This window comes from Lepus europaeus, chromosome Y (genome assembly GCF_033115175.1).
Source record: "Lepus europaeus isolate LE1 chromosome Y, mLepTim1.pri, whole genome shotgun sequence".
In the NCBI taxonomy this organism is placed as follows: domain Eukaryota; kingdom Metazoa; phylum Chordata; class Mammalia; order Lagomorpha; family Leporidae; genus Lepus; species Lepus europaeus.
Window position 1 is genome coordinate 2,033,404 of NC_084851.1, and position 71,942 is coordinate 2,105,345.

Below are 71,942 nucleotides of genomic sequence, written 5' to 3' on the forward strand. Positions count from 1 at the left end.
CCCATCCTAATGAGATTCATTGCTTCCATTTGCCTACCTTCTCTAAGGCTATAACAAAACCAGCCACCCACACATGTGCTCCTGATTGCTCTCCCTTTTCTGCCTCTCCCTCCAGCCTGTTCTCCACTCAGCAACATACCTTTTCTTTACCTTTGGTGTTTGGTGTTTTGTGGTGGCCCTCCATTGCTTCTGTGACTTGGATCCAAGTTTTCTGTGGACATTGTTCTCCCCTTGGTGATTTGAGAGGCTTTGGGATCCTGGCCCGTTGCCAACCACAAAACTCACTCCTTGCGCTACCTTCATCACCAAATGTTCTGTGATTTCCATCCACACACTTGCCATTCAAAATCCTCAAGAAAGATGGGGAATGGGGAATTCTCCCACTGTGACTTTTACCACGGATTGTGGTTTTGCTCTGTGTTGTCTTGAAGTCCTGGTACCAGGCACCACAACTCCCAAGGCTTTATGCCTCTCCACTGGCTTTATGCCTTTCCACGGGCTTTAAGCCTTCCATGGACTGTAGGCCTTCCGTGGGCTTTAGGCCATGGGTGCCAGTGGCTCCATGGGTGATGATCCCAATCTCTGCTCCTGTACCCTCCCTTTCAGACAGCCATGAACTTGTGGATACCTGATAACCACCGGTCTGACTCACAGGTCGCCATGGGAGCTTCCTCACCCCACATTCCATCTGATTCTCCTCTCAGTTGTCTCCTAAACTATTTAGCCCCTCTTAAATTGCCTCCAAATCTCAAATGTCATTGCCTCTTTTTGGTATCGGGCGAGGCCCATGTATGACTTTGACAACCAGTTAAAATGGCCACTTAATGGCACATTTGACACTGACACTCAGGAATCTGTGGGTGTTCGGGAAAGTGAAAGTAGACTCCGTATATCTAAGCTTTCTCCTATTTTTCTCTAAACCTTCTCTTTTTATTTTTTATTTTAGAAAACTTTTATTTAATAAATATAAATTTCAAAAGTAAAACTTTTGGATTACAGTGGTTTTTCACCCCATAACCTCCCTCTCACCCGCAACCATCCCATCTCCCACTCCCTCTCCCATCCCATTCTTCATCAGATTCATTTCAAATATCTTTATATACAGAAGATCAATTTAGTATATACTAAGTAAAGACTTCAACAGACTGCACCCACACAGACACAAAGTATAAGGTACTGTTTAAAGACTAATTTTACCATTAATTCTCAGTACAACACATTCAGGACAGAGATCCTACGTGGGGAATAAGTGCACAGTGATCCCCATTCTTGATTTAACAGTTGGCACTCTTTATTTGTGACGTCAGTAATCACCCGAGGCTCTTGTCATGAGCTGCCAAGGCTATGGAAGCCTCTTGAGTCCCTGTCTTATTTGGACAGGGCCATAATCAAAGTGGAAGTTTTCTCCTCCCTTCAGAGAAAGCTACCTCCTTCTTTGATGGCCCGTTTTTTTCCGCTGGGATCTCACTCACAGAGATCTTTCATTTAGGTCATTTTTGCAGTGTCTTGTCTTTCCATGCCTGGGCAACTCTCATGGGCTTTTTAGCCAGGTCCGAATGCCGTAAGGCCTGATTCTGAGGCAAGCGTGCCGTCTAAGCCTTCTCTTTCTATCTCATGTTCTTCAGCTCAAGTTCTCTTTACTTCCAAAGCCCTTACTAGCCAAGCCCCTTTCTAGCCCTTCACTGTCTCATTCACCATACCTCCCTCGCCCACCTAAGAATTCAACCTTATCTCAGAACCAGCCCTTTATGTCTACTCCCCACCTTGTCTACTCCCCTTGCCTTATCTGTGATCCTCTCTAACACCCTCCTGGATAAGCAAAGGCAAGTTCAGGAACAGGCTATCTCCATGCCATCACCCTCCAGCCCAGGTCCTCCAACTAACCTTCACTCCTCCCTCTGTTCCAATTTTACCATAAGAATAGCAATGGAGTGGTGAGTCCATCCTCTTGAGCTAACAGTCTACTGTAATCAAGTCACTTATCTTCACCCTTCTAATGGCTCGTTGTTTTGTCATGAGCAAGCCAGGTGTGATTATCAGATCTTTTGATAGGTTTTATCCCTGCCTTCTAATTGAATGTCAAGTTGGCCTTGCCAGATCTCCTCAATTCCTACAAACTCGATGTCCTGGTCCCAGTAGTGAGCATTTCCTAGACATTTCATTTGTTAGCACTGGGTTAACAGCGAAAACTACCTCTCTCTCCCTAAACCCTCCTCTTCCGTTCTGACACTCTCTCCTGAGTAAAAGCCTAAACTGCTAAAAAATACACTGTAAACCTCACCAAAGAGCCTTCCTCGAATCTTCTGCCCTCATTATCAGAGTCCTTGCAGTGCTCTACAAGTGCCCCATCAAGCAGCTCTGCTCTTTAAACTTAATTTCAAACACGCCCTGCTCTCTGTATGGGCAGACTCAGCTCTAGTCCCCCTTCAAAGACAACATTACTCTTAAGGTATCTTCCAATCTATGTGAAATAATAATCATGACTACTAGCCCTTCAAACCAGCATGCTTACCCAGTTAATTACTATTTTCAGACATGTCTCCTTTTCCCTAGTTTCCCCTTACTCTGTCACCTATCAGATTCTTCCCTTTAAAAATCTCTCCAACCAGAGGGGTATCCTTCTACTCTGCTGAATGCTCTCCCCTATTCAACCTACCATGATGAACAATCTCCAGTGGAACACTAAGCTCAGATTCAATTAAACTCTAAAAACATGTGTTAGGTAAATAACAGTCTTGTACATGAAAATTTCGTTCAGCTATAGCTGGACATTGGTTTTAAAAGAATTTCTCTCTTGAATCTAGGAAAATCACTGCCTTTAAAAATATTGTTTTGAAACTTGCTAAACATGGTTTGGAATTGGGTTTTAACAGCTTTCCCATTGTATAGCAATGGATAATAAGTATACAGCGCCTAAGGTGGACTTTCCAATGTCTGCTTTCATGTTGCTGATTTAGAGCTAGAGTTTCATAAAAAGAAGTAGAATTCAACATTGAATAGATGCAATTTTGACCTTCATTTAGATAGAGGTATGATAAAATACCAGCACCTTCAGTCATCCAGGTGTAATTTCTAAATGCAAATTGGGTAAAGCAAATGAGATAAATGTGCTTAAATGTAAAGTGATCTGCACCCCCATGTTTATTGCAGCTAGACGCCCTGTCTTATAAAGTTTAAAGAGGAGTGGTTAACTAGCACCTCTCTCAGGTCCCAGGTGAAAGGAGGTACATCCTGGGAAGGGAGTGATTTGACTCAGGTACGAAGGTAGTGTTACATAGGGTGTGGTGGGGAGTGTGTTTTCCAGTTTATGGCCCTAATCTAACTACCTGTCTTATCCTATATTATAACTACATTTTTATTTCTTTTTTTTGTAGTACTTTTCTTTTTTTTTTTTGACAGGAGAATGGACAGTGAGAGAGACAGAGAGAAAGGTCTTCCTTTGCCGTTGGTTCCCCCTCCAATGGCCGCCATGGCCGGCGCACCGCGCTGATCCGAAGCCAGGAGCCAGGTGCTTCTCCTGGCCTCCCATGTGGGTGCAGGGCCCAAGGACCTGGGCCATCCTCCACTCCACTCCCGGCCCACAGCAGAGAGCTGGCCTGGAAGAGGAGCAACCGGGACAGAATCTGGCACCCTGACTGGGACTAGAACCCAGGGTGCCGGCGCTGCAGGCAGAGGATTAGCCTATTGAGCCACAGCGCTGGCCTATTTTTATTTCAAATGCTTTATAGAAACAGGCCTTCAGAAACTGCAGTGATAAAGAAAATGTGGTATATATACACAATGGAATACTACACAGCCATAAGATTGAAATCCTGTCTTTTGTAACAAAATGGATGCAACTGGAAAGCATTACACTTAGTGAAATAAGCCAGTACCCAAAAGGTAGATACCATATGTTTTCCCCACATTCATTTACATTTTCTCAGTAATATTAAATGTGTTCTTATTGTACAACCAGCAGTTCATGACCTAGGTATTCTACTTATGATGATGTTCCCAGGAAAGCAGTAGAGGATGACCCAAGTCATTGGGCCCCTGCACCCACATGGGAGACTTAGAAGAAGCTCCCAGCTCCTGGCTTCAGCTTGGCCCAGCCCTAGCCATTGTGGCCATTTGGTGAGTGAGCCAGTGGACGGAAGATCTCTTTAGCTCTGTCTCTCTTTCTGCGGCTCTGCCTTTCAAATAAACAAGTAAGTATTTTTTTGAAAAAAAAAGTTGAAAAATGACATACAGGTATTTTTTACAAAGAAAGTGATGAAAATATATGAAAAATGGTCATTTTCATTAGTTATTAGGAAAATATAAATAAGTACCATTTTATTACCTCACACATATTGGATAGTGTTAGGACACTGGGGCAGTTGTAGCCAGGTGGCCGCATTGCCCAGCTACCTGAGCCAGGCTCCACCCCCATCCTAATGGGATTTGCTGCTCCTGCTTCCCTGCCCGCCCCCAGGTGAAGTTTTAAAAGGACCTGTTCCTGAACACGTGCTCTCTTGGTTCTTCTCTCCTGCACTCTCTCCTCTCTCTTGGCTCGTCTCTCTACTCTATCTTCTCTCCTCTCTCTGTCTCTCTCTCTGTCTCTCTCTCTCTCTCTCTCTGATACTCTCTTTCTCTTTTTCCTTCGCTGCCCCTTCACTCTGGTCTGTAGGGTGTTCCACAATAAACCCTTCCCCTTGCTCCGGTGTTTGGTGTGTGTTTTGCGACGGCTAACATTAATATATAACAGATAGATATAAATTTTTAATGAGAAATGACAACTACTGACAAAGGTATGAAAAACAGTGGGAATTGCCAGTAGGGTTCCTTCTGTGGAAGATAGTTTTGCAGTTCCTCCAAATGTAAAAAATGGAAATTATCATGTGTCCCAGAAGCTCCACTTCTATTAATAGAAAAACTGGAAACAGCTATCTAAAGAGATTCATGTGCAAGTGTATTTTTAAGCAGCAATATTCCTAGTAGGTAAGTGATGAAAAGGATCCAGATGCTCAGCAATCATTTCATGGGTAAATGAACAACATACTAATCAGTGCTGCAACATAGGTGAACTTTAAAACAATATACTCGGTGGTACATTAGCAGGAAGGTAGGTGTGAAGTAGCAAAGCGACACATTGGTATTACAGGGATGCCAATGTTACAAGCAACAGGTTAACCCACTGCACTACAGCACTGGTCTTGCATCAGTGTGCCCATCCTTTATGACTTAAAAGCCTGAAGTTGCAGGTTTGCATGATATCTAATTCAAAATTGTATTAGCACATAACTTACTTAATAATGTAACGTCTATATCAACTATTGTTTTAAATTTGACATTTGGAGTTTGCAACACAGAATTCATGTGCTTTTTATTTTCTTATTTCCATAAACGGCATTCAACATTTAAATCTCAAACTCTGTAATTCATGCTGTTATCAGTTTCACAGAAGAGGAAATGAGGCGTTGGTTTCTCCTCAAGTATAATTTTAGGAGTCTGAAACAAATCATGAATCCCTGGCCACAGATTATTAATTAAAATTTAGAAATAACTGCTTTTCCGTTCTGGAAAATGTCGATCTCTTTTGCTTTACTTGTCATTTGCCTTTGTTGTCTTTTTTTTAAAAAATTGAATTTCTGAGTTCCCTACTACCCACTGTGATGTACGATTTGTGACCAAAACCACTGTGTATTTGTGTCTTACCATCTTATCGTTAGTCACTGAACATATATTTATATCTAAGTCTTAACAATTGTAGTAACTCCAGCCATGAGGCAGAGCCGCTACCCTCGTTCTCACCTTTCCGTTAGTTAAGCGTCGATGACGTCATGCATAATTCATAAGGAGGCGTGGTCCTCCTACATCCTGGTCACCGAATCCAACAAACATATTGCTCAGCTTCCGGATTGGCGGTCGCCATCTTTCTTCAGCGCCTAGTGAAGGGGGACAACAATTTCAACGGCTTAGGGAGTGGAAGGCGAGAGCCTCACGTCTAGGTGGTCAAGCCGGCAGGGAGCAGTAGGAAGACGGTGGCAGCGTGTGATTGACCTTGGCTCGTGGAGGTGTCCACCACAGCAGAAGAATCAGAAAACGGCATTTGGTAACCTACGGCCTTTCTTGCTTTATCACTGCTACTAGACGTGCTGGGGACATTGAAAGGGCCTGCGTAGTCGCTGAGCCGGGCTGTTGTGGCGCAAACGCTTTTTTGAGGGCAGGTTGGAAAGTGAGAATTGGGAGGGAGTGGAGGACAGCGTGCAGAGGGGGCTTACGAGCAGAAATGAGAAACAGTGGGAGTAGAGGAATTAGAAGATCAGAGGGAATCCAGGAGGGAAATGACGAGTAGAAGAACAGGCAGCAGGGAATGGGGGAGGAGAGGCAGGGATGCTTGGGAGGTGTGCCCACAGAGGTGGGGGAGAGGAAGTTTGGAAAGGAGGAACATCCTGGAAATGCAGACTGGGGGAGCGGAAAAGGAAAGCAGGTTTTGGAGAGGGGGCGCCCAAACACAACTGATTCTGGGATTTAGCTGACACACATTTAATCAAGCCACATACCAGGGCTCATGTTTTAGTGTATCAGGCTTTACTGCTCTGAGCCTGGAACCATGTTCTGCTGGTCCTAGCATCTAATATCTGAATGTTTCCTGTAGCATTTCACTTTTGAATCTTCGTGGTCATTACTTCCTCTGAAGGGTCTTTAAAATCCTTAGGCACCCTGACCCTCCAGTATTTTGAAGGACCCTTATGGGGGAGAGGGACAAGAAACTAAGCCTGGGCAGATATTAGGGGCTTCTTAAGAGGTTAGATGTTCCCCAGAGTCCAGCGGGCAGGACGTTCTCTGGGAAGGAAAAGTCAATCCCCTTCAGAGAACCTCTAGGCATGCCCAGAGCAGAGCTGCCACTCCCCTTCAGAGAGTCTCTAGGCTCTCTCCCTCAGCACTCTCCTCAGCACGTTCCCTCAGCACTCTCCTCAGCACTCTCCTCAGCACGTTCCCTCAGCACTCTCCTCAGCACGTTCCCTCAGCACTCTCCTCAGCACTCTCCTCAGCACTCTCCCTCAGCACTCTCCTCAGCACGTTCCCTCAGCACTCTCCTCAGCACTCTCCTCAGCACTCTCCCTCAGCACTCTCCTCAGCACTCTCCTCAGCACGTTCCCTCAGCACTCTCCTCAGCACTCTCCTCAGCACGTTCCCTCAGCACTCTCCCTCAGCACTCTCCGGTATGCTAATTGTCCCTCCGAACCAGCCAATCCCGTGCCACCTCTGCATTCCATATGCTAATGGTCCCTCTGAACTGACCAATCCTATGCATGCGCATTAGGAATATGCTAACTCGTTGCATATATAACCTGTGTGAAACTGCCGCTCAGGGCTCCTCACCGCCTGAGGTGGGGGCCCGTTTGCGCAAACGTTCAATAAAAACCTCGTGCTTTTTGCATCAACTGGTCTGGAGTCTGGATCTTTGGGTGTCCTCCCGAGCAAGTGGGCATCTCTGCAACTGAGAGGTCCAACAATTTGTCCCCACAGCTTCCAACAGAGACCAGATTCTAAGGAAGATTAGTTTGCTTTTTAGCTTCCCCCCAATGTAGAGCTTTATATGATATTTTTCTTCAGATATCTCCTCCCTTGCTGTTTGACCCCAAAATTAACTTAGGAGCTAAGGCAGGACCAGACTCTGTGGCAGACCATATTTACTTTGCCTCTGAGATCTCATTTTTGGTTGTACATTCTATGTAGCCCAGAAATTCTGCTTGGATAATTTAAATTAGCGTTTAGAAAGTTGTCAAATCCAAAATCTGCCTTTGGAGACTTCCATGAACTGACCGTTAGGAAGACCCCTACACCCAATATCGGCCCCACCTCCACAATGCAAATTACATCATCTTCCAATGGAAACTTTCCTTCACTAGCCATTTAGAGGCACACTTCCAGGATAGACTTTTATGGAATACTATTTTCCACAGGGTGTCAGAATTCTTCTCAGAAAACTCTCAGTGTCTCCGCTAAGATGTCCCCCGAAGACCATACTTCGAAGAAATACATGTTTGGACTCATAATTATCAGAAGTCTATACCATTCCCACTAGTATTTTTCCCCCACTGACCCTATCAAATTTGTTATTAATTGTGAGACCCACCCCTTCATCTCCCCTGCTGGAAGTCCACCTGTATTCTCTTAAAAGGGTGTAGAAGCTGGTACCTGCAAAGCTGGCATCCCCTGTGCATGCTTGTGCTTGTGCAGGTTGCTGCACTTCAAATCCAGCTCCCTGTTAATGGCCTTGGAGAAGCAGGAGATGGTAGCCCGAGTGTTTGGGCCCCAGCTACAATATGGGAGAAATGGATAAAGCTTCTGGCTTCGTGCTAGCCCCGTTCCCTTTGGAGCATGAGGAGAGTGAGCCAGCAGATGGAGAATGTGTCTCTTTCTCTCCCTGTCTCCCCTGCTTAATACTATGATTTTCAAATGAATACATAAAATAAATAAATAAATCGCTTTAAAAATCAGAGTTTAAAATTATGTTTCTGGTCAGCATGTGAGACAATTATTAGTTGCTACTTGGGATACCCAAACTCCTTAGTAGAGTGCCTGTTTGAAATCCTAGGTCATTGTGATTGCAATTCAGCCTCCTGGCTTTGGCATGGCACATCTCTGGCTGTTTTGGGGATTTGGGAAGGGAATCACTGGATGGGAGATATCTCACATTTTTGAGACTCATTTTCTATGTTTTTCTTTTACTGACATTCAAATAAAATTTGTAAAAACAATTTAAAAAGATCAAAATGGGGTTCAGTATTACTGAGTGGTGGTACTGAGCCTCACTTTTTTTTAAAGATTTTTATTTATTTATTTGGCAGGTAGAGTTACAGAGAGAGAGAGAGAGAGAAAGGTCTTCCTTCCATTGGTTCACTCCCCAAATGGCCGCATCAGCCGGCGCTGTGCAGCTCCGAAGCCGGGAGCTAGGTGCTTCTCCTGGTCTCCCATGCGGGCGCAGGGGCCCAAACACTTGGGCCATCCTCCACTGCCCTCCGGGGCCACAGCAGAGAGCTGGCCTGGAAGAAGAGCAACTGGGACCAGAACCTGGCCCGCCCACATGAGACGCTGGTGCCGCAGGCGGAGGATTAACCTAGTGCGCCACTGTGCAAGCCCCTGAGCCTCACTTTTCATCTAGCAAGTTTGTACCTAATATTTTGGGCCCTACACTGTTTAAACTCAGCCTCAGTTTTCCTTCAGGATAACCTTAGTAACATGTCCTGTGTTTCTTTAAAGATGGTATATTAATACTAAAGCTCTGTTCTTTCCCAGAATTGCTTCTGACAAAAAAATCCCATCCTTAAGTACCTTATGTTTTGTGTTGGCTTTCCAGTAGATGTCAGGCTCACTCTCATCTAAGAAACGTCGTGTTTCTGGGCCTGATTCAACACTAGAGTCTCACTGTTTCCCTGCCTACCCTGTGATGTCGGAAGTGCCCTCAGAACCAACCAACGTAAGTGTTTTCTCCATGGAAATCGGAGAAGTGGGTATGTAGCGTGATCTGAAGAAAGTGCCCTTATCCGTCTCTCCATGTTCCATTAATGCCTGTTTTCCCAACTCCATTTTTCTTTCCTCCATCCATAGGGAATGCAGAAAAGTATTGAAACAGTCATAGATGAAGGTCTTTACTCCCGCCAGCTGTAAGTGGGTCCAAAGCTAATGATGAGTGTTGAAAATAGGTGCAGCAAGATTATGGTTTCACCCAGAGGCCTCTCTAAATCTGGCAGGCATGTGCTGGGTCATGAAGCAATGAAGCATCTTCAGACATCCAGTGTGCTAGTGTCAGGCCTGCAGGGCCTGGGTGTTGAGATTGCCAAGAACATCATCCTTGGTGGGGTGAAAGCTGTTACCCTGCATGACCAGGGCACTGCCCAGTGGGCTGACCTCTCTTCTCAGGTACCTCATTTCTGCTTTCTTAACCATTGGAAAGACAAACTCCTTAGACTCCTCATGTAGTTCAGTTCTCTTTTTTAATACTGTAGTACTACCTACGGGAAGAAGATATTGGTAAAAACCGAGCTGAAGTATCCCAACCCTGCCTTGCTGAACTCAACAGCTACGTGCCTGTCAGCACCTACACAGGACCACTGTTTGTTGAGGACTTCCTTAGAGATTTCCAGGTAATATGCAGGCCTTTATCTTTTTTCCAGATGTTATTGCTGATTCCTTTAGTAAATATTTACCTAGCAGGGTGACCTGATATCTTAGGTTTATTGCTAGAATGCTAAGAGAAGCCGAGCTGTCCTTTAAGTATTCATCTATTTAAAGGAAGATATGGCCATACATTGTGGTACATGGATTGTTGTAATAGAACTTTGTAGCTAAACTGTTACTGTTTAAGTCTTGAACTCTTCTAGAGTGTGGTCTAGAGAAAGTCATTTGACCTCTTCTGCCTTATTATTTCCTGTGCATAAACAGAAGTGTGGGTCTTACAGAGTATTTGTGAAACTCAAGCTTAATAGTGCGCCTAATTTTTAGTAAAATTAAATAGCTGATTTTCCATACTAGAGGACTAGGGCGCAAGGATCCCTGATGTAGGAGTTGGAATTTATCCTGGTGAATAAATGATGGCAGTAAAAAACAAATCCTATAGATTGTGGCTGAACAAGTATTGGAGAATTCATTTATTTGTTTGAAAGGCCGAGTCACAGAGAGAGATGGACAGACAGAGAGGTTATCCATCCACAAATTCACTCCCCAGATGGCTTAAGCTGCCAAAGCTGGGCTGATCCAAAACCAGAAGCCAGGAGTTTCATCCAGGTTTCCCATGTGGGTGTGGAACCCAAGCACTTGAGCTATATTCTACCTCTTTTCCAGGCCGTAGGCTGGGAGCTGGATTAGAAGTGTAGCAGCTAGGACTCGTACTGTGTCCATATGGGATTCCAGCACCGCAGGCATAGGCTTAACCTGCAACACCACAGGCAGTGGCCCCTACAACTATTTTCTTAAGTATTGGAGCAATAGGGTTTGGTGGGGATAAACACAAGATGTTTTCACTGGAATAGTATTGTTACTTTTTTTTTTGACCCCTCAAGCACAAAAGAATACAGGCAGTAGTGAGTATTAGTTAAAGAAATGAAATAGTTGTTCATCAGATTCTTTACAGGTCATCTTTGATTTTTTGTCATAGTCTCTAAGAGTTCATATTGTTTCACCAATTCTTACCCTCCTGAATCTGACACACATAGGAAGTGTACAACAGTTTGTGGAAGAGGGTTTAACCAGAGAAAAACTTGGTGCTTGTTCTCTCTGTAACTTACAGCGTCAGGCTTTTAGCCCAGTCCTGTGATTTTTTTTACAGGTAGTGGTCCTTACTAACACTCCCTTGGAGGATCAGCTGCAGGTGGGTGAGTTCTGCCACAACCATGGCATCAAGCTTGTGGTAGCAGACACACGTGGCCTGTTTGGGTGAGTTTTTATCTTTCCTTCTCCTCCAACACTTGCCACACGCACTCTGGGAGGCTTTTATTGTCTTCAGATTCCATTTAGACATCTGAATTTTCAGTTTTACATATTCATTCTCCCAGTATGGCATGAAAAGGTGCCACCTAATTGTCACCAGTGTACCGAGTTTGCTTGGCCAGTACTTACTGTATATTGAAGAACTTGGAGTGTCTGTTTTCATGGGTGTCATGCACCAGTCCTTTTGGTTCCCTCTATAGGCAGCTGTTCTGTGACTTTGGAAAGGAAATGATTGTTATGGATTCTAATGGGGAGCAGCCACTCAGTTCTATGGTTTCTATGGTCACCAAGGTAAGAAGACCAATCCTAGGGGTTCCAGAATAAGCAGGACAGTACCAAATCATTCTTTTCTGCTGGCAGTTGAGCCTGCTTCTGAAGTTTAACTCTTCCTCCATATAGGACAACCCTGGGATTGTTACATGCCTGGATGAGACCCGACATGGATTTGAGAGTGGAGACTTTGTCTCCTTCACGGAAGTTCAGGGCATGAATGAACTGAATGGCATTCATCCTCTTGAGATCAAAGTTCTGGGTATGTCATAGCCATCACAGGGGTGGGCCACAAGTGAGAAGTGGTTGCTTGGAACAAAGGGAAAATAGGTGAGCCAATACAAAAGCTGTGTAGTAACATGTCTGCACTTCAAACTAAAATAAAAGCCAAGAATGAGTCTGGAGTCTTAGCTGGGACTTAGAGAGGTGTCTGTGAGGTCATAGAGAAAGGAAGTTACAAAGTTATTTGGAGTGCATGCCACTAGTGTTTGATTCCATTTGCTTTTAAATTGTTGACTTTAAGTTTGTAGTATATCCTTAATATGTGCTTAGCGTAGCTTACGATATTTTGTTGATTCACATAAAAGAACCTTAAAATACTTTAATTTTTATCATCTTTATATCAGATATTTTTATTTATATGTAGCATAAACTTTGCAATACATTATTTACAAAGAAATATAATGAATAAAATCACCCAAATTCTCAGAATTTTTAGTTTTCATCCTGCCTGTCTTTGGGCCCATATTTTCATCAGGTAATATTTTCTTTATGCCCAAAGAATGCCTTTTAACATTTATGTGTACGTGATCATTATTTTTCATGTCAGAAATTGCCATTATCTTGTTTATTTTTTAAAGAATTTTCTTAAGAGTTTAAAGTGTATATTGACAGTTGTTTTGCTTCAACCCAGAACTACTGTTCTGGGTTACTTGACTGCATTGTTTTCCTCAGTAATTCTTGTTCATACTTTTCTTCCCTTTGTAATATGCCCATATTTTCTACCACTGATTATAAGCATCATGATGGTAATTTACCTTTATGTGTTTCTTCATGAGTCATTTCCCCGGGACTTGCTGAATTGATCTCTGAGTTTTTTGCTGTGTGTCATGTTTGGAAAAATGATAGCCTTTTCTGTTTTTCAAAATAATGCTTTCTCACTGCCCTTCATCCATCATCCCATTTTTAAAAAATATGTATTTATTTATTTGAAAGGAAGAGTTACAGAAGGCCATGGGTGGGGGGTTCTTCTGTCTGCTGGCTAATGCCCCATGTAGCCACAGTGGCCAGAGCTGAGCTGATCCAAAGCCAGGAGCCAGGAGCTTCTTCAAGTCTCCCACACAGGTGCCAGGGCTGAAGCACTTGTGCCATCTTCCCCTGCTTTGTCCAGGTCATAGAAGAGAGCTGAATTTGCCACAACACCAGCTCCCCATCATCCCTTCTTAAAAACTCGGATAAAATGTGTATAAGAGCATGTCAGAATTTCGTGGTAACTGAAACTAAAATGTTTTTATCTTCAAAGAGCTTTGTAATGCAGTGGGTAATTCTGGCTTTCCAGAAACTTTTAGAAATGCCTTTTTAAAACTATCTCATGCTGCACAGTTCACTTATTCTTGGTTTATTCCTTTTCTTTTATTTTACTGTGTCACTTACCAGTCTGTTAGTGGTCTAAATATGATTAATCTTGTCAATAAATTTATTAAAAAAGATATTAATGTTAGTGTTATAAATCCTATATATTCACGAAGCTCTAGAAAAACTGAATATGTTGAGACTTGGAAGATATCAAAGAGACATAAAGTTCATTTCTACATATGAAAAATACTTGTGGCTCAGTACAGTGGTGTATGACCAAAAAAAAAAAGGTTTCTGAAAGAATTTATGGCCAAAATTTTAAAATTTAATGAATGGTAAGGTCACAGGTCATAAGACTCAGTGAAATTAGGTAACAATGGCATTTGATAAACAGTTGTGAAGATTACATACTTTTGGTATGTAAGATTTTGTAATTTTTATAGAGATAATCTCATTTCCACTGAATCACCTAAGGTGAGTTTTTACATCTAGTGAAAACTTGATGTGATCCTATCATTGAGAGAAAAAGAAAACAGTTATCCTATCATTGAGGGAAAAAAAAAACAATCAGTTTTCCTGAAGCTTTTAATTATTTCATTTTAGTTGAAAGCTAAAGACAGGCAGACAGCAGTCTTTTTTACGTTTTTATTGAAAGAATGAATTTTCTCACAGATACAACTTTGGGAATATAATGGTTCTTCTCCCCATTACTCCTGTTTCCCACCCCAACTCCCATCCCGCCACCTCTCTCTCTCTCTCCCATCTACTTCTTCATTATGGTTCATTTTTAGTTTGATTTTATATACAGAGGACCAACTCCATGTTAAGCATAGATTTCAACAGGTTGCATCCACACACATACACACAGCATAGAGAGTACAGTTTGAGAAAAGATTTGCAGTCGGTTCTGATAGTACAACTCAAAAAGCACGGAGGTCCTACATGGGGACTAAGTGCATAGTGACTTCGGTCATTCCTTTAACAATTACCACTCTTATTTATGACATCAGTGATCACCTGAAGTTCTTGCCATGGGCTACCAAGGCTATGGAAGCCTTTTGTGACCATAGACTGCATTGTTATTTGGACATGGCCATGAGCAAAGTGGATGTTCTCTCATCCCCACGTCCTTCTTTGATGGCCCTTTCTTTCCTCTGGGGTTTCACAGAGATCCTCCACATAGGATATTTTTTGCCAAAGTCTTGGCTTTCCATGCCTGAAATTCTCTCACAGGCCCTTCAGCCAGACAAGAAAGCCTTAAGGGTTGATTCTGAGGTCAGTGGTATTTGCCGCGAATGTCATTCTAGGAGTCCGCTGTGTGAACTGCTTCCCATATTTGCCCTTCTTTCCTTTTTAATTCTATGATTATTACCAGGCATTTGATGTTACAAATATGATCACTTTTATACTTAAACCTATCTATATGTTGACTTTAACATTTAATATAATCACTTTTAACAATTAAGATGGCATTTGTACCACCAATTTTTATGTGTTTGGAGTCCCATGTCCATTTTTTAGGCTGTACCCTTGGAATTAAGTCTGTATGACTGTATGCAGAACTGTACTGCTTGTCAATTATAGACTACCTCCTCCCTCTCTTATTCCCTCTCTTGTTTTTAACGTGTATCTTTTTCCAATTGAATTAAATACATATGATTAACTCTTACGTTACATACAGAGTTCAATACATAGTATGAAGAAAAGAAAAGGAAAAGAAAGAAAACAGAGGAAAAAATATAAAAATAATAAACTCTCCCTCGACTGTTCAAGTCACTGATTCTAAAAGTGTCAGTGTTGCTTCTTTAGCTTTTATTTTAGAAGTGCTATTCTCCCAAATAAAGGAGAACATGTGGTATTTGTCCCTTTGGGACTGGGTTATTTCACTAAGTATGAGGTTTTCCAACTTGCTCCATTTTGTTGCAAAGGAACGGATTTCATTCTTTTTTTTTTTTTTTACTGCCATGCATTCCATAGTGTACATATCCCACAATTTCTTTATCCACTCTTCGGTTGATGGACATTTAGGTTGCTTCCATGACATAGCTATTGTGAATTGAGCTGCAATAAACATGGGAGGTGCAGATAGCTCCTTGGGTAAACTCCCAGGAGTGGAATGGCTGGGTCATATGGTGGGTCTATGTTCAGATTTCAGATTTTTGAGGTATCTCCATACTGTTTTCCATAGTGGCTTTACCAGTTTACATTCCCATTGTTGTTTGTTGATTTCTGTATGTGAGCCAATCTAACAGGGTGAGGTGAAACCTCATTGTGGTTTTGATTTGCATTTCCTTGATGGCTAGAGATCGTGAACATTTTTTTCTTGTGTCTGTTGGCCATTTGATTTTCATATTTTGAAAAATGCTGTTAAAGTCCTTGGCCCTTCTCTTAACTGTGTTGTTTGTTTTGTTCTTGTGGAGTTTCTTGATCTCTTTGTAGATACTGTTTATTAATCCTTTTTTGGTTGCACAGTGTGCAAATAGTTTCTCCTATTCTGCACTTTTCCTGACTGTTTCTTTCACTGTTCAGAAGCTTCTCAAATTGAGGTAATCCCATTTGTTCATTTTCGTGTTGACTACCTGTGCCTCTGAGGTCTTTTCCAGGATTCTTTGCCTGCTGCAATGTCTTGAAGGGTTTCCCCTGTGCTCTTGATTAATTTTACAGTGTCGTGGCATAGATTTTGATCTTTAATCCATGTTGAGTGGGTTTTTGTGTAGGATGTAAGGTAGGGGTCTTCATACTTCTGTATGTGGACATCCAGTTTTCTCAGCACCATTTGTTGAAGACAGTGTCCCTGCACTAGGGGCTAGTTTTAGCACCTTTGTCAAATATCAGTTGGTTGTAGAAGTTTGGATTGAGTTCTGGGGTTTCTATTCTGTTGCAATGGACTATCCATCTCTTTTTGTACTAGTACCAGGCTGTTTTGATTATAACTACCCTGTAGTATATCTTGATGTCAGGTATTGTGATGCCTCTAGATTTGTTTTTGTTGTATAAGATTGCTTTAGCTATTTGAGGTCTCCTGTTCCCCCATTTGATTTCAGCATTAGTTTTTCTAGATCTGAGAAGAATGTCTTTGGTACTTTGATTGGTATCGCATTGAATCCATAAATTGCTTTTTGGGAGAATGGACATTTTGATGATATTGACTCTTCCAATACGTGAGAATGGCAGATTTTTCCATTTTTTTTGTATCTTCTTCTATTTTGTTCTTGAATGTTTTGTAATTCTCATTGTAGAGATCTTTGAAATACTTGGTTAAATTTATTCCAAGGTACTTGATTGCTTTTGTAGGGTTGTCCTTGGAAATTCTTTCTGAGCCATGGCATTGTCTGAGTATACAAAAGCTGTTGATTTCTGGGTGTTGTTTTTGTATCCTGCTACTTTACAAAACTCTAATTAGGAGTTCCAAAGGTATCTTATCCCCTAAATACAGAATCATGTTATCTGCAAATAGAGATAGTTTGACTTCCTCCTTCCCAATTTCTGTTCAATTTTTTTTTGGTTTGTTTGTTTGTTTGTTTGTTTGTTTTTGACAGGCAGAGTGTGGGCAGTGAGAGAAAAAGAGAGAGATCTTCCTTTTTGGTTGGTTCACCCCCCCAGTGGCCGCTGTGGTTGGCACGCTGCGGCTGGCGCACCGCGCTGATCCGAAGCCAGGAGCCAGGTGCTTCTCCTGGTCTCCCATGCAGTGCAGGGCCCAAGGACCTGGGCCATCCTCCACTGCCTTCCCGGGCCACAGCAGAAAGCTGGACTAGAAGAGGAGCAACTGGGACAGAATCCGGCGCCCCAACTGGGACTAGAATCCCGGGGTGCTGGCGCCACAGGCGGAGGATTAGCCTAGTGAGCCGCAGCACCGGCCTGATTTCTTTTTTTTGCCCAATAGCTCTGGCTAAAACTTCCAGAGTTATATTGAATAGCAATGGTGAGAGTGGGCATCTCTCTCATCCTAGAATTCTGTGGGAATGCTTACAGATATTCCCCATCAATATGATGCTGGCCATGGGTTTGTCATAAATTACCTTGATTGTGTTGAGGAATGTTCCTATATAAACCCAGTTTGCTTAGAGCTTTCATCGTGAAAGGGTGTTGTATTTTGTCAGATGCTTTCTCTGCATCTGTTGAGATAATCAAATGGCTTTTGTTCCTGTTTGTTAATGTGATTTATCATATTGGTTGATTTTCAAATTTGCAACCATCCCTGCATTCCAGGCATAAATCCCATTTGGTCTGGGTGAGTGTTCTTCCTGATGTGTAGTTGGATTCATTTGGCCAGGATTTTATTGAGTATTTTTTCTAATATATTCATCAGGGAGCTTGGTCTATAGTTTTCTTTCTCTGTTGTATCTTTTGTAGGTTTAGGAATTAAGGTGATATTGACTTATTGGGTGGATTCCTTCCCTTTCAATTGTTTTGAATAATTTGAGAAGAACTGGGTTTACTTCTTCTTTAAATTTATGGTAGAATTCAGCAGTGAAGCTATCTGGTCCTGGGCTCTTCTTTGTTGGGAGGGCGTTCATTACTGATTCAATTTCTGTCTGGTTATGGGTCTGTTTAGGTGTTATTTCTGTTGTGTCTGTTGTTAAATTTCCATTACCATCTCTAATTTTATTGATTTGAGTCTTATCACCTTTTTCAGTTAGTTGGGCCTACGTTGTGTCAATTTTGTTTATTTTTCCAAAAAACCAGCTCTTCAGTTTGCTTATTTTTTGTTTCAATTTTGTTGATTTCTTCTTTAATTTTAATTATTTCTTTTCACCTACTAGCTTTGCATTTGACTTGCTGTAGTTTTTCTAGATCCTTGAGGTACTTAGAGAGTTCATTTTTAAAAAATTTTTTTAAAGCTTTTATTTAATGAATATAAATGTCCAAAGTACAGCTTATGGATTACAGTGGCTCCCCCCCCATAACTTCCCTCCCAACCGCAACCCTCCCCTTTCCCGCTCTCTCTCCCCTTCCATTCACATCAAGATTCATTTTCAATTCTCTTTATATGCAGAAAATCAGTTTAGTATATATAAAGTAAAGATTTCAACAGTTTGCCCTCACATAGCAACACAAAGTGAAAAATACTGTTGGAGTACTAGTTATAGCATTAAATCGCAGTCTACAGCACATTAATGACAGAGATCCTACATGATATTTTTTTTTAAAAATTGATTAATTTTCTATGTAATTTCCAATTTAACACCAGGGTTTTTTTTTTTTTCATTTTCAATTATCTTTATATACAGGAGATTGATTCAGTATATACTAAGTAAAGATTTCATCAGTTTGCACCCACACAGAAACACAAAGTGTAAAAATACTGTTACAGTACTAGTTATAGCATTACTTCACATTGGACAGCCCATTAAGGACAGATCCCACATGGGACGTAAGTACACAGTGACTCCTGTTGTTGATTTAACAATTTGACACTCTTGTTGTTTATGGTGTCAGTAATCTCCCTAGGCTCTAGTCATGAGTTGCCGAGGCTATGGAAGCCTTTAGGGTTCGCCGACATCAATCTTATTCTGACAGGGTCATAGTCAAAGTGGAAGTTCTCTCCTCCCTTCAGAGAAAGGTACCTCCTTTGATGGCCCCGTTCTTTCCACTGGGATCGCACTCGCTGAGATCTTTCATTTAGGTCTTCTTTTTTTTTTGTTTTTTTCCAGAGTGTCTTGGCTTTCTGTGCCTAAAATAGAGTTCAGTTATTTTGCGACTTTTCAGTTTCTTAAAGTAGGCACCTATTGCTATAAACGTTTCTCTTACCTTTTGCTGTATCCCACACATTTTGATAAGTTGTATTGTCTTTTTGCTTCCTGAAATTTTTTGATTTCTCTTTTGATTTCTTCTGTGACCCACAATTTGTTCAGGAGCATGTTGTTTAGTCTCCATGTGTTTGCATATGCTCTAGAGATTCCCGAGTTGTGGATTTCCAGCTTCATTGCATTGTGGTCTGAGAAGATGCATGGTATGATTTAAATTTTTTTGAATTAGCTGAGACTCACCTTATGACCTAGCATATGGTCAATCCTAGAGTAAGTTCCATGCACAGGGGAGAAATATGTGTACTCTGTAGCTGTGGGGTGGAAGGCTCTGTTAATATCTGCAAAGGTCTTCCTTCCAATGGTTCACCCCCCAAATGGCTGCTATGGCCGGCACACTGCACCGATCTGAAGCCAGAAGGCAGGTGCTTCCTCCCGGTCTCCCATGCGGGTGCAGGTCCCAACCACTTGGGACATCTTCCGCTGCCTTCCTAGGCCTCAGCAGTGAGATGGACTGGAAGAGGAGCATCGGGACAGAATCTGTTGCCCCAACCGGGACTAGAACCCGGGGTGTTGGCGCCTCAGGCATAGGATTAGCCTAGTGAGCCACGGTGCCGGCCATCCTGGTGATTTTCTGTCTGTTTTATCTGTCCCTTGCTGAAAGTGGGGTATTGAAGTCCCATATTTCTATTATATTTGAGTCCATATTTTCTTTTAGATCCCATAATAATTCTTTCAAAGAACCAGGCACCCCATAATTAGATGCATATAGATTTATAATAGTAACGTCTTTGTGTTGGATTGATCCTTTAATCATTATATAGTGTCATTCTTTGTCTCTTTTTAATAGTTGGTGTGTTAAAGTCTATGTTGTCTGATATTAGGATGGCTACTTTTTTGGTTTCTGTTAGCTTGGAATATCTTTTTTCCCTTTTTTCACTTTCAGTCTGCAAGCATCTTTACTGGTGAGATGTGATTGCTGAAGGCAGCAGATAGATGGGTTTTCTTTTTTAATCCATTCAGCTGGTCTGTGTCTTTTGACTGTAGAGTTGATACCATTTACATTCAGTGTGACTAGTGTTAAATACTGTCTTTTTCCTGTCATGTTTCCTTAAGTAGAGCTGTTTATGTATTTTGGTTTTTCTTTGTATTTTAGCTAGGTCATTTCCCACGGTCATCTTCTTTGTAGTGCAGTTCCTGTTTCTGTGTTTCTGTGCAGCACATACTTGAGCCAGTGTTGTAGGGCTGGACATGAATCTTTCAGTTTCTGTTTGTCGTGGAAACTCTTTACTTCACCTTCATTCATAAATGGTAGCTTTGCAAGGTACGGTATTCTCAGTTGGAAGTATTTTTCCTTTAAAACTTGGAATATATCATGCCATTTCTCCTTGCCTGTAAGGTTTGTGATGAGAAGTCGGGGGTGAGTCTGACTGGATTACCTCTGAGTGTCATCTATCAGTTTCTCTATGACACATGTTAAGATCTGTTCTTTCACTGAGCTGAGCGTTGCCAGAATGTGTCATGGTGAATACCTTTTCTGGTCATGTCTGTTGGGGGTTCTATGTATTTCTTGTACTTGGATGTTGTGGGAGTTTGCTGATAGTATTTCTTTCTTTTTATTTTTTTGACAGGCAGATTTAGGCAGAGAGAGAGCCAGAGAGAAAGGTCTTCCTTTTCCATTGGTTCACCCCCCAAATGGCCGCTATGGCTGGCGTGCTGCACCGATCCAAAGCCAAGAGCCAGGTGCTTCCTCCTGGTCTCCCATGCGGGTGCAGGGCGCAAGCACTTGGGCCATCCTCCACTGCACTCCCGGGCCACAGCAGAGAGCTGGACTGGAAGAGGGGCAACCGGGACAGACTCCAGCGTCCCGACCGGGACTAGAACCCAGGGTGCCAGCACTGCAGGCGGAGGATTAGCCAAGTGAGCCATGGTGCCAGCCAGATAGGATTTCATTAAGAAGGCCTTCTAATCCATTCTCTCTTTCCACACATTCCAGGGCTCTCATTATATGTACATTGCATTGCTTGATACAATCTTGTAAATCTAAAACTGTGATTTTTAATTTTCTAATTTTTTTTCTTATATTTAGTATTACTGTATTAATTTAGTATTACTGTATTAATTGCAGAAGTTTGTCTTCCAGTTCTCATATTCACTCTTCTATTTCATATATTTGATTTCTGAGAGATTCCACAACATTTTTTATTTGGTCAATTTGAAGTTTCCATTTCCAGTATTTCATTTTGGCTTCTCTTTAGAATCTCAGTTTCTTGGGAATGCTTTTCATTGAGATCTTGAATCCGTTTTTATTACTTCTAAGTAATCATACAAATTTTCTGAACTCTTTTTCTGGCATGTCTTCAATTTCTTTTTCTTCAGTCTCCATTTATGAAGATTTAGAGTGCTCCCTTGGCAAGTTCATAGGTTCTTTCTTATTCAGAATTTTCCCTTTGCTCTTTGGCATTTGTTTGTTTTCTGATTGATTTAACTTTTAAGTTGATTTCCCTCTGCTATGAGCTGCTATGTGTCTGTGCTGGTTGCCAGTGTAAGCAAGCAGTTCCACCTCCTGGAGCTTTGTTTATTTCTGGGAGCTTAAGGAGGAGAGTACCCAGGCTTTGATGTACTAAGCACCACCTACCAGGGCTGGTCTCCCTGCTCCTTTGTTCACTAAAAAGAGCTTGTGTTTGTTTTTCAGATTTATTTTTTGCTGTGTAACTTGCATGATGGGAGAGAAGTCACTCTGAATTGTTGTGATTGTTGTTCTCTGGTGGGGTGTGTTGTGAGGTGGCTCCCGCAATTTTTGGGTTCATGGCACAGGAGGGAAAAGTGCAGCCCGCTGCCTACACTCAAAAATGTAAACAATCAGTGTCGCCTATCCCTGCCAGCTGCAGTTCCGGTTAGGGGGCGGGGTAAGACACCGAGGAATCGTGGCATGTTCACCCTTCCTGACTGTGCCCCAGAATTTCTTCTTCTTCCTGCTTAGAGCACCGATTACTGTTCACCAAATTTCCACACTCATCTGTGTATGCATCTCTGTGGGCTCACAACCTCTCTCCTGATTCACTGAGGCAGTGGTGGCTGTCTCCTCACTGGTTCTCCTTGCTGTTCCCTTTCTGCACTTTGGGCACCTCTCTGTTTTCCCAACGTGGACCTGTGCACACTCTGGTGAACTCCTGGGCCACTCTGCATAAACTTTTTATTATTGCTCTGCTTCCTCGTATTCCTTCTACTCGTTAATTATCCATTTTTCCCTGTGTGACTTGGAACATCCCACTGCTATACCGCCATCTTGCCTCCACCTCCACAGACGCAAACTTCATCTGCTGTTTCACTCCATAAACAGCTGCAGCCGCTGTCTTGGGCCAGGCTAATGCTAGGATCCTAGAACTCAGTCTGGATCTCCCTCATGTGTATCAAGAACCTGAGGACTTGAGCCACTTCTGCTGCCTCCTGCGGTGTGCAATAACAGGAAACTGGAGTAGAACTGTAATAGCTGGAATTCATACTAGGCATGCCAACTTGAGATGCTGGCTAATGAAGCACAGTCTTAACCACCATTTCAAATGCTTGCCCCCTCTTTTAAGGTCCTGTCCCTCTGCATCCATGATTGAACAATTAGAGATCAAAAATATGCGAATGATAAAAATTGCATGTATATTGAGCATATACAGGATTCTAATCATTCTTACCTGAATAGTACAGGAACACATTTAACTATTTACTTGTGTTGCATTAGATATTACAGTCCTAGTGTCTTAATGTGAGTTAGAGTTTGAGTTTGAGTTTGTGTGTGCAAGTATGATCAGCATTTTGTATGAAGAACTTGAACATCTGTGGGAGTTTTGTATCCATCGAGTTCCTAGAACCATTCTTCAGTTACAAAGAGATCTTAGTGTTTTTATAGTTATTTTCCTGGCCTTTGGTAGTTTTTTGTTTGTTAATTTTTTCTGCTTTATGCTCAGGTCTGCATTATATTTCTAAGGCTGGTGTTCTTTAATTTGCTTCCCTGTCCTCAAGAACTGTGTCCTGTGAAGTCAATATGTCCTTGTCTCTGAATTCTATACTCATCGTCAAATGAGGGTGATCCTTCCTACTTCATGTGCTTTGGCAACAAGCTGGAATAATCAGGCATCTAGTTGCATTTGTTGTTTTATCAGGAATCATTTTTTTTTGTACTGCCTTGTCTCATGGTTAAAAACTGATATCAGTGGTTTCTTCATTAATTATTATAGGAAGTTAAATTAATCAGAACTGAAACATTTTAGTTGGCTGAGGACTGGACTAGAGGCGAAATTCTGAGTTGAGCCCCAAAGTCAGAGACATATTATGAGACATGGTTGAGACATGTCCTCAAGATTTGAGTTGTGTGAAGGAGAGACACTTCTCTCCTAATTGTTGTGCCTCTCCCAAGGATCTGGGTTAATGGTATACAATTTACTTAGTTTCAGGTGGAGAGTTGATGACACTTCTTAGAGTTTGGAATAGGAGAGAGAGACATCTCTTTCATATGTTCTGAGTCTCAGGAGCCTGAGCAGACCCCTGGAGATCAAAGACAGGTTTCATTCTTTGTATCTGAGTGCTTGCTGTCTCCTACACTCAAGTAGACAAAAAGGATAGAAGGTATTCACAATTTTTAATTGAAAAGGAAGAGCTATGAACTTGGCTTTTTAGAATAGTGTTTAGAAGTAGAGTCATTGAGGGGGTTGAGCTGTATCTGGGGTAGGAGAGAAACGGTTTTAGATACCTGAATGTAAGAATAGAGGCTGACAGTGACTGTGCTACAAGTATTTTGGTTTTTAATTTTAATTTTAATGGTGCTAGATGGCAAGATGGGAGAGTTGTTACATGACTTAACATATTCCCTTCCATCTTTTTTTCCCTTAGGTCCTTACACCTTCAGCATATGTGATACCTCCAGCTTCTCTGAGTATATTCGTGGAGGCATTGTCAGTCAGGTCAAAGTACCTAAGAAGATTAGTTTTGTGAGTATGAGTTGATGGTAGGTTTCTGAGTGTTTTCTAGTTGTTTCCGGCCTCTGATCCTGATGTCCCACTTTCCACAGAAATCCTTAGTAGTGTCATTGGCAGAGCCAGATTTTGTGATAACGGACTTTGCCAAGTATTCTCGCCCTGCTCAGCTGCACATTGGCTTCCAGGCCCTGCATCGGTTTTGTTCTCAGTACAATCGATCTCCTCGACCACATAATGAGGTAGAGATGGGGAGATAACCAGTGAATTGGACCAAAGCTGTCATATGTTTCCATTTGCCTACAATTTCGTTCCTCCTTATCCTCCTACAGTGGTCTGACATGTTCTTTTTTGACTCGTCAGGAAGATGCAGCAGAACTGGTGATCTTAGCACAGACTGTGAATTCTGAAGCCTTGCCCCCAGGACAGCAGGACATCCTGGATGAAGACCTCATTCGCAAGTTGGCATATGTAGCTGCTGGGAATCTGGCACCTATAAATGCCTTCATTGGGGGCCTGGCTGCCCAGGAGGTCATGAAGGTCAGCATGGATGATTAAGGGCATGGCCAGAAGTGTCCTCTACTTGTCACTTGTCAAGCCTCAACTACTGACAGCCTTTTCTCCCCAGGCCTGCTCTGGCAAGTTTATGCCTATCATGCAGTGGTTGTACTTTGATGCTTTAGAATGCCTTCCTGAAAACAAAGCAGCCTTCATGGAAGACAGATGTCTCCCGGTATGTGGGTCCTCTGTGATGACTTCATTGTGAGCAATTCTAAAGCAACTCTTCCTTAGACTTCCTGGTTTTTTTTCTTTTCCTTTTTTTCTTTTTCTTTCTTTCTTCCTTTCTTTCTTTCTTTCTTTCTTTCTTTCTTTCTTTCTTTCTTTCTTTCTTTCTTTCTTTCTCTTCTTCCTTCCTTCCTTCCTTCCTTCCTTCCTTCCTTCCTTCCTTCCTTCCTTCCTTCCTTCCTTCCTTCCTTTCTTTCTTTCTTTCTTTCTTTTTTTTTTATAGCATCAGAACCGTTATGATGGGCAGGTGGCCGTATTTGGCTCAGACCTACAAGAGAAACTGGGCAAGCAGAAGTACTTTCTGGTGAGTAGACACCCACTGCCTTCACCTTCCTTACTAGCTTCTGACCCCTCTTAAATTTTCTTTTGTCTCCAGAAGTTGGGTCTTTCTGATTTTTGGTGGCTTGATCACATTCATTTTTTCACTTTCTGTGAATTGAAGGAAAACTTGATATATTCTTTGTTTTGGGTCTCAAGTGCTTCCATTTTTAAGATGATGATAGATTTTTGTGATTTGGCAGTTTAAATATGTGGCATAGGTGACTTTCTTCCATCTTTGTATCTCTACGGGAAGTATGGAACAGTAAATGGCTTCCTGCTATCTGCAGTCACCTTGACCAGACTCTCTTTCCCATCTTCTAGGTGGGTGCAGGTGCCATTGGCTGTGAGTTGCTCAAGAACTTTGCCATGATTGGACTAGGCTGTGGGGAGGGTGGGAATATTACAGTGACAGATATGGATACCATTGAAAAGTCCAATCTCAACCGACAGTTTCTCTTCCGGCCCTGGGATGTCACAGTGAGTTGAATGGGGTTTATCTCTCTCTCTCTCTCTCTTTTTTTTTTGTTCTCAGTCCTAGTGTCTTAGAACACCTCTCTCTGGGTGTCTCATAGCTGCGTCCAAATTTAATTGTCTGCCGGTCAGTCTTCAACTCAGCAAACATTTATCAAGCACTTAGGTCATTTCTTTGGTAGGTTTTCATAATTTCTCCACTCCTGCATTGTTGATTTTGGGCCATTTTGAATGCGGTGCTGTAAATTGGGGTTATGGAAGGCCGTTGTGAAAGTCAGTAATTTTACTGCCTGCTCAGAGTCTTATAACTTTACAGTCCACATAGTAGGTTCTAGACATTTGAAATACATGTTAAAAAGAAGTTCCTGCCCTTTTCTAATAGGAAAATTAATAGTAAAATACTCTTTGAATCCACAAGATTACAATAGCCATTTTAAGAGTACTAAGACCATTATTTGATTTTTTTACTCTTATTTTACCAAAGAGTGGAATTTTCTAATCTACTACAGGAAATCCTCATTTAATTCAATGAAACACTTTTCAAGTGACCACTGTATCATGAGACAGAATATGTACTAGTTGTAAATATCCATTCCAAATGGAAGTTGATTGAATATGGATTCCAGATTTACTTAAAACCAAACTTATAAACATTTTTGACTTGTTAAGTTTGCTATATAGTTTTAAACTCCTGCAAGTTATGCTGATAGGCTGTCAAACTATTTTTCTGTGCTGCATTTTCCTTCAAACAAAATACCAGGTTGAATGCATTAGAAATGAGAATCTAGCTGTCATTAAGAAGTACATAAATATATCTGACCAGAAGATAAATGGAGTTTGGCTCCTGTTACTGAAGTTTGCATTGGAAAATATTTTTATGATAATTCGGATTATGTGTAGGATCTATTAAGGATTTTTAAATGGTCTAATTTTTTTCTACTTTCTATTTAAATATGTGATATGAAAATCTATAGAACAAAGTTTCTTGGTTTCATAACTTAAAAAAAACAAATACAGTCACAGAGAATATCATTAATACGTGAAAAGGTAGGGTATGGACGTGGTAAGAAACAAAGGTGTCTTTGGAAGGTTTACAGTGTAGACAAAAGTATCTTTCATTAGAAAGATGACATTTTTGGGGCTGGTGCTGTGGTACAGTGTGTTAACACTCTGGTCTGAACTGCCAGCATCCCATATGGGTGCCGGTTCAAGACCTGGCTGCTCCACTTCCGATCCAGCTCTCTGCTGTGGCCTGGGAAAGCAATAGAAGATGACCCAAGTCCTTGGGCCCCTGCACCCACCATGGGAGGCCTGGAGGAAGCTGCTGGCTCCTGGCTTCGGATCAGCACAGCTCCAGCCATTGCGGCCAATTGGGGAGTGAACCAGCAGATGGAAGACCTCTCCCTCTCTCTTTTTTTCTCTGCTTCTCGTCTTTCTGTGTAACTCTTACTTTCAAATGAATAAAGAAATCTTAAAAAAAAAGATGAAATTTTCTTCAGATACTCGAAGGATGTAGACTAGAATGTCTAGCATGGCCGACGCCGTGGCTCAATAGGCTAATCCTCCACCTTTGGCACACTGGGTTCTAGTCCTGGTTGGGGTGCTGGATTCTGTCCCGGTTGCCACTCTTCCAGGCCAGATCTCTGCTGTGGCCCGGGAGTGTGGTGGAGGATGGCCCAAGTGCTTGGGTCCTGCACCCCATGGGAGACCAGGATAAGCACCTGGCTCCTGCCATTGGATCAGCGCATTGTGCCGGCCGCAGCATGCTGGCCGAGCCAGCCATTGAGGGTGAACCAATGACAAAGGAAGACTTTCTCTCTGTCTCTCTCTCCCACTGTCCACTCTGCCTGTCAAAAAAAAAGAAAGAATAATTTAAAAAGAATGTCTAGCATAATAGTGTGCCAACAGATAAAGGTAAAAACCTGAGCAAAACTATACTTTATGGTGTGCAATGATAGAGACAGCTCATTTTTCTCCAAGGAAAAATGTATTACCAGTGGAGAGTTTTTTAAAAAGATTTATTTTTGTTTATTTGAAAGAGTTTGAGAGAAGAGAGATGAAGGCATCCACTGGTTAACTCTGCAAATGGCTGCAGTGGCCAGTGCTGAGCTGATCTGAACCCAGGGGCCAGGAGCTACTTCCAGGTCTGCAGGGGCCAAGAAACTTGAGTCATCCTTCTCCTGCTTTCCTGTGCCATGGCAGAGAGCTGTATAGGAAATGGAGCAGCCAGGACTCGAGCCAGCACCCATTTGGGATGCTGGCGCTGCGGGCCACAGCTTTAAAACACTTCACCACAGTGTTGCATCATCAGTAATGGGTTTTAAATAAGAAAAGGTCTTGGTCTTGGTTTTGGCTTTGGCTTTGAAAAGATCCTGTGTGCCTTTGTTTTTATTTAGGTGATGTCATCCCTAACCTGGGTCTCATTAAATGAAGAAAAAGGTAGAATCAGTTGGTAAAATAATGCAAAACTAAGGAATTTTTTTCCTATTTGTGGCATACATCTTGGGCCCTCTTTGTCTCATTTCACATTTTCCACATGTGGCATTGTCACAGAACAACAGCTGATGTTCTTGAATTTGGAGTGAAGGCTTTTCATCACTTAATCAGTTGTTAGGTTAGCTGTTTACAAGGTTGTGTGTGAATGTATGACAAACAGCTTTCTCCCTCCATTCCCATTCAGAAGTTAAAGTCTGACGTAGCTGCTGCATCTGTGCGTCAGATAAATCCACACGTCAGAGTAATAAGCCACCAGAATCGTGTGGGCCCTGACACTGAGTGTATCTACAATGACGACTTCTATGAAAACCTGGATGGTGTAGCCAATGCCCTGGACAATGTAGATGCCCGTGAGTTTCTAGGCACATGAGGATAGGGCAAAGCCATCATTGTGCATATTAGGGTGGGGTGTACCTTTTTTATTGTGTCCTAATACTCCTCTCCCAGTTCTCATGATACATCCTCTTTACCTCCATGAAGGCCTGTACATGGACCGCCGCTGCGTGTACTACCGTAAACCATTGTTGGAGTCAGGGACACTGGGCACCAAGGGCAATGTGCAAGTGGTTATTCCCTTCCTGACGGAATCTTACAACTCTAGCCAGGACCCACCTGAGAAGTCCATCCCCATCTGCACACTGAAGAACTTCCCCAATGCCATTGAACACACTCTGCAGGTGATTAGCCTTGGGCTCTTTGGGAGGTAAAAGAGACAGGCCCAGACATAGCCTCAGGGTCTTGAAGCCCTTGGCATTCCAGAACTGTATGCCTCAGTGTGGCAAATCTTTCTGCTAATCAGTTTTCATGTGTACCAACAACTTCGTTTTTAAAACTTTTTTTAACTTTAAAAAATCTTCTGTTAGTTAAAGACTACAATTTCAGTAAACATCTGAAAAGTGAGAATGTGTAAACACTAATGTGTTTCTGAGCAAAACTGACTGCACTGTTAACTTTGTTTTTCAAAGGTAACAGAGTTATTACAAAAAAACTTTGCATTAAAGTATATATTTAAATTTCCATAACTGCTGCTCAAAATGTTTCAAACAGTTAGTTTATCAGAATAGTTTCTGTTGACATAATGGCCATACATATAGAACAGGCCATATTTAGTTGAAGAAAATAAATACACCTGAGTAACTGATACACATAACCTAATCCTAATCTGTAACCCAAGAACCACACCATTGTGTGTTTAGAGTGTTTCTTAGTGTAATATTTGAGACTTTGTTTAGGAGGAATTATCTGTAAAAAAAAAAATTGTCTTCCCAACTTAGCACTTTCAGCATGAGTGGATATACTTATTTATGTACTCATGACTGTCAGTTTTTGGCTCTCATGTGTATTTATATGTTTATATAACCTCTAGTAGGTCGCGTTTTCTTTTGTGCCCAACATGCAGGGAAATCTATGAGAAAGGTTTTAAAACATTTTCATTATATGACCTCAGACTTCTGTGAAACTTCTGCATGCCTCGGATTCCTTATCCATAAAATTTCCATGACAATTAGTATCTCATCCTTTCTATAACATTTAACATGCATTTGCTATTTTGAATAAGCTCTAGATATATATGTATTTGGTTGTTTCTTTGTAGCAAGTACATGGAGCATAAAAATTACTCTCTAGAATGATAAAGTAGGCAGTAGGACAGAGCTACAGTCTCCAGTGAATCTCTGGCATCTAGAGATCCAAATGACTTTGCAAATGATTGTACTTACTGGTCTTACACTTCTCATATTTAAAGTATAAAATGGCAGCACACATGCAGAACTGCCTTGTTTTTTTGCCAGTCCCAGGGTCCCTGTGGGGATTTTTGTTGTTATATTTAGCTGTGAATTTTCCTTCTTTTTGCGGAAAAACACCCCTATTCTAGTAATGTACACAGACCTGACGAGTAGCTCTTCATGCCTAAGCACCTGCGTTACTACTGTATAGATAAGCCACTGAAAAAGTAGAGGTGTGAAGTTGAGGAAATTTGGGGAGCCACATTTAACAAACTTCACTGTTGCACACTGACAGAGCAGAAGTGCTTCTTTCAACTTGCTTGATTCACTGATTAATCTTTCTAATACGTTTAGAAACCTCTGTGTTATTCATTGTCCCTGTGTAATGTTTGCTTTGTCTGCAGTGGGCCCGGGATGAATTTGAAGGCCTCTTCAAGCACCCTGCAGAAAATGTCAACCAGTATCTCACGTGTGTAACAACTGAACTGTGACGCTTGCCCCTGCCCAACAAAGCCTAAAAACCTTGTGTCTGCTTCCCTCACATCTGTACCTTATTATGTTTGAGCCTCTTGACACCTTTTGGGAATCATGTCTGGCTTTGCATGGAGAGTGTGGGATTTTCAGGAAGCCTGCTTCTGGGTCTGTTGAATAATCCTGCTGTTTGCTTCTTCCCTATAGAGACCCAAAGTTTGTGGAACGGACTTTGCAGCTGGGAGGCACCCAACCAGTGGAGGTGCTGCAGGCCTTACAGCGTAGCCTGGTGCTGCAGCGACCATATACATGGGCTGACTGTGTGACTTGGGCTTGCTACCACTGGCACACCCAGTATTCTAACAACATCCGGCAGCTACTCCACAACTTCCCTCCCAACCAGGTATTATGGCACTTTTCTGGACCTTTTGGCAGAGTACTTTTCTGGGAAACAGGAGAGTTCTCCAGGTTTTTGATAATCCAGCAATCACAGGCAACCCAAGGATTGGTATCTCAGAAAAACAAGCTGCTGTTCTGCAAACATGTTCTGCCTATTTCCTTTTCCACCAGGAAAGGGTTTTTTTCATTTCTGGTTTCCTGGCTTATGGTGTCGAGTATTGTTTCTGATCTCACATTGTAGATACTACCAGGGAAAGCTTTATAGTTCTAAAGTTTTATAGTTATATAGTTTCAAATTTAACAGCCATTGTTGGTTTGAAACCCAATGGACTTGACATTAGAGCAAGCCATTTAGTTTTCTCTTTGTATTTCTGTAACTTTATCTGTAAAGAAGAAATAATAACTCATATATTGGGGTTTTTTTCAGGGTTAACATATATATGTTAAGCTTTAGTTTGTATAGTGCCTGCCAGAGTGACAAGTTTATGATTTTTTTTGTTATTCTGATAAAAAGTTTCCCAGAATAGTGTCTAGACTCACAGGAACAAAGTGAGGTGTTAGCATTGCCAGCTGGTCTCCTACACTCAGGTTCTACTCCTCCAAAATCTTTCCTCTCCTAGCTGACAAGCTCAGGAGCCCCGTTCTGGTCTGGACCCAAACGCTGTCCACATCCACTTACATTTGATGTCAACAATGTAAGTCTCAACTTCCTGGGATCTCTTTGGGTCAAGGGGAAGTTGGATAGGTAGGAAACAGGCAGATTTCCCCACTGAGAACTGACTTTGTGTGTTTGCCTTCTCACAGACGCTACATCTGGACTATGTGATGGCTGCTGCTAACCTGTTTGCCCAGATGTATGGGCTGATGGGCTCTCAAGACCGACCTGCTGTGGCCACACTCCTGCAGTCTCTACAGGTACCTGAATTCATCCCCAAGTCTGGTGTCAGGATTCATGTTTCTGACCAGAAGCTGCAGAGTGCCAGTGTCTCTCCTGGTGAGTTTTGGCCAGCAGGCCAGGAGTTCACTCTACTTTCTCCACCTCTGTCTCCTCACTAGCCTTACCACTACTTGGCCCTTCTCTGTGACTATAGGCATAGGGTTTACCAACATACCATCTTTTTGGGTGTTACTTTTATTCTGTGTGAAATAAGGATGACTGGTTGCAGGTGTCATTTCTTTTCTTCCTACCACAATAGATGTCAGAAATAGCTGTTCATTATCCCTTTTCTGGTTTTTGTTTGCCTTTGTTCTTTGCTTCTCTATATGATCTGAACGAGTGTTACCTTTTCTTGATCCCTTACCTGCTTTATCTCTTCAATTTCTCCTGTATCCCCATGTAAATATTTACCCCAAACTTTTTGTTTTCTGTTTTCCTCCTTATCCTGTTGTCCTCCGTATGTCTTCTCAAACCTCATTCTCAAATTCCCATCTCCATCTATCTACAATGTGGCTCATGCTATGTGTCTTCCTCTCTGTAGTGTCTTACACCTGAATGTGTTTCTTCCATTTTACATATCTCACCACTTCAGATCAGTTGCCATATTTTCCTTTATAATTGCCACCTCTTTATGTTCCTCTGTGCACATATTTGTCTGTATCTCTCATGCATGTCTCCCTTCCATGTATTTGTTTTTAACTCGCCTTATGTACGTAACCTATCTCTACTATTCTCCCACTGAATCTTGCCCTTCAAATTTCTTGACATTAATCCGACTTGATGGTTCCCTTCTTTGTTACTGTCTGGAAGTTTTCCTTCCTTCCCTTACTCATTTTCTTTTTCAACTCCAGTCTCATGTTTCCTCCCCTGTATCTCCTCATCTGTGTGTGTTATTCTTCCATACGACCTCGATATCCATGGTATATCTTTTCTGTCTTCTGTCAAGATCCTATCTGCTCCCTCTTTTTTTAATATGGTCAGAGTCTGATAAGGCTATTACCTGTTTATGATGTGTGTTCAGCAATGCTAAATGTGTTCTTGTACAACAAGACTAAGACTTTTTAATGTTAACTAAAAATTCAAGTCCTGTTACAGTTTCTCCTCATTTTTCCCTTCCTCACTGTCTCAGGCAGCATACCTGTTTTCTGCTTCCACAAGTTATTATTCTAGGAATATAAAAAGTAGAATCATACTATTTTTCTTTTGTGTCTTATTTATTTTATTGCTGTGATGTCTTCAGTAATGCATGGACAGATACAACACCTAGAAGGTTAATGTGTGTTAAAAGTATGTGTCAGAATTTCCTTCCTTTTTAAGACTGAGTCTATTACATGGATTACATTTTGTTGACAGAAATTTGGGTTGCCTCTTGGCTATGCTGGATAGTGCTTCTTCATCATTTATTAATAGCTTCATAATTTTCCTATCATGCTTCCTACATCTTTGTACCTCTTTCTCTGGGGGAATATTGCCTCCTATTTTTCTTGTCTCACTATTTCCCAAAGTGTCCATGATATGCATGAACACTTTGTGTACCCTGGGCTACTGATTTTACCTCAGAAACAGGCTTAGGATCAGAGGGACTAACCGTGTCTCCTCTTTTCGCGCAGATGACAGCCATCTAGAGGAGCTCAAGGCTGTGCTTCCCAGTCCAGACAAACTCTCCGGGTTCAAGATGTACCCCATCAACTTTGAGAAGGTTGTTGGTGGGGCCCTGATCTGGGTAGGGAAATAGGTTGACAGTGGCTCAGCTCTCAGGCTTTGTCAGTGTTATGGATCTACAACAGGGCCCAGTCATCCTTTGTGGTGTGGAGGTTAGCAGGTAGTTGGAGTGGGAAATATACTTCTCGCATGTAGCTAAGAATCCTTTTCACTCTTATTCTTTCCCCTCTCCCCCCTCCTCCTCATTCACAACAGGATGATGATAGCAACTTTCATATGGATTTCATTGTTGCTGCATCCAACCTCAGAGCAGAGAACTATGATATATCTCCTGCAGACCGTCATAAGGTAATGACAGTCTGATGAATCTTCCATCCCTGTGCAAGCTTACTTAAGTCTAGAATTTGAACTTAGCTTCTTGTGTAGATTTCAGCCTTCTCTAAAAATAACTTCTCTGGCACACTTGATTCACAGAGCAAGCTTATTGCAGGAAAGATCATCCCAGCCATTGCAACAACCACATCAGCTGTAGTTGGCCTTGTGTGTCTGGAGCTGTACAAGGTAGTGCAGGGACACCAACAGCTTGAGTCCTATAAGAACAGCTTCATGAACTTGGCTCTGCCATTCTTCAGCTTCTCTGAGCCCGTTGCCCCACCACGTCACCAGGTGAGAAGGGTGACAGCCTGCCTGTATGGAGATGTCATGTTACGCATTAGTAAACTATGTATATGAGTGAAAAATGTGTGTGTGTGTTTGTATGTGTGTGCAGTCATCTGTATTCCTTATGGCACGTGTAAGTTTCTGTCACTGGGTATCTGCTTTTTGTGTTCCCTTGTTCATTCATTCAGTGTACAAAGTGGGAGCACGACACACATTTTGAAAAAAAAAAACCAGATTGCTAAGGTACTTATAAGAAATTAAAAGGAGGAAAGTAAACGAGATGGAAAATGAGTGAAAGAGGTAACAAGGTCTCAGTCATATGTGGCTATTTGGTCATTATAAGAATTACAGTTACTTAAATTGAGATGTGGCTATCAGACTACTTGGAATAAAGAATTTCAGTGGCTCTGACCTAACATGTCAAGTTGGCTGATAGTGGCCAGGCCATCTGGAATAACAACTATCCTTCCCCTTGTTCTTTGTTTCCAAGTATTATAACCAAGAATGGACTTTATGGGATCGCTTTGATGTACATGGATTACAGCCTACTGGTGAGGAGATGACCCTCAGGCAGTTCCTAGAATACTTCAAGGTAAGGTGCCTTTCTTCTTCATTTCCCCCACCCACGGGGTTGGTAGTTGTATAAACCCAGAATCTTACAGATGGTCGTTCCCCTTCCTCCTTCTCATCCTCTGTAGACAGAGCACAAACTGGAAATAACCATGCTGTCCCAGGGTGTGTCCATGCTCTACTCATTCTTTATGCCTGCCTCCAAGCTGAAGGAACGTCTAGATCAGCCGTGAGTTGGTAGCTGGGGAGGGTGGAGGTGTCCTGCTCAGTGGGATCTTAAATTTCCAGCTGTATCAAGCAATAGTTAACTTTGATCTTGTCTTTGCCTACAATATGTCCCTCTCTTCTGTTTCACCTCCTTAACCTTCTGGTTTTTTTTGTCTCAGAATGACAGAAATTGTGATCTGTGTGTTGAAGAGAAAAGTGGGCCACCATGTGCAGGCTCTGGTGCTTGAACTGTGTTGCAACAGTGAAAGTGGCGAGGACATTGAGGTCCCTTATGTACGCTACATCATTCCTTGAGCTTTGATCGAAGAACCTTTTTTTTCTTTGCTGTTTTCTACTGTTTGAAATTGGCGTTCATAATAAAAAAGTGATCCAGATGTGATACATTTTTGTTTTGGTAAGGGCCAATACCCTGTTATCTCTGTATTTCCATTTGTTAAAGTAATAATCCAGAGTCCAGCTCCACCCTCACAACATGGAAATTTCTTAAAATTCAAAGATACAGGACAGCCTAAGTACAACTGATTGATGAGTGCGGTATGTTAACTTTAATTTGGCATATTTGCTAAAATAAATGGTGACACCAACAAAGCCATTAACAGGGTTAAATCTGAGGATCTAATCCCTCTTCCGTGTTGATTCTAAGATAGAGATTGCACACCTGGTTTACCACAATACAAATTATATTTAGAGGTTATCCCACCTCAATCTTTGGTTGTAAGCCATATTCCATATTTCTCATCTGTAACAAAGGGACAACAAGTTGTTAGGAATAAAGTACTTTTGTATGTATTACACGTGGATTTACTATTGTAATATGATGTGCCTTTTAAGTCTTTGAAACCTGTGCCTTTGCCATGCAGGTTTCATCCTACCCTCATGGTAGTTGATGGGTCGACTCTTAGTGAAACCTGTGTAACCATGGTTTCCTTCTGTAAGGAGGGTGTAAATCTGGTGAAATGTGAAGAGCCAGTACCCTACTTCCCTCAACACCATTTTGTTTTCAGGATCACCAGACTTCCTTCATTCAGGGCAGCATGGAGCTGTGTTAGGATGATCTGTAGCAGCAGGACTCATCACTGGCCTCACAAGAACCCCAATCTTTCCCTTTCATCTTGACAATTCTACAAAATCCTGAAAGAACCAATAGTTTTGACTACTTTCACATTGTTAACCCGCCCAGGTTACCCAAAGCTTCCATTTGTATTCCCATACTTCAGACAGCTTGATCCTCATTTCTAAAATGACGTCTCATTTCTGAACTATAACTGAATCAACAAGCTTGGGGCCAGCTCGATGGCCCCAGCATAATGTGCTTGCCTGTAAATTATATTATTGGTCTTTCATTGACTTTGTATTTCTAGATGTCCTTTTTTTCCCTAAATGCCGTTTTCCTTACAGCACAGAGATACTGAGTAGGAGTGCTTTAAAAACTTGATTGAGGCAATGATCTAGCAAGGAGAAAGCTTTTCCTACCACAGGTGCTTTTTTAAAAGATTTATTTTATTTATTTGAAAGAGTTACAGAGAGGGGTAGAGACAGAGGTAGAGAGAGGTCTTCCACCCACTGGTTCACTCCCCCAGATGGCCACAACAGCCAGAGCTATACCGATCCAAAGCCAGGAGCCAGGAGCTCCTTCCAGGTCTGCCACGCAGGTAAAGGGCCCCAACAACTTGGGCCTTTGGGCTTTCCCAGGCCAGAGCAGAGAGCTGGATTGGAAGGGGAGCAGCCTGATAGAACCGGTGCCCATATGGGGTGCCAGCACTCCCGGCCAGGGCTTTAACGTGCTGCGCCACACTGCTGGCCCCCCTCGTAGGTGCTTTTGTATACTGAATGCTCTGCAGTACAGATGCTAGCCTCTGCCCACTGAACATACAATGTATGAGGCTTGCATTCAAGTGGCATAATTTCTTTGCTGTAATAGTTTCCAAGTCCAACAAACTCCCATAGCCATGTTTAACATCATCATCTCTGAAATTTAATTTCACGTCAGGCCCAGACACGTGCAAATTTCATTTTCACTCTACTTGCCCTCAGTGATTACTGCTGTTGTCTGCTCTGAAATAATGTTCTGTTATCACTGCTAGATTTTCTGTATTTATCTCTGTAATTTCTGCACACGAGCATGCACCTATATCAGATTGACCCAAGAGAAGCCTGTGGTGGTATTTCATAGCCATCTTGTAGACCCTTAGTACACTGAGCTGGTATGATAGAGCGGGGGGTGTACTGTTAGTCTGGATTCTCTAAAAAGTTGAATCCATACGTATATATGGAAATAAGTATGGATAGATAAGTAGAGAAGATTAAGCCCTGCAGCCTGCAGGGGACAAGCTAGAGAACTAGCACTGATGATATAATTAAAATTTATGAAAGGGCCTAGGAACAAGTGCTATGATGTACGATTGCTGTCTTGTGGGGAAATTAGTTACATGATGGAGCCCAAAGGAAGTAAGGTGGGCGGAATCCAAAGTTGTTTACCACTAAAACTGATTGGCTGTGCAACATCAGGGGAGGTAACAAAACTAGTAACAAGTGTATAGACATATGACTAGTCCTATAGAAATCCCCCTGTAAGGTGATTTTTTAAGTGATTGGTTGGTCCTTAGCCCTGCCCCAATGACTCTGCAGTTTTGTGCTATAAAAGGTTCTGTTTCACACAAAGTAAATGAGTCCTTGCTAGACTTGGCTCCCCGCTGCGTCTGATTGTCTCCGGGATCGGGAGGCTGGGGAATGGGCGAGCGGCGCACTTACCTTTCCTCGGACCCAGTCCATCCTTCTACGGGTGGACTAAGACCCAGCATCTGGCGCCCAACGTGGGGCTCAAGCAGTAACTTTTCGGCCAAGGCCAAGCGGTCTCTCAGGGTAAGTGAAACCCTAGTATGGGTAATGCAGTTTCGTCCATTATGGACTGGGCCTTAAAGGCCTTACAGGACTTGGGAGAGCCCAGAGACTCAGAGGAAGATGGCGGGGAAAGAGAATGGGCTAAGTTTGATCAGGAATGCAGAGAGCCTGTTGAGGCACAAACTGTTGAGGTAAAAATGAAAGTAAAAGCCATCCCGCCTAGCCCCTCCACCCCAGGAGGGTCAAAACCACCCCCACACCTCCTGGGGGCAGAGGCAGCCTCCCCCTATGTAGAGCCAGGGAGGGAGCTTTGTGATCTGGGCACTTATGATTGCCCAGGAGGGGAGAGGAGAAATGAGGCGACCTTTGCGGAAGCTTATCCGGTGGACAAAAAGCAGCATAGGGAAGTGAACTCTCGGCCAGGGAACCTGCTGCCTCAGGCCTACCCTGTTAATTTAGCTCCAGGCAGCAACAGAGCTCTGGAGTGGTATCCCTGGGAAGCGAAGGACTTAAAGGAGCTTCACGAGCTTCGCAAGGCAGTGGCAGAAGACGGGCCAAATTCCCCCTGGGCCCAAACTCTGCTACAACACATAGCTTATCAACCATGTGTCCCCAAGGGCTGGTTGGACGTGGCCAAGGCAGTCCCCGCGAGTTTCCAGTTCATAAAGTGGTGTGCCTTCTTTAAGGAGGAGTGCCGGGTGAGAGCCGAAGCTAACGAAACAGCCCAGCCAGCTATCCCTATTACATATGCTATGCTGGCTGGGATGGGGGAAGGGTTCTATATGGGGATCCAGCAAGCTGTGCTACCTGCTCCGTACCGTGAACAAGTGAGGCAGGCAGGACTTAATGCCTGATACAAGCTGGATGAGGGGCCCACAGAATCTCCCATCGCAGGGGTGCGACAAAAGCCAGGAGAGTCATTGCCAGATTTTGTAGCTAGGGTCGAACACAGTCTCCGTCGTAAGTTGCCAGCTGGGGACCTTCGGGATCAGTTTGTTAAGATGCTCATCTGGGAAGGAATGAATGCTGATCATAGGATGGCCTGCACTGGCCTGAGGGAAGCATCGATAAGTCGATGGATAGTGGCCTCGCAGGATGTAGGTACACAACAGCATCAAAATCAATCCCTGGCCATGACCCTACAGGCTCAGACGATGGCCATGACCCAGGCCCTCTCAGCCCAGACATCGGCAATGACAGAGGCTATTACTCAGGCTCTGGCCACCCAAAGTTCCAAGTCACTCGGGCAGGCCACTCAGAGAGCCTGCTTCAAGTGTGGGCAAGAGGGGCATTTTAAATGGGAGTGCCCTCAAGCCTCCTTGACTAATAGACTGGGAGGGTCAAAGCTGCCCCATACCCCCTGCCCTAAGTGCAGGAAGGGATATCATTGGAAAAAGGATTGCAGGTCCAAATTTGATATAGAAGGGAAGCCTTTAAACTAGAGGGGGGTCATCCTCCAGCCCCGTTAACTCAAGGAGGAACCCCATCCAAGGGGAAACCGGGGGTAACCCATACTAGAACAATCCAAGCCCACTGGACTGCCCCCCTTATGGAGGGGCTCCATCCCAAAATGAGTGTTGTCATAGGTGGAAAAAGGTTTCACTGCCTAATCGACACTGGGGTGGATAGGACGGTACTCCGGGAAGAGGAGGTGCCACCCACCTGGGAGCTAGTGGATGGGCCATCAATATTAGGAGTGGGGGGCAATTCTCGATCTAAGGAAACAGTTGCCCTCATGAAATGGGTCAGTCCTGATGGAGAACAGGGAAAAATACGGCCCCTGGTAGCGAAAAACCTCACAGTTAATTTATTAGGACAGGATATGCTAGGGCAAATGGATGCTGTGGCTACCACTGGCCTTACCTAAAGGAACAAAAACCTTCATCCATTAACCCTTTCCAACCTAATGAGTCTTTATTTGCAGTTAATAAGACTTTTTCTCCAGCACTACGGAAGTCTCTCATTCCCTGCTGCTTTGTTTCAGATGTGTTTCCCTGTCCTAAGCAATGGGCTCCTATGCTGATGACCAGCTCTTTTCTGTGCAGCTGTAGTTAACTTATCTAAGAGTTTGCACGTGTCTTGAAGGTTTCGTGTTTTATTGGATTTGTCTGTCTTTAATGTTTAAGTGATTACCTAACTCTGATCAGATCTACCCCACAGCTTTGATTAAAATACTCAGGTTATACGTGCTAGTTTTTGGCTGAGTAGTTTGACTCTCTAACAGTTTAAATTCTCAAATGGAGTCTAACAACTTTGGGACTTCCAGTAGGATCCCTGGAACTCTCAAAGGATGGGGCTCTAAATTTGTTAAAGTAACAACTGTTTGAGTCAATTCAAATTATGCAAGGTATATTAAAATGTTGTGAATAACGTCAGACCTGTACTGTATTCATGTTCTTGCTTTCCAGCTAGAGTGGCCTTACAAAAATGAGTAAATTCTGTGTATACAAGCCCTTATATTGTTAACTAAACTAAGCCAATACAGATTGGTTCAGAGAATTAAGTTAATGCCAAAGCCCTTCGGTTTGCTTGGTAGCTCACTTGCTCGGTTTTATGCTTTAAATTTGTTTCTCTTAACGATGAAGATCTTTTCAAAGTTGTAAACATGTACTAGTGTCCATGTTTGCTGTCCAGGAGGAGTTAATGGTGTGGTATTCATTAATAACTCAGTGTCTTATAAGAGAGACATTTTGAGTTTGTTTGTCCATACATGACAATTCAAGACTATGTAAAAGTAACTACAGGTATAAAGTTTCAGAAGGTGTGAGCAAGTCATGAAAGGTTTTAAAAGGTTTACAACTTTAAAATTGTTTACAGAGTTTTCTTTAAGTTACGTGCTAATGCCAAAATTACATTGACCTAAAGTTGAAATAAAAAATGTGCACTAATGTTAGTAAATATCTGGAAATGGTCTAAGTCGTAAATCTTGGAATCTGTTTTTGCAAAAACTGTAACATCTATTTTAACAGTGTCTGCTTAATGGGTTACTCTGCCATTTCTAAAGTTAGGTCCTTTTTAGCTCTGTTAAATAGTTCTAAGTTATGTGAGGATTTTGTGTACTAACTCTTATGTTCAAGGTGTTTATTTCTGGTTTATTCAATAACAAAAAACATAAAATTCATGTTCTGTCAAGGTAATCTATTGTGTACTCTACTGTCTCTGTTAAGTTCAAATTGATGAAAAGCATTGCTAAATACCTTTATGATTAGATCTGGTCTAAAAGTGTTAAGATCATCCTGTCTAATAAAGGGCTATCATTTCAGGATGTTAAAAAATTCTATTCTAACCAGATACTCTACGTTCTCTTGGCACCTTTAACAAACTTTCTAAAAATCAAAGTTCTAAATTCTCTAAACTTTTGGTATCTTCAAAAGGGCCCCTGGAGATATCAAAAGATATATCTCTCATATTACAGAGATAATAACCAATTGGGATGTTTAAAAGTGCTGCCAAGATGTAAAATGATTCAGCACTCTACTGAAATACCTCACAACCCACAGGAATAGGCTATGGTGGAAAAAAAAACATCAATGCCTCAAAAAACAGTTATTAAAACAAAAAGGGGGAGTGCTACCCCCCATCTACAGTTACATAAGGCCTTGTTTACCATCAATATTTTAGATTTTTTGAAAGGGTCAAGGGAGTCAAGGTTCCAAAAACATTGGGGACATTTAACCGCTAAACCTCAGATGCTCGTTAGATGGAGAGACCCTCTCACCCGACTCTGGAGAGGGCCTGACCCACTGATTCAGTTGGGAAGAGGATTTGGCTGTGTGTTCCCCATAGGGGAGTTGACTCCAATTTGAATACCGGCCAGAAATATCAGGCCTATGCCCGATGCAAGTAACAACCCACCCAGGGAGTGGTTTGCCCCTGAGGGAGATCCCCTTGTCTTTCCTCTTCCAGAAACGGACAGAGATCCAGAGGAGGTGATGATGCTACTCTTCGCTGTGATCCTGAAGTGCCCAGCCCAGTGACGGGGGATTTGATGACCCAAACGTGATCATCAAAACACTTCAGGAAGACCTGAAAAAGACAAAGAGAACTCCAAGAAAGCCCCCTTTGGACGGGCCTTAATGGACTCTTGCCCTACCTCTTCCCTCTTCTTGGACTGCTTCTTGCCCTGCTTTTAATCCTTGCTATTGGCCCATGCATAATGAATAGGCTTATACAGTTTATACAACAGCGCATAGAGGCAACAAGGGTAAGACAGGTTGAGGTTCATTACTAGAGGCTGCTAGCCACAGAGGGCTATGATCCCCTGAACTGGGGAAGTGCCCCCAGTGCTCTCCACATTGCCAACGACGGGTAAGATTCCGGATGGACCGGAACAACCTAAGACAGGCGGTGGAGAAAGCTCACCACGCTCCCATAATAACAAGTCACGCGACACCCCAAGACGGGTAAAGCACCCAGCGTCCTGCACCAACCTAAGACAGGGCTCATGGCCAAGCTGCCTGGGTTACCAATGACGGGTAAGGGCAAGGACGGCCAGGGGCAACCTAAGACAGGGACCGCGTGCTAAAACAAAAAAGGGGGAATATGTGGGGAAATTAGTTACATGATGGAGCCCAAGGGAAGTAAGGTGGGCGGAATCCAAAGTTGTTTACCACTAAAACTGATTGGCTGTGCAACATCAGGGGAGGTAACAAAACTAGTAACAAGTGTATAGACATATGGCTAGTCCTATAGAAATCCCCCCATAAGGTGATTTTTTAAGTGATTGGTTGGTCCTTAGCCCTGCCCCAATGACTCTGCAGTTTTGTGCTATAAAAGGTTCTGTTTCACACAAAGTAAATGAGTCCTTGCTAGACTTAGCTCCCCGCTGCGTCTGATTGTCTCCGGGATCGGGAGGCTGGGGAACAGGTGAGCGGCGCACTTACCTTTCCTCGGACCCAGTCCATCCTTCTATGGGTGGACTAAGACCCAGCACTGTCTGACAAGAAAGTCTCCCTTACAGAGTGATCAGTTTATGGCCAATCTGATGAATGGTGATACGTGGTAAGTGCGTTTATTCATTTGAGAGATAGAGCTATAGACAGAGGGAGAGACAAGTGAAGTCTTGTGTCCACTGGTTCCCCAAGTGGTTGTGATGACCAGAGCTGAGCTGATCCAAAAACCAGGAACCAGGAGCTTTTTCCAGGTTCCACAGGCAGGTGCAGGGGCCTAAACTCTTGGGACATCCTCCACTGCTTTTCTAGGCCAAACCAGGGAGCTGGATGGAAGAGGAACTGCTGGGATGTGAAGTGGTGCCCATATAGGATGCAGGCGCTGTAAGTGGAGGTTTAACCTACTATCCATCAAGGAGAGTACAATCATCTCCTCCAAAACTACATCGTTGTCCAGAAAATAAACAGCTAAGCGTTTGCCAGCATTCCATATCAGAGTAAGATTTAATTCTGCTTCCTGTTGGTCTTGCCTCTGCTTGAGACGCAACTTATAGGAGGCAGCCGCAGAAGGTTCAAGTATTTGAATATAGCAGTTACTCTGAAGGGATTTCTATCTCCTGACTTAGGTTTGGCCCAGCCCAACTGTTGCAGATAGAAAACCTCTAGAGCTTTTAGAGTAACCACTACTATTGAGGGTGTTGCAGGTGAATATGTGGCAGAGAGAGATTATCGCAATTCTTTCTCACATGAAAGAATAATTACCATGTGGACTGTGGCAGAGTCCTTTATCTTCTAATTAGACTTGTCTCTAACTGACATTAAAATTGTGGTAGAGGCCTTCCCAAGATCAGAAGAAAAGAGTTGGAAACTTTTACATTACATTACATTAGGGTAGGGGGAAGTGTGAGCTCCTGCCCATGAATTAGCTATTTATCTTGAGTTTTCTGCATCGCATTCAGAGGCCACCTTTTGCTGGAACCCTGGTTTGACTATGGGTTCTTACTCTGCCCCTACTCAGGTTGAAGAAGTCAAAGAAGTTCTCACCCTAACCCCTGACAGCAAGCCATCTCCAATTGCTTAGAGATTCGCTGTCCTCTACTCAAACTTTGCTTCTCTTGTCAACATTTTGTCTGGGCTCATATCTCACTGATGCTAGAACACCAATTTGGACTCATCTTCCCAGTTTTCCCACAACATAGTGGTTCTTAGAGTGAGTTTTCCTAGAGTGTACTGTTAATTTTGTGTGTTCTGTAGGTAAAAGTTATGCCAAAAGGTCAGACCAGCATTATTCTGGAAAATTGTACTTTGTAGCACACAATTCAAACATGAAAATATAAAACAAAGCCAACAAGAATGCAACATTCAGTTTGCAGCTTAAAAACTGAGAGTTAAAACCTAACCGCAAGCATATTATAGTCGGTTGGTTGGTTGACTTTGCACTGTGCCGATTCGAAGCCAGGAGCTGAGTACTTCCTCCCTGTCTCCCATGTGGGTGCAGGGACCCAGGCACTTGGGCCATCCTCCGCTGCCCTCCCGGGCCACAGCAGAGAGCTGGACTGGCAGAGGAGCAACCGGGACAGAATCTGGCACCCCGACCGGGACTAGAACCCAGGGTGCTGGTGCCGCAGGCGGAGGATTAGCCAAGTGAGCCACGGGGCAGGCCAGTAGAACATGTTTTTACTGAAGTCATGTGAACAATGACATTGCCACAAAACCAAAATAATTAAATTATTTAGTTAGTTAGTTAGTTTTGGAAGAATTAAGTGGGGTGCAAAAGGCAAGCATTTCCATTTCTGTTTTCTTTTTCTTTTCTTTTTTTTTCTTTTTGACAGGAAGAGTGGACAGTGAGAGAGAGAGACAGAGAAAAAGGTCTTCCTTTACCATTGGTTCACCCTCCAATGGCCGCAGCGCACCACACTGATCCAAAGGCAGGAGCCAGGTGCTTCTCCTGGTCTCCCATGGGGTGCAGGGCCCAAGCACTTGGGCCACCCTCCACTGCACTCCCGGGCCACAGCAGAGAGCTGGCCTGGAAGAGGGGCAACCGGGACAGAATCTGGCGCCCTGACTGGGACTAGAACCCGGTGTGCCAGCGCTGCAAGGTGGAGGATTAGCCTATTGAGCCGTGGTGCCAGCCTCCATTTCTGTTTTCAAAATTATACTTTGCAAAGCACTGAAGGCCATAACAATAGCATAAAAGATCTTTGGAATATACACTGAAATATTCAGGTAAAGAACCAACAATAGTTTAAGTAAATGACTTCATAGAAGCCCATAAATGTCACTAACTCATTCAGTCTCACGTAGCTATAGTTTTTCTCTTTTTTTTTTAAGAAGGCATTTTTTCAAATGAATACAAATTTCATATGTACAGCTTTTAGGAATATAGTGTTTTTTCCCCCAATTCCCACCCTTCCACCCCCACTCCCATCCCACCCTTGCAGTTCCATTTTTCATTAAGATAAGTTTTTAATTGAGTTTAATATGCAGAAGACCAACACAATACTAAGCAGAGATTTCAACCGTTTGCAACCACACAAATACATAAAGCGCAGTTTGAAGGTGTATTGTTAATTCTCATACTACACCGCATGAATGACAGAGGTCCAACATGCGGGTAACTTCCTGTTGTTGATTTAACAACTGACACTCTTATTTTTGATGTCAGTGACCACTCGAGGCTCTTGACATGAGCTGCCAAGGCTATGGAAGCCTTTTGAGTCCAGAAACTCTGTCAGTATTTAGACAAGGCCGTATACAAACTGGAAGTTCTTCCTTCAGCGAAAGGTACCTCTCTCTTTGATGGCCCCTTGTTTCCACTGGGGTCTCACCCACAGATCTTTCATACAGAACATGAAGCCCGCCCTCTTCCCCGGGCCCTAGTAGGAGTCTCTCTGACTGCACATTTTTGCACACAACACCTCCACTCTTTTCCCCTGCCCGCCATGAATGGACGCTGCCCCTGCCAACCTGAACCCAGAAGTCCATCCTGCTCACCGCGCAACCTAACTTTGATTGGACGACGGAGATGCCAGTTTGGGCTCGGCTCGCCCATGCCTGCCAGTGAGTGGACGGGCGACATGCCAGTCACATAACAAAGCCCACAGAACTTCCGCCCCACTCCCCAACGTCCACACCTGCTTCTCCCTCACTGGACCGGGAACCTGCCCGTCTGCGCCTAGAACCCCACCCCTGAGGCTGACCAATTGCCCGTGATGGGACCGGGAACCTGCCCGTCATTAACTGGACCCCGCCTCCTTAGCTCCTCTGCCTGCCCCTGACTAGAATAGGAACCTGTCTGTGACAAGAATCCCACCCCTTGGCTCTCTTGCGCCCCTGACGGGACCCGGAGGCTGTCAGTCTGTGACAGGAACACCACCCTCGGCTCTCCTGCCGCCCTCACTGGACCCGGAACCTGTCTGTCTGTGACAGGAGCCCCACCCCTTGGCGCTCCTGCCGCCCCTGACTGGACCCGGAACCTGTCAGTCTGTGACAAGAACCCCACCCCTTGGCTCTCCTGCCGCCCTGACAGGACCCGGAACCTGTCAGTCTGTGACAGGAGCCCCACCCCTTGGCTCTCCTGCTGCCCTGACAGGACCGGCACCTGTCAGTCTGTGACAGGAGCCCCACCCCAAGGCTCTCCTGCCGCCTTGACGTGACCCAGAGCCTGTCAGTCTGTGACGAGAACCCCACCCCAAGGCCCTCCTGCCACCCCTGACGGGACCCTGAACCTGTCAGTCTGTGACAGGAACACCACCCTCGGCTCTCCTGCCGCCCCTGACTGGACCCGGAACCTGTCAGTCTGTGACAGGAGCCCCACCCCTCAGCGCTCCTGCCGCCCCTGACTGGACACGGAACTGTTGGACCTCTCAGTTGCAGAGATGCCCACTTGCTCGGGAGGACGCCCAAAGATCCAGACTCCAGACCAGTTGATGCAAAAAGCACGAGGTTTTTATTGAACGTTTGTGCAAACGGGCCCCCACCTCAGGCAGTGAGGAGCCCTGAGCAGCAGTTTCACACAGGTTATATAGGCAACGAATTAGCATATTCCTAATGCGCATGCGTAGGATTGGTCTGTTCAGAGGGGCCATTAGCATATGGAATGCAGAGGTGGCACGGGATTGGCTGGTTCGGAGGGACAATTAGCATACCGGAGAGTGCTGAGGAGAATGCTGAGGAGAGTGCTGAGGAGAGTGCTGAGGAGAGTGCTGAGGAGAGTGCTGAGGGAACCAGCTGAGGAGAGTGCTGAGGAGAGTGCTGAGGAGAGTGCTGAGGGAACGTGCTGAGGAGAGTGCTGAGGGAACGTGCTGAGGGAACCAGCTGAGGAGAGTGCTGAGACTCTCCGAAGGGGAGTGGCAGCTCTGCTCTGGGCATGCCTAGAGGTTCTCTGAAGGGGATTGACTTTTCCTTCCCAGAGAACGTCCTGCCCGCTGGACTCTGGGGAACATCTAACCTCTTAAGAAGCCCCTGATATTTGCCCAGGCCTAGTTTCTTGTCCCTCTCCCCCATAAGGGTCCTTCAGAACCTGTCAGTCTGTGACAAGAACCCCACCCCAAGGCTCTCCTGCCGCCCTGACTGGACCCGGAACCTGTCATTCTGTGGGAGGAGCCCCACCCCAAGGCTCTCCTGCCGCCCTGACAGGACCCGGAGCCTGTCAGTCTGTGACAGGAGCCCCACCCCTCAGCTCTCCCGCCGCCCCTGACGGGACCCTGAACCTGTCAGTCTGTGACGAGCACCCCACCCCTCGGCTCTCCCGCCGCCCTGACGGGACCGGAACTGTCAGTCTGTGACAAGGACCCCACCCCTCGGCTCTCCTGCCGCCCCTGATGGGACCGGAACCTGTCAGTCTGTGACAAGAACCCCACCCCAAGGCTCTCCTGCCGCCCTGACTGGACCCGGAACCTGTCATTCTGTGACAGAAGCCCCACCCCAAGCTCTCCTGCTGCCCTGACTGCACCCGGAACCTGTCAGTCTGTGACTGGAGCCCCACCCCAAGGCTCTCCTGCCGCCCTGACTGGACCCGGAACCTGTCATTCTGTGACAGGAGCCCCACCCCAAGGCTCTCCTGCCGCCCTGACTGGACCCGGAACCTGTCAGTCTGTGACAGGAGCCCCACCCCTCGGCTCTCCAGCCGCCCCTGACTGGACCCGGAACCTGTCAGTCTGTGAAAAGAACCCCACCCCAAGGCTCTCCTGCCGCCCTGACTGGACCTGGAACCTGTCTGTCTGTGAGAGGAGCCCCACCCCAAGGCTCTCCTGCCGCCCTGACAGGACCCGGAGCCTGTCAGTCTGTAACAGGAGCCCCACCCCTCGGCTCTCCCACCGCCCCTGACGGGACCCTGAACCTGTCAGTCTGTGACGAGCACCCCACCCCTCGGCTCTCCCGCCGCACTGACGGGACCGGAACTGTCAGTCTGTGACAAGGACCCCACCCCTCGGCTCTCCTGCCGCCCTGACTGCACCCGGAACCTGTCATTCTGTGACTGGAGCCCCACCCCAAGGCTCTCCTGCCGCCCTGACTGGACCCGGAACCTGAAAGTCTGTGACTGGAGCCCCACCACAAGGCTCTCCTGCCGCCCATGACAGGACCAGGAGCATGTCAGTCTGTGACAGGAGCCCCACCCCAAGGCTCTCCTGCCGCCCTGACGGGACCCGGAACCTGTCAGTCTGTGACTGGAGCCCCACCCCAAGGCTCTCCTGCCGCCCCTGCCCGAGTGCGCCTCCTCCCGTTCTCTGCACTGCCGCTAATGGCGTTTTGCAGCAGGCACTCAGAACGCCACCCCCGCCTCCCCGGTGGCTGCCTGGAAGAGTTGGGCGCCAGTCCACGTTGAGCACCTCGCCTTCTGCGCGGCCCTGACTGACTGATGGATGAGGAGGAACAGTCTGGGCTGTCCAGCTCGTGGTGGGCACGGGCCGGCAGCGTCGCAGAAGACAGGTTCTGGGCTCCTACTGCTCGTTCCTCCTCCCAGACCAGGGCAGGCAGGGCCAAGCTACAGGGCGAGGTTCTGGCGGACGGACAGTGAGCTGCCAGGGACGTGCTGGCGCAGAACCGAAGCTGCCCCGTGCGTCCTGAGCTGGGCATGGGCGGGACGACTGCCGCACTGCGCGCGTGCACGGCACTGCCCGCGGCCCGTCAGGAGCCGGGAGGGGCGTGGCTCGAGGCGCCCAGGCTGGCTGCTGTCTCAGCCAGTCAGGGGCACTGAGGGGCGGGGCCGACGGAGGAGGGCAGGACCTCGCGCAGATTGGCAGGCCCTCTTCCAATCAAGGGCGAGCAGAGGCGCAGAAGAAGGCGGTGCCGTGTGAAGACCGCTTGTCAGGCAGCTCCCTGGTCCCGCCGGGTGCTGGGAAGGGGGCTCCTAGGGGGTTCGGACGTCCTGGGAGCAGATTGGCAGGGCCGCTGTCCAGTGAGGGCACTCAGTGACGAAGGGGCGGCGCGGGAGTGAAGGGGCAAAGACCTGCATCCCAGTCTCTCACAAGGATACAGCAGGTGCACAGGAGCCCTGAGCCCACCCCACCTTCTCCCTCCGGGTCTCTCACAAGGATATAACAGGTGCACAGGGAGCTGAAGCCTCCCTAGGTTCCCCCTCCGGGTCTCTCACAAGGATACACAAGGATGATGAGCCCATCCCAGAACATCCACCCAGGTCTTTCTCAAGGATATCACGGGGGCACAGGGGCTTTTACCTGACCCCAGGACCTCCATATGAGTCACTTACAAGCATACAACAGGTGCAGAGCAGCCCTGCTTCACACCATGACCTCCATTCGAGTCTCTCACAAGTATATAACAGGTGCACATGGAGCTGAACCTACCACTTCACCACCATCCGGGTCTCCAACAAGGATTTAATAGGTGCACCGATGCCCTTAGCCCACGCCAGGACCACCATTTGCGCCTCTCACAAGGATATAACAGTTGCACGGGGGCTTAAGAAAACCCCAGGAACTCTATTCGGGTCTCTCATTTATATAACAGATGCACAGGAGCCCTGAGCCCACCAGAGGACCTCCATCAAGTCGCTCACAAAGATATAACAGTTGCACAGGTGCCCTGAGCCCATCCCAGATGCTTCTTCCTAGTCTTTCACAAGGATATAACAGGTCCACTGGGCCCTTGACCCACTCCAGGTCCTCCATCCGGGTCATTCACAAGGGTATAATTGGTGCACAGGGGTCCTTAGCCCATCCCAGGACCACCCTCCGGGTCTCTCACAAGGATACAACAGATGCAAAGGCGCCCTAAATCCATCCAAGATCCTCAATCTGGGTCTTCACAAGGATATAACAGTCGCACAGGGACCTGAAACAACCGAAAGACCGCCATCCGGATCATTCACAAGGATACAACAGGTGCACAGGGATCTGAGAAAGCCCCAGGACCTCCATCTGGGCCTGTCACAAGCATATAGCAGGTGCACAGAGTCTTGAGCCCACCGAAGATGCTCCATCCGGGTCTGTCAGTGGCACTGACCTCACCCAAGATCCTCCATCCATGTCATTCACAAAGATATAGCAGTTGCACGGGAGACGGAATGAACTGAAGACCTCCTTCTGGGTCTCTCACAATGATATATCAGGTGCACAGGGTTTGCAACCCATCCCACGACCTCCATCCGGGTAGCTCTCAAAGATACAACAGGGGAACATGGACCTGAGCCCACCCCAGGCCCTCCATCAGGGTCTCTCACAAGGATATCATTGATGCACAGGGGCCCTTAGCCCACCCCAGGACCACCCTCCGGGTCTCTCACCAGGGGACAACAGGTACACAGGTGTGATGAACCCATCCCAGGATGTCAACCAAGTCTCTCACAAGGACATACCAGGCCACCCATCCGGGTTTCTCTTAAGAATATAACAGGGAGAAAGGGGTGCTGAGCACATCTTGGGTCCTCCATTTGGGTCTTTCTCAAGGATAAAACAAGTGCACAGGGGCCCTGAGCCCATCCCAGGTCTTACATCCAGGAATTCACAAGGATAAAACAGGTGCACATGGCTCTGAGACCACCCTAGGACACCCATGCGGGTCTCTCACAAGAAGATGAAAGGTGCATGGGGACTTTAGAAACCACCAGGATCTCCATCCCAGTCTCTCAAAACATGCAACATGTGCAAAGGAACGCTGTGCCCACCCCAGGACCTCCATCCGGGTCTCTCACAAGGATAGAACAAGTGCAAATGGATGATGAGCCCATCCCAGAACATCCACTCAGGTCTTTCTCAAGGATATCACGGGGGCACAGGGGCCTTTACCTGACCCCAGGACCTCCATATGAGTCACTTACAAGCATACAACAGGTGCAGAGCAGCCCTGCTTCACACCATGACCTCCATTCGAGTCTCTCACAAGTATATAACAGGTGCACATGGAGCTGAACCTACCGCTTCACCTCCATCCGGGTCTCCAACAAGGATTTAATAGGTGCACTGATGCCCTTAGCCCACGCCAGGACCTCCATTTGCGTCTCTCACAAGGATGTAAACAGTTGCACGGGGACTTCAGAAAACCCCAGGAACTCTATTTGGGTCTCTCATTTATATAACAGATGCACAGGAGCCCTGAGCCCACCAGAGGACCTCCATCAAGTCGCTCACAAAGATATAACAGTTGCACAGGTGCCCTGAGCCCATCCCAGATGCTTCTTCCTAGTCTTTCACAAGGATATAACAGGTCCACTGGGCCCTTGACCCACTCCAGGTCCTCCATCCGGGTCATTCACAAGGGTATAATTGGTGCACAGGGGTCCTTAGCCCATCCCAGGACCACCCTCCGGGTCTCTCACAAAGATACAACAGGTGCACAGGGGCCCTGAGCCCACTCCAGGACCACCATCCGGGTCTCTCACAAGGATACAACAGATGCAAAGGCACCCTAAATCCATCCAAGATCCTCAATCCGGGTCTTTCACAAGGATATAACAGTCGCACAGTTACCTTAAACAGCCAAAAGACCGCCATCCGGGTCTCTCACAAGGATATAACAGTTGCACAGGGGCCCTTATCCAACCACAATACCTCAATGTATTCACTCAGAACGATATAACAGATGCAAAGGGGCCCTGAACACACCTGAGGACCTCCATCTGGGTCTCTAGGAAGGATATAACAGGTGCACATGGACTTGTGAAAACCCCAGGTCCTGAATCCGTGTCTCTCACAAGGTTATAACAGGTGCACAAGTGCCCTGAGCCCACCCCAGTACCTGCATAAAGGTCTCTTAAAAGGAAATAACAGGTGCCCGGGGGACCTGAGAAACCCGCAAGAACTCCATCCAGGTCTCTCACAAGGATATAACAGTTGCATAGGGGCCCTGAGAAACCCCCAGGATCTCCATCCTGGTATCTCACATGAATATAACAGGTGCACAGGGACATGAGCCCTTCCCAGAATATCCAACTGGGTCTCTCACAAGGATATAACATCCTGAGCCCATCCCATGTCCTCCATCCGGGTCTCTCACACGGATATAACAGGTGCACAGGTTCCATGAGAAACCCCCAGGACCTCCATCTATGTCTCTCACAAGGAAGTAACAGGTACATAGGGAAATGAGCCTTTCCCGGGACATCCATCCTCCATCCAGGTCTCTCATAAGGATAGATTGTGTGCACAGCTGCCCTGTAAACCATTCTTCCTGGGATTGGCTCTCTTTTTTATGCTTCAACAGCCCTTCATGCACCTTTTCTATGTGTTCCCGGACCACTCCTGGATAGTCAGTATAAAAAAACATTCCTCCATCCTCAAAGTATATGTGGGCTTTAAGGCTTTAGGAGTTATGAGGCCCAGAGCTACTTATTTATTTTACTGGGGTACATTTTAAGAGAGGTGTGAACCTCCTTGGGAAGGCACCCTGTTGACTTCCATTACCTAGCTGGCCTGGGAGGATAGCTGGGCAGGTAAAGGCAGGTGGCATCTCTAACAGGAAATGTACAGTTCTGTCTGCAGTGTTGCTGACCCTGTTTTGCCATCCCCTCTGCAACAGTGGTTACTTTGGAAGCTGGGCCAAGTGAAGTTTTTTAGCTAACAGCCAATAAGATCTGTGGGTCTGACCTGGGTGTCCTTCGACTCCAGGGCAGTTCCACTTCCAGAGAGGCAACTCTTGGCTGGCAGAGCTGACTTCTGTGGAAGCCCTGAATTTTCATGTCAAACCAATGCAGTGGACTGGCCTGTTGGGTCTCCTTGATGACAGATCACTGTACAGAGCAGCCTTTAATAGGCCTGCCACCCATCTTCACATTTCTGATGTCTAGCTTTCTTTTCCTCCTGGTTTTTGTTAAGGCAGACCAGAGGATGTAAGCAAAGGGGATGCTCAAGCCCCACCTCTAATCTTTGTGGCTTAAACTAGAAGTTACAGTCACAGGCCTGTCCTGATAGTTTTCATTTTGAGGCAGACAATGCCCGTGAGGAAAGTTATGCCCTCACTTTAAAACTTTTTTCTTGTTTGGTCTGAAAAGTGAGGTTTTGTCTGTTTACTGTGCCCATGGCTAAGTAAGCCTATGAGGTAGGAAGTCAGATATGAGCTTATGTGTGTGTAACAGGTCTATGTCCATCATATGCATCTACATCTCAAAGTCATCCCGATAATGTTTCAGGAGCAGCCTGGCCTTCGCATCCTGCCCTGCCCGTTCCTACCTGCTAACCTGCCAGGTGGGGGTCCCCACCCCTCCTGCCTGACAAATCTTCCACAATCTCCCAGATGCAGTCCGGTATCTGCATTTCAAACACCATGTCCCGGAACCCCATTCTCTAGGCGGTCCTGCTCACCCTTCCTCTGAACCCAGGATGGCACCAGCTAGGCTTCCTCCTGTCTGATACCTTCAAGGGAAAACTCAGATAGGAGCTTCTTAATATTTACAGCCATAAAATCCTTTGCTTCAGGAGGAGATGTGTGAAGACAGAGACCAATCTCCTTAAATACCTCCGGCCTCAAACGGACTGCGAGCTCGGCTCTCTGCCTCTCTGCTGAGCCGCCCGCCTGGCCTGGTCAGCTGTAATCTCTCCACTCAGCCATGGAACCTCACTCCTTCCCCTCACCTGAGCGACTGCACTCTCTCAGGTCCTCTCTGGAGAGGTGCCCATCCGTTCTTATGGATGTCCCTTTCCTAATAAACTTTGTTTCTTTACTTTCCATTACTCTGTCTCATGCCTGAATTCTTCCTTGTGTGAAGACAAGAACCCTGCCATTCTCTGGTAACAAGCCTAGCTGTGAAATTATAATTTAAACTCTCCTTTTGGCTATATTATTATTACAGAAATGTTAGTCATTTTATAAGATCTAAAAATCAAACTATACATGCACAAGTTTTTCAGAATAGTTATTCTCCCATCTTAAAGAGAATAGAGAAATGAGGCCGGTGCCGTGGCTCAACAGGCTAACCCTCCACCTTGCGGCACCAGCACACCGGGTTCTAGTCCCGGTCGGGGTGCCAGAGTCTATCCCAGTTGCCCCTCTTCCAGGCCAGCTCTCTGCTATGGCCAGGGAGTGCAGTGGAGGATGGCCCAAGTCCTTGGGCCCTGTACCCGCATGGGAGACCAGGAGAAGCACCTGGCTCCTGGCTTCAGATCAGCGAGTTGCGCCGGCCACAGCGGCCATTGGAGGGTGAACCAGCAGCAAAAAGGAAGACCTTTCTCTGTGTCTCTCTCTCTCACTATCCACTCTGCCTGTCAAAAAAAAAAAGAGAGAGAGAGAGAATAGAGAAATGAGGGAGCAAGTCCCAGATTGTTTGCTGACAATAGCAATATTAAATGAAAACTTAGCAAGTGATTTTAACCATCAGATAACAATTTAGGGAAACATTTACCAGGGGTCCAATACCTTCTATAGATTTTAAGAATACATGTTTCTGGAAACAATTTTTAAACATTTAACATGGTGTAACTAGTCTAATCAGCAAATTCAAGTACAAACATATAAAAACAATGTTACTTTCTTTTATCCAACAGATTTAAAGCATATGATACACAGATTCAGGTCACATGCATCAAAATATATCTTCGGCCAGCGCCGTGGCGCAGCCAGCTAATCCTCCGCCTTGCGGCGCCGGCACACCGGGTTCTAGTCCCGGTTGGGGTGCCGATCCTGTCCCGGTTGCCCCTCTTCCAGGCCAGCTCTCTGCTGTGGCCAGGGAGTGCAGTGGAGGATGGCCCAAGTGTTTGGGCCCTGCACCCCATGGTAGACCAGGAGAAGCACCTGGCTCCTGCCATCAGAACAGCGTGGTGCGCCGGCCGCAGCGCGCTACCGCGGCGGCCATTAGAGTGTGAACCAACGGCAAAGGAAGACCTTTCTCTCTGTCTCTCTCTCTCTCACTGTCCACTCTGCCTGTCAAAAAATATATATATATATATCTTCGATTAACTTTGGCAGTTTAACTTTATGAACAATCTTTTATCCATAGGCCACTTAAAATAAAGCTCTTAACAAATTTTCCCATGTAGACATACAATATGTATACACACATAATATAACACACAAGATGGAACAATAAAGCAGTTTTAGCATTAACCTTTAAAAAAATTTTAACTCCTTTTTGTAAATTACCAATTGATTTGAATTACTTTCTGCTCTTAGTAACCTCAGCTAACCATACCTTTTCTCAGCTGGTACCTGTAATACATTATTGGCGTTATCTGTTTACAGAGCCATCCCAAAGTACTGAATACAATAGAAGTGGCTGGAAAAAGTCCATCAGAACCTATACAAAACTGGGGATGACAAAGGACTTTAAATAGCCATGTTTAAACTTATTATAAACTCAACAAGAAGCACTTGCTTATTTTACACAGCATTTTGAAAGCAGGTGTAGGATTTTACAAAGCATTTAACCCTTTTATGTCTTTAGGGCCCCTTTCTTGAGATAACCATTATGTGTACAAATACAAGATTATTAGACTTTTTAACTTTTAGACATTCTTAGTAGTAGTATTTAATATTATTAAAACTTAAAATTTATCACCACTTTACATCTTGACAGTACTTTTAATATGATGACATAATATAGACCAAACTTGATCATTGTTACAAGGTGATTATTTAAATACCTGAAAATAAGCACATATTTAAATAACCCATAGCCCTTGGCTGGCACTAGGCTAATCCTCTGCCTGCAGCGCCGGCACCCCGGGTTCTAGTCCCGGTTGTGGCACCGGCTTCTGACCCGGTTACTCCTCTTCCAGTCCAGCTCTCTGCTGTGGCCTGGGAGTGCAGTGGAGGATGGCCCAAGTGCTTTGGCCCTGCACCCCATGGGAGACCAGGAGAAGCACCTGGCTCCTGGCTTCGGATCAGCATGGTGCACTGGCTGCAGTGGCCATTGGGGGGTGAACCAACGGAAAAGGAAAACCGTTCTCTCTGTCTCTCTCTATCGACTCTGCCTGTCAAAAAAAAAGAAATTTGACAATAAAAGTCTAAATAACCCTAGCTCTTAATAAAAACTTAGCTGTTTTTAAACAATTAGATTTTAACAGAGACATCAAGAGAACATAATAGATTACTTTAACTCATTGCTTTAACAGAGGATCAGATTTTGATTTTATGTCAAAGAAAATAGATTAATAGTTTCATAACCAAAAATTTCTTTTTTTTCATAATGTTCTGTGACTTCCTCATACCTTCTGTAACTTACTCAAAACTTTCTTTCCCATTCTAGTCTAGAGTAAACTAGCCATTACGATAAACAATTTTCACAAACCATGTCCTTCCTCTATTTAAAATCTCTTTTCTTTTTTTACACACCCTCTTTAACTTACTTGAAACATTCTATCATTTCCATTCCAGTCTATAGTAAACTAGCCATCAGGATGAAGCTGTTCTTACAAACTATGTCCTTTCTTTAAAAAAAACCTTTTTCCTGCTTAACCTTTCTTACCATGTGCATATTTTTACTTGTTATGTTTCCCATCTGCCAATTTTTGATTTACATTTTGAAATAACCTGTTAAAATCTCCAAATTAAGACAACTTTCTAGGCAAGGCAACACATCAAATTTCAGCCTTAATCTCCCAATAGTAGTAGGCACTTCATACCTGGGTGAAATCTTAATCAGCAAAACCCTGGTGCCTTCTCTGGCTTCCTCTGTTCTGGTGTGGAAGGACTCCACCCAGCCTGAGTCCTACAAAGAGTAACAACAGGTATCCTTAGCCTCTGCTGGGTAGTAACTTAGCAAAGTCTATCTCTAGGCCTCCAAACAGGCTTCCTTCTGTGTTGCCGTTGATTTCTCAACAATGTTGCAGTGGGTTCCTTTCTGAGAGCAGCAGCGTGGTGGGGGCATGAGGCGCAGAGTCACCACACAGACTCCGGGAGTCGGGTGAAAGCAGGCTTGAGGCGAGCAGCCCGCAGACTTGTTTATTACAGTTAGTACAACAGCTTATATAGCCAAGACCAGCCAATCTGGTCAAGGAACGGTCTATGCCCCAACCAATCACAGCCTGTTGCCAGGCAGTTTCCAAAGCCATCCAATCACAGCCTGTTGCCAGTCAGGCTCTTGTTGCCAGGCAGTTTCTGAAACCATCCAATCATGGCCTGCCGTCAGTCAGGCTCTGTTGTCATGTGGTTTCCGAAGCCATCCAATCACGGCCTGTTGCCAGGCAGTTTCTGTTGTCAGTGGCCATCTTAGCATGACCTTTTCACCTCAGTGGCCATCTTGGCATGAACTTTTCACCTCAGCAGCCATCTTGATATGACCTTTTCACCTCATTCCACCACAGTTCTGTTCTTCATATTCCTGGTGGCTGTGAGGGCCGCTGTTTGGCATTGCAGCAGGCACAAGTTTAGCATCTCTCGGTTACATTTCTGTCAAGCATGGGGAGCACAGTCATATAATACCAGTTGACCAGAGCTTCTAAGCTGTTTCCCCTATGTGAGTGTTTCCAGGAAGCTGATGAAGCAGGGATTAGGCCAGGTAATCTGGGACAAAAGTGTCTGTCGGGAAGAAGCCAACAACCATCCCAGCAGTGAATAACAGCACCAGCTGCCAGCTCCCAGGCTACTTCCAGGAGCCTTAGGACCTCATTTCAGCTTTTAATGGCCTTTCCCCTGTCTGGTAGAGGAGGGACCTCTGACTTGCGAGGAAGGAGATGGGGACCTTAGAGTAGTGGGGCCTCTTCTGGCTCTCCCTGAAGAATGGGTGGAGAGGCTGTGGAAGTCTTGGTGGGCCCTTGATCTTTAGACTCAGGGCTGAGTCGCAGTCACAGGAATTTTGCTCTGTTCCTATCTGTTAATGCAGGACCATATCAAGGAAGTTGAGTTAAAATAATTTGTAACCGAGAATTTATATAGGAACTATCTGGGTGCTCTGCCTATCTGGTTATCACCAGGTACACCTCCAGTGACCTCTGGAGCACCCTGGCAGCCCAGCAGAGCTGCAACCTTAAGGACCTGGGCATATTCCCTCTGCTGGGCCAGCAGGCGGCTCAGGTTCCCTGGTGAGTGGGAGGGGCAGTGAACATCACAGGCACCCTGCTGCCCTCCACAATGCCTGGCACTGAATGCATTAGGCCACCAGGCCATCTAATTGGCTGGGCCCAGTGACCCATGGCCACTCTCTCCTCTGCACCTTGTACAGGTTTCCCTGAAGAGCTGCAGCAGCAGCAGTGGCAATAACAATGATGACTCTGTGAAAAGACAAAGTTGAGACAAAATGGAGGAACTAGGACTAACAGGAATCAAGGCTAACCGCATTTTTCTTGCTTCTGTATGAGTTGGCTAAGCTTACAAAAATGTGATATCTTTAGAGAACAGGGGAGAACGGAATTTCCCCAACCCATATCCTGTTATGACATACCAAGGTCTTACTGCCACCCCCGCCCTGCTTGCTTAAGCTGATAAAAAGAAACTGCCCGCGCTACCCCCCATCCCAAACCCTTACCCAGTAACCATTAACATATCCAATAGAACTTTAACACGACTAGATATGCTAATGCTGTGGTTTTGAGCTCTAAATATCCAGTAAAGCTGATGTTCGGGGCCGCTCTCTCTCTTTCTGCACCTCACTAGAGGGTGCTACTGAGCCGGCCCATTTGCAAATGAAATAAATTTCCTCTAGCCTTTGCATCGATTGGAGTGGAGTCTGTGTTTCTGGGGTTCGGTTTGTGGGACGCCTGCATAAGGTGTCTTACACTCTGCCCTTATCTTAGATGCAAAGTGGCCTCTGACAGTTATTTTACATTGAAAGTTGTCCCTTTGCTTTATAGACTCCTCTTAAATTAAATCAAAAAGTTTTTCTCTTTAACTTGGTGATGTCCACCTTAGAGGCCATAATAAAGCTCTGATTCCCCATTGTTACCTTGCTGGACCTGCTAAACCCGGTAACAAAACAAACCTGGCAGATTACACAGCAAAAACAATTTTTAAAATAGTGGCCCTCTTGGTTTTGAATTGAAATTTTTTAAAATTTAAATATTTAGTTACATTTTACCATTTTACATTTACCATTTGATATTTAGTTACAGTTTACCAAATTCTCATAATAGCCATAACTATAGCAATTTTATGTATGAGATTGTTATTTATCAAATATGTCTCCCTAGACAATAAGTTGAATTTGAGCCTAGACTTTCACCAAACAAGTGTCCCAACCTGTACGCAGTCAGCGGTCAGATACTTGGTACCATCTCTGAAACAGAGTTGTTCAGGCAGCAGCAAGATGGGTGGGCCAGGGGCCTGGGGTGAGACTGTTAACTTGATTTAGGAGACTTTTAAGTACCACTGCCCCATGCTGACAGGCTCACCTTTCTTCCCCCTTTCATTTCCAACAAAGGGGTGGAGTTGAAGGACCCCAAATCTGGGAATCCAACATGCTCGGAAGGTCGCTGAAAGACCCAAAACTCCAGCCCAGTAGATGCAAGAGCAAGAGCATTTTTATTAGGCGTTTGTGCAAACGGACTCCCCAGCACCACAGGTGGTCGAGAGAGGGAGAGAGCCCGGAGCAGGCGTTACAGGAGTTTTAAAAAAAATACCCACCTGATTAACATATGTATGCGGGGCGTTTGGTGATTAGCTATTTTGAAGGGCAAACTCTTGTTGCGATTTTAGCGAGGGAAGGGGTAAGTTTATACAATGGTCACAGAAGCTTATTGCAACTCTTTTCCAGACTCCTGCAAGTGTTATCACGAGAGACATTTACACAGAGCAGTTTCCCAAGGTTATTTTGCAGGCAGGTGGAGACACAGTTATTTTAAGGGATGTCTACTGTCAGCAGCTAAACTTTTTAACCCTTTACTATAATACTATTTTAATATTTACTTTTAGCAGGGGTCTTACAGAGTTAGCATACCACAAACCAAAGAGAGTTAAAAGTTTAAAATGTCTCTCTTTTACTTAGAACATAGTTTTATGCTTGCAACCCTTTTAAAGCTTTTATCATACAGTTTAGAACAGTTGGTTCTGAATGGAATTTTTCCATAATGGGTGCCCCCTGGTCATGTAAAACATGAGACAAAGACCTCCAGAACAGGCACTGATCCAGACTGTGACCGCTTCACCCCTGGCCGCTCTCCACCAGGAAATTGCAGGTTAGGACTCAGTCAAGCTCTGTAGCCGCAGGCCCTGTGGAGTCACAGAGACATTCACACCACTTATGTACTCTCTTCCATTACAGACACCAGACAGGTACCTTACCAGGGGGGTGGGTTCTGCCCTTTGTCAAGGTCCAAGTCTACCAAATTTGGATACAAGTTTGAGTCTGGTAGAACCTCTGTTTCTCTCTTCCCTTGTTTAGGCTTCTTTTCCTCTAGTGATTTTCTCTCTTCCTGTGCCACCAAAACTTTTGTTTCTCCTCCCGACAGCCCAAAGTGCTTCAACCACACTGGTGGTTTTCTGTACTAGATCCTGTCACACCAGAACATAGGTAGGTTGGTCTGTACTCTCCCTCCCCTCATCTGATAGAAGCTTTTCTTTCACTTTGGTCAGCAAGATCAAATCAAAACTCCCTTCAGTTGTCCATCTGATTCCAAGAGCGGGCCACTCTGCACCACAGTGTTATTAACTTACCTTTCTTCACCACTACAGACAGGTCATTCCCCCTAGATCAGAGCTCAGAAAAAGGGTTGGTAACAAGGGGGAGAATAAAATGTTATCCCATTTTAAGAAAGGTTAGTATTAACACACAACACAGAAGACACACAGATACAAAATTGCAGCTGCAAAATAACAAATTGCCCAGATGGTCTGCACCGGGTCTAGGAGGAACTCTTGCCTGCCATGCAAGAGTCACTGATTTGGGGGAATGACCCCCATAAACTGGTACCAAAAGATTCACCTAGAGAACACAAAATTCCTTTCCAGTACAGATTTTCCTCGGTCACCTTCCATCTACACCGAGGACCAGCTCAACGGAGACGTCTCCTCGTTGATTGGGATGGGCTCTCCAGCAAGTCTGCCTGTTACCTCATCCCACCCAGACCTGTAGGGGGAGGCTCTCCAGCAAGTCTGCCTGTTACCTCATCCCACCCAGACCTGTAGGGGGAGGCTCTCCAGCAAGTCTTCCTGTTACCTCACCCCTATGCCCCTGTTCTCTGCAAACCTACCTGGTGCCTGTGACCTCTGATGGAGCTCCATAAAAATTTGGATAAACCTCCCACACTATGAATTGTGCATCAACTGGAACAATCCTGCACGAGCCCCCATAAGTTGAGTCCAAATTTCTCAATCAATGCACAAGGTACATTCGCGATGCAAAATCAGAGGTTTATTTCTTACCAGCCAGCTGGGACCCCCTTTCGCACACAGCCCTTTAGCAGTGCACAGGCAAAAGGCCCTTTCATTGTATAAGAGAGGTTTTTATAGCCTAACACTTACAAGGGTGCAGGTCATCTCCTACATAGGTTACCTTCTTACTCTCTATATGGCAAGGTATTGGGAACTGACATGTTCATTGGTTCATTTAAACGTAAAGACCATATACATTATGTGGCGGGAAGGCCACACAAAGGGGATGGCACAGGGAAGAACTGGCCAGAAGCATCGGGCCATAAATCCCAGGGGAGCTGGTGAGGGGGCAGGAGGTCATCAATTCCAGGGGAGCATAGCAGGCAAGCAAGCAGCCAGAGTACAGAAGACTCCAACTAACTCCTACAGTATTTGTTACAAAGTGGCAATAAATTGTAGTTTTTACTTGGTTGGCTCATTTTTGCCCTTATCTTGAAATTTTCAGTGAGAATAATGAGTAAAAAGGAACATAGCAAAAATATTTGAAAATTTTGCAGTCAGCCAGGGAAGAAAGAAAGGGAAAGTTTGTTCATGAAGGAGATAAGGGCAAAGAAACTACTTGCTAGAAGGATTAGCACAAATAAAAGGAAGTCATGTGTTAATGGACTTTATGTTGCCAGTAGGCCCTGAAGGACTATCAGAGCTCTTTGAGGCAATAACTCTTATAACAATTTCATCAAATGTTTTGAACTGAAAATTTTCTTTGAAGGTCTTCCAGAGGTCAATTCTGCAAAGAAGAAGCCACAGTGCACTCTGATCAAATATCAGTTCTGGTTCCTGGATTGTCAGAGAAGTACTTAAATTTTTTCTTCATTAAGCATTTCCTTTCTTTAACCTTTTTTAAAAACTTTTTAAAAGCCTGCTTTAACCTTTTATGAGACTACAGAACATCATAAAACTTGAGACTTCCCTCAAGATTAATCATTGGAAGGTGAATTTTGGAGGTTCTTGTTCCAATTTTTGTGTGTGTGTGAAATCTTTGCCCAATGCCTTTTAAATTATAGCTAAATGAATTACATGAATATACAGTCTGTGTGTGTCTTTGTTGGTGAGAAGTGTTTCTTGTAGGCAGCAAATAGATGTGCTTTGTTTTTTAATCCATTCAGCCAGCCTGTGTCTTTTAACTGGAGAGTTGAGGCCATTTACATTCAGGGTGATTATTGGTAAGTAATGAACTTGCCCTGCCATTTTCCCCAAAAGTATTCCCAATTTATACTTTGAATTTCCTTTGATCTTATACTGAGATATGTTGTTCCTTACCTTTTTCATAATGATGACCATGTTTCTGTGCTTCTGTGAGCAACACTTCCTTAAGGATATTTTCCAGGGCTAGATGGATGGTGACAAATTCTTTCAATTTCTGTTTGGTATGAAGTCTTGATTTCACCTTCATTCTCAAATGAGGGTTTTGCATGGTTTAATATTCTGAGATGATAGTTTTTTCTCTTAAGACTTAGACTATATGTATCTCATCATTCTCTCCTAGCCTTCAGGGTTTCTAACGGAAATTCTACTGCGATCCTCTGAAAGTAATCTGGTGTTCCTCTCCTGCACATTTTAGAATCTTTTATGTTTCACTGCGGTGAGTTTGATTACAATGTGTCATGGCAAGGATCTTTTCTGGTCATGTCTATTGGGTGTTCTGTGTGCTTCCTGAACTTGGATATCCCTTTATTTCTCTCTTGGAAGTTTTCTGCTGTTATTTCATCAAAGAGGCCTCCTAGTCCTTCCTCTCCATGCCTTCATGAACTCCTAGAACCCAAATGGTGTTTTTTTAATAATATCCTGTAGATTCCCAACAGTTTTTTTTTAGTTTTTTATTTTCCTCTCTTGTCTTTCGTTTGAATGTATGCTATCCTGTGCTCTGTCTTCTAAGTCCAATATTGTGTCTTTTTGCCTCACTGATTATTTTTTTAAGCCTCTCCTCTGTGTTTTTTATTTGTTCTATGGAATTCTTCATTTCATTTTGATTTCTCTTTAAGATCTCAATGTCATGTTCTATTGAATTCTTCATTCCATTTTGATTCCTCACTAAGATCTCAATGTCAGGAAATTTTCTTTCATGTCCTGAATTGGATTTCTGTAGTTCATGCACTTGCTCTTGATTACTTCTGTGTAATTTCATGATCAATCTTTTTGAGTTCCATTGTTGCAGTTGATTTCTCAACAATGTTGCAGTGGGTTCCTTTCTGAGAGGAGGAGCGTGGTGGGGGCAGGAGGTGTGGAGTCACCACACAGACCCCGGGAGTCAGGCGAAAGCAGGCTTGAGGCGAGCAGCCCGCAGACTTGTTTATTACAGTTAGTACAACAGCTTATATAGCCAAGACCAGCCGATCTGGTCAAGGGGCTGTCTATGCCCCAACCAATCACAGCCTGTTGCCAGGCAGTTTCCAAAGCCATCCAGTCCCAGCCTGTTGCCAGTCAGGCTCTTGTTGCCAGGCAGTTTCTGAAACCATCCAATCATGGCCTGCTGTCAGTCAGGCTCTGCTGTCATGTGGTTTCCTGTGTTGTCATGTGGTTTCCGAAGCCATCCAATCATGGCCTGTTGCCAGGCAGTTTCCGATGTCAGCAGCCATCTTGGCATGGCTTTTTCACCTCAGTGGCCTCTCGTCATGACCTTTTCACCTCATTCTACCATATTCCATATCTTGCATTTTTTCTATCTCATTGTCTTCACAACCTAGTATGTATTGTAAAGTTCTTTTGAAGCATCATGTTGTTTTCCTTACTCTTGTTTCTTGGCTTTGTGCATTGTATATTTGGGAAGATACCCATTGGTTTCTTCTTTTTTTTCTTGCTTTGAAATATTTTATTGTTGTACTAAACTGTAGATAAGTGGACAGTCTGCTTTCAGTGAATCTCTAGAGGCTTGAAGTGGGTGTGGCCAAAACACTCTGTTCAGTTCTCCAGGCTTAAAGCTATGCCTACAGTGACACATTCAAGTTTGGCATAGTAAATCTCAACCTGTCTCTCTCTCTCTCTCTCTCTCTCTCTCTCTCTCTCTCTGTCTCTCTGTCTCTGTCTCTGTCTCCCTCTCTCTCTCTCTCTTTATTTTGTTAAATCAGAAGGGAGGTACATCCTGTTCAGCTGAGCTCCTCTCCTCAGTGGAGACCACTGCCTGTGTGCTAGCCCCAGTGGGTAAAATATTCATCTTCTCTGTCCCAAGGACCACAAAAAGGATCTGTGCAGTCCTCAGTATAAGTTCAGATTCTCCAACAATATCTCTCACCAGGTAACCAGAAATCCCCAAGCTTGTGGCATTTCCCAGTGAGATTTCTCAAAGTCTCAGCCACATTGTGATTCCTCCAATATTCTTCAGTTTTTTCCTCAGTTTCAGTTCAGAAGCTTCACATATTCACAAGCTCCTAGCTTCTTGCTAGTTCTCCCCACCAGAGTCAGGAGTCTCTTCTCAGCTAGTGGCAGGGAACAGCTGTTATGTATGTTCAAAATGGCACCTGCTCTGTCGGCTTGTAACAGTACACCTTTGTAAAGTAATGGAGGGAAACATGTCCATCCCATCCTTTATTTTCTCCTCTAGTTTGGCTGATACACTTTTCCCCATGAAGCTTTAAGCTTTATTCTCTCTAGACTCTTTCTGTCATTTTTCACCATTGACATGGGCTACTGCAGTCTTCTCTCACCTCACTTTCCAGCACTGGTGCATAGGCTCTCAGCTATTGGAGTCCTGAACCATGGGCACCCATTCCCCCCAGGTAGGTCCACTGCATCCCTCTACTTTTGGTAGAGTTTCCTCTGCCATTTTTTTCCATAACTCTTCCCTGAGACCATGATATCTCCACTTTTTAAAAAATATCTTCTCCTGGACTAGAGCAGTAAGCTCCCTCCCTACTCAGCCATCTTGGAACCCAACATTCTTTTGAAATGTATCCTTAGACATTAAGATTCCTTTACCCCAGAGCTTATTCTTTTAAAAAAAAGATTTATTTATTTATTTATTTATTTATTTATTTATTTATTTATTTAAAAGGTAGAGTTACATAGAAAAAGGGAGAGATAGAGACAGATACTTCATCTGCTGGTTCACTCCCCACGTGGATCAATGCCCAGGGCTGAGCCAGTCCACAGCCAGGATCTAGGAGCTTATTCTGGGTCTCACATGTGGGTACTGGGGTCCAATCATTTGGGCCATCTTTCACTGATTTTGCAGTGTATTAGAAGGGAGTTGGGTTGCATATGGAGCAGTTGGGACAGGAACAAGTGCCCATATGGGATGCTGGCACTGCAGATGGCAACTTAACCTGCTATGCCACAGCACCAGCCTTGAACCGCAGAGGTTAAATTAAAAAAATGCCCAATAGTTTTGCATCAGAAAACTGGCCTTTGGAGGGGAATGTTAACTACAATACCATCTCTGTTGTGCATGACGATCCCAAACCTCAGTGAAGGTAGAAAAGACAAATGATATCCTTTAATGACATCTGAGGAGGCTATCTCAGAAGAATCACCTCCCTCAGTAAATCTGAAACTGATAACAAAAATTCACATTAAAACTGCTCCCTTCAGATTTAGGCCTAAGCTCTTTAAAGAAGTGATATGGTAAAACTTTCTTGCTAATGATCTAATACAGAGCAAATCATTAATTTTGTTAAATTTGTAGTCAAATTGGCTATGTTCCAATAAACTCTTTTGCAATTGCCTGAAAAACTGCTTAGAACTTTAGAAGGCTGAAATTCAATCCTGGAGACTTGGTATTAATAAAAGTCCTCTTTAGCCACTTTCCTTCTCTCTCTGAATCCTGGAAGGTACCTTTCATGCTATCTATCCATTACTTCTGCAGTAAATGTTGTAGGCCATGATGGCTGGACCCATCATGCTAGAGTATAAGTCTGGATCTCTTCAGTCCCTGAATATGTGACTATATAAGACAACCCTTTGCCTGAAAATAGCGAGAATAATTGCTCATGTAAAGCCTCCCAGGGATTCAAGCTACTGTTTAAGAAGACATCATCTTCAGGATAAATAACTAGAAGTCATAAAATTCCAGGTAGCACTCCCTATAAGTCCATTAAGGACATCCATATTCTACCAGGAAACCTTTTTTTAAAACTTTTATTTAATAAATATAAATTTCCAAAGTACAACTTTTAGATTATAGTGGCTTTCCCCCCATAACCTCCCTCCCACCTATAACCTACCCAACTACCACTTCCTCTCCCATCCCATTCTTCCTCCAGATTCATTTTCAATTATCTTTATATACAGAAGATCAACTTAGTTTATACTAAGTAAAGATTTCAACAGACTGAACTATGGGGAAACCCACAGAAGTCTCAAAAAGAGTCACTGATCACTGCTTACTTGGAAAGGAGGTGAACTGTGGAAACACCACAGTAAAACATTGAGTTAAAAAGTTACCACTGGCCACAAAATAAAAGTAAAGTGGAATTATTCATAATAAGTCAGGAGCTGAGGCAATGCCTAACAGCTGTTAGGGAGACACCCCTAATCACACCAAGCAGACATCTCTGGTCAGTCAGATAACAGTGTGCTATGGACAATGCCCTCCTACCCACACTGACTGGACCGTTCAAACAACTGCAAGAAAGGTGAGAACAGCATTGATTGGACAATAAGTTGGAGGATGGCAAGCTGGAGGACTGCTGGAAAATGAGGATAAAAAGGGGAAGCCCTTGCACCACTCTCCATACTCTTGGGGATCATGGCCTGGTATGTGTGAACCTCTGGATCTCCACACATCTGGAGCTGAAGAGGCAGCCCGTTACTCTGCATGGAGCAGGTAATGGCACAAGCCAACCTGGAGAGCTGTCCCTGAGCTGTAACTCCACTGCCTGTGGGTGTGTGTGTGTGCATGGGCCCAGTGCATGTGAACCTCTGGATCTCCTTGCACTTGGAGCTGAAGAGCCAGCTCACTAGATTTTGCTACACAGCACAAGGTGACAACAGGATCAAGAGGCCAGTAGAGCTGCTGCATTGCTGCCTTGCCACCGTGCCTGACCAGCCAGGATACCGCCTCACAGCATTGCCTGGAGTCCTTATCAGCCTGCTGCCAGACCTGTCCACAGAGCTGGACCAGGCCTCTCAGCAGGGGACCTCCCCAACTTCTCGCCTGGCCGTCCACCTGGTAACTTTGAGCCTACTGCCCAGAGTGACAGCCTTCCCATGACTTCCTGCCTGTAAGTGACTGACCCAAGATCCGTCTCTGCCAAGACATGGTCCTCTGGACCTTGAACACTGACACTCTTAGTCGTGACCATGATATGAGCCTTGAAAACACAGCTTTTGGCCGGCGCCGTGGCTTAACAGGCTAATCCTCCACCTTGTGGCGCCGGCACACCGGGTTCTAGTCCCGGTTGGGGTGCCGGATTCTATCCCAGTTGTCCCTCTTCCAGGCCAGCTCTCTGCCATGGCCCGGGAAGGCAGTGGAGGATGGCCCAAGTCCTTGGGCCCTGCACCCGCATGGGAGACCAGGAGAAGCACCTGACTCCTGGCTTCGGATCAGTGAGATGCGCCGGCCACAGCAGCCATTGGAGAGTGAACCAACGGCAAAAAGGAAGACCTTTCTCTCTGTCTGTCTCTCTCTCTCACTGTCCACTCTGCCTGTCAAAAAAAAAAAAGAAAACACAGCTTTTACAAGTAGTGTTAGTCATGTGTAATATAATATAACTATGCTTTGACCCTAAGTTTTGACCCTATGCAAGGTATCTTCAAATAATGTTAGAGACCTTGATGTACATACACTATTATAATTGGATAGCCCTCAAAATTACTTTAACTGTATACTGTGATCTGTGGATTAATGAATAAGTTCAAGTTGTATTATTGATATTGATATTAATGGTATTGATTCCATAGCCCTCTAGTCATTAAGGAGATTGTGCTACTCTAATAGTTAAGTATTACAGTAAGTAAATTAAGTAGAATATAAGTAGTTATGTTAAGCTAAGTAGTTACGTTAAGCTAAGTAGCTAAGTTAAGTAGTTAAGCCATGATTAAGTAGTGGTGTCAAGTTTATTGACAAGTGTATTAAATAGTATAGATGCATAAGTATATTAATATTGATAAGTGTATTGACCTCAATGAGCATGCTGATGAGTAGTGTGATAAAAAATAAAAAATCCTAGGCCGGCGACGCGGCTCACTAGGCTAATCCTCCACCTTGTGGCACCGGCACACCAGGTTCTAGTCCTGGTCGGGGCACGGATCCTGTCCCGGTTGCCCCTCTTCCAGGCCAGCTCTCTGCTGTGGCCAGGGAGTGCAGTGGAGGATGGCCCAAGTGCTTGGGCCCTGCACCCCATGGGAGACCAGGAGAAGCACCTGGCTCCTGCCATCGGATCAGCGCAGTGCGCCGGCCGCAGCACGCTACCGCGGCGGCCATTGGAGGGTGAACCAACGGCAAAAGGAAGACCTTTCTCTCTGTCTCTCTCTCACTGTCCACTCTGCCTGTCAAAAATAAAAAAAGTAAAAAAAAATAAAAAAAAATAAAAAAACCCTGGTGTGTCAGCAATAAAATCTCTCATTGGAAAGACAGTCTCTTTTTTAAAAAAAATTTTTTTATTTAGTAAATATAAATTTTACAATGGCTTCCTCCCCCCCATAATTTCCCTCCCACTCGCACCTCCCCCATCTCCCACTCCCTCTTCCAGTCCATTCACATCAAGATTCATTTTCAATTATCTTTATATACAGATCAATTTAGTATATATTAAGTAAAGATTTCATCAGTTTGCACCCACACAGAAACACAAAGTGTAAAAATACTGTTTCAGTACTAGTTATAGCATCACTACAAATTGGACAACCCATTAAGGACAAATCCCACATCAGAAGTAAGTACACAGTGACTCCTATTATTGATTGAATAATTTGACACACTTGTTTATGGCGTCAGTAATCTTCCCAGGCTCTAGTCATGATTGCCAAGGCTATGGAGGCCTTTTGAGTTCACTGACTTTGATCTTATTCTGACAGGGTCATAGTCAAAGTGGGAGTCCTCACCTCCCTTCAGAGAAAGGTACCTCCTTCTCTGATGGCCCCGTTCTTTCCACTGGGATCTCACTCACAGAGATCTTTCATTTAGGTCTTCTTTTTTTATATGCCTAAAATGCTCTCATAGGCTCTACAGGCAGATCCAAATGCCTTAAGGGCTGATTCTGAGGCCAGAGTGCTATTTAGGACATCTGCCATTCTATGAGTCTACTGTGTATCCCAATTCTGATGATGTATTGTTCTCCCTTTTTGATTCTAGCAGTTAGTATTAGCAGACACTAGTCTTGATTGTGTGATCCCTTTGACTCTTAGACCTATCAGTGTGATCAATTGGGAACTGAAATTGATCACATGAACTAGTGAAATGGCATTGGTACATACCACCTTGAGGGGGTTGTATTGGAATACCCTGGCACATTTCTAACTCCACCATTTGGGGCATGTCTAATTGAGCATGTCCCGAATTGTACATCTCCTCCTCTCTTATTCCCACTCGTATATTTAACAGGGATCACTTTTCAGTTAAAATTTAAACACCTAAGAATAATTGTGTGTTTATTACAGAGTTCAACCACCAGTACTAGAACAAAAAAAATACTAAAATGGATAAAGTATTACATTGTACATCAACAGTCAGGACAAAAGCTAATCAAGTCTCTGTTTCTCATAGTTTCCATTTCACTTCAACAGATTTCCCCTTTCGTGCTCAGTTAATTGTCACTGATCAGAGAGAACATATGATATTTGTCTCTTTGGGACTGGCTTAATTCACTCAGCATAATGTTTTCCAGATTCCTCCATCTTGTTGCAAATGACTGGGTTTCATTGTTTTTGACTGCTGTACAGTATTCTTTGGACTACATGTCCTATAATTTCTTTATCCAGTCTACTGTTGATGGGCATTTGGGTTGGTTCCAGGTCTTAGTTATTGTGAACAGAGCTGCAATAAACATTAATGTGCTGACAGCTTTTTTGTTTGCCAATTTAATTTCTTTTGGGTAAATTCCCAGGAGTGGAATGGCTGGGTTGTATGGTAGGGTTATGTTCAGGTTTCTGAGGAATCTCCAGACTGACTTCCATAGTGGCTGAACCAGTTTGCATTCCCACCAACAGTGGGTTAGTGTCCCTATTTCCCCACATCCTCACTATCATCTATTTGTGAATGTGAGCCATTCTCACCATGGTGAGGTGATACCTCATGTGGTTTTGATTTGCATTTCTCTGATTGCTAGTGATCTTGAACATATTTTCATGTGTCTGTTGGCCATTTGGATTTCCTCTTTCGAAAAATGTCTGTTGAGGTCCTTGGCCCTCAAGTGGGTTGTTTGTTTTGCTGTGGTGGTGCTTCTTGGTCTCTTTGTAGATTCTGGTTATTAACCCTTTATGTGTGGCATAGTTAGTAAATATTTTTTCCCATTCTGTTGGTTGCCTCTTCACTTTCTTGACTGTTTGTTTTGAAGTACAGAAATGTCTCAGTTTGATGCAATCCCAAATGTTAAATTTGGCTTTGACTCCCTGTGCTTCAGGGTCTTTTACAAGGAGTCTTTTCCAGTGCCAATATCTTGCAGGGTTTCTGCCATGTTCTCTAATAATTTGATGGTGTTGGGTCATAGATTTAAGTCTTTAATCCATATTGAGTGGATTTTTGTGTAAGATGTAAGGTATAAGTTAAGGGTCTAGCTTCATGTTTCTGCACGTGGAAATCCAATTTTCCCAGCACCATTTATTGAATAGACTGTCCTTACTCCAGGGATTGGTTTTGGATCTTTTATCAAATATAAGTTGGCTGTAGATGTTAGGGTTTATTTCTGGTGTTTCAATTCTGTCCCACTGTTCTATCCATCTGTTTCTGTACCAGTACCATGTTTTATTAATTACCACTGCCCTATCGTATGTCCTGAAATTTGGTATCCTGATGCCTCCGGCTTTGTTTTTGTTGTACAAGATTGTTTTTGCTATTCAAGGTATACTGCATCTCAATATGAATTTCAGCATCATTTTTTCCAGATCTGAGAAGAATGTCTTTGGTATCTTGATTGGTATCAAATTGAATCTATAAATTGCTTTTGGAAGAATGGACATTTTGATGATATTGACTCTTCCAATCCATGAGCATGGAAGATTTTTCCATTTTTTGGTATCCTCTTCTATTTCTTTCTTTAAGGTTTTGTAATTCTCATCATAGAGATCTTTAACATCCTTGGTTAAGGTGAAGTTCCTAGGTATTGGATTGTTTTTGTAGCTATTGTGAATGGAATTTATCTTAGAAATTCTTCCTCAGCCATGGCATTGTCCGTGTATACATAGGCTATTGATTTTTGCATTGATTTTATATCCTGCTACTTTGCCAAACTCTTCTATGAGTTCCAATAGTCTCTTAGTAGAGTTCTTTGGATTCCCTTACTAAAGAATCATATTGTCTACAGAGAGGGATAGTTTGCCTTCTTCCTTCCCAATTTGTATCCCTTTAATTTCTTTTTCTTTTTTTATTTTTTTTAATTTATTTTTTATTTTTTTGACAGGCAGAGTGGACAGTGAGAGAGAGACAGAGAGAAAGGTCTTCCTTTTGCCGTTGGTTCACCCTCCAATGGCCGCCGCGGTAGCGTGCTGCGGCTGGCGCAGTGCGCTGATCCAATGGCAGGAGCCAGGTGCTTCTCCTGGTCTCCCATGGGGTGCAGGGCCCAAGCACTTGGGCCATCCTCCACTGCACTCCCTGGCCACAGCAGAGAGCTGGCCTGGAAGAGGGGCAACCGGGACAGGATCGCTGCCCCGACCGGGACTAGAACCCAGTATGCCGGCGCCGC

General features: G+C 44.3%; 1 protein-coding gene across 1 annotated transcript; it reads left to right on the forward strand.

Moving 5' to 3' along the window:
• Positions 1 to 9,399: 9,399 nt before the first annotated feature.
• On the forward strand, positions 9,400 to 34,666 carry LOC133754018 (ubiquitin-like modifier-activating enzyme 1). Its single transcript, XM_062184651.1, has 24 exons — positions 9,400 to 9,451; positions 9,583 to 9,638; positions 9,726 to 9,894; positions 9,981 to 10,118; positions 11,300 to 11,406; positions 11,661 to 11,751; positions 11,860 to 11,992; positions 23,937 to 24,034; positions 24,115 to 24,261; positions 24,383 to 24,559; positions 24,648 to 24,752; positions 25,029 to 25,109; positions 25,448 to 25,603; positions 28,278 to 28,443; positions 28,574 to 28,770; positions 30,222 to 30,286; positions 30,496 to 30,691; positions 31,308 to 31,382; positions 31,492 to 31,681; positions 33,235 to 33,323; positions 33,542 to 33,634; positions 33,761 to 33,952; positions 34,437 to 34,538; positions 34,649 to 34,666. Exons 1-24 carry the CDS (start codon positions 9,422 to 9,424, stop codon positions 34,664 to 34,666), a joined length of 2,871 nt encoding a protein of 956 aa, XP_062040635.1. The 5' UTR covers positions 9,400 to 9,421.
• Positions 34,667 to 71,942: the final 37,276 nt, after the last annotated feature.

Coding starts and splice junctions, on each gene's coding strand:
- LOC133754018 (XM_062184651.1), top strand. CDS start 9,422: ATGTCGGAAGTGCCCTCAGAACCAACCAAC. Junction 9,452..9,582: donor TGCCCTCAGAACCAACCAAC/GTAAGTGTTTTC, acceptor CTCCATCCATAG/GGAATGCAGAAAAGTATTGA. Junction 30,287..30,495: donor AATGTCAACCAGTATCTCAC/GTGTGTAACAAC, acceptor TCTTCCCTATAG/AGACCCAAAGTTTGTGGAAC.